This window comes from Aplidium turbinatum, chromosome 8 (genome assembly GCF_918807975.1).
Source record: "Aplidium turbinatum chromosome 8, kaAplTurb1.1, whole genome shotgun sequence".
In the NCBI taxonomy this organism is placed as follows: Eukaryota; Metazoa; Chordata; class Ascidiacea; order Aplousobranchia; family Polyclinidae; genus Aplidium; species Aplidium turbinatum.
This window is the reverse complement of record NC_137479.1, coordinates 2,759,870-2,831,958: the sequence shown is the minus strand read 5'-3', so window position 1 is coordinate 2,831,958 and position 72,089 is coordinate 2,759,870. Positions and strand designations below refer to the sequence as shown.

Here is a 72,089-nt window from a genome sequence, read left to right as displayed (position 1 = left end):
TTTATGCGCCTGAGTGCACTACTAAACGATCGCTCCGCCTCGCAGGTGGTGGAAGGCAACGATAAGTATATTTTCACAATGCAGACCACGTTTGGAAGCATTAATGATCTTGTTTCATTGCTTGCAAATAGATCAAACAGTTGCAACAGTTGAACGCTTTTTCGGTGGCATCTTTAAGCTGAATAAAACTGGAATGTCGGGGAAAACTTTTACTGGACGACTTTTTGTAATTTTTTCTATGATGTAACAAGCAACTCCTAACTTATGTCAGACCAATAAATTCCCTCCTCAAACTTTTACAGGACAACTTTTCGTAATTTTTTCTATGATGTAACAAGCAACTCCTATGTAAGACCAATAAATTCCCGCCTCACAATTTGTCACGCATTGACACGCAATATTACATTATTACTGCATGAAGTAGATAACAAAGTAGAAATTAAAGCAAGAAGTAGTGACAGTACACTCCAATTGAAATCGGAAAATAATTCAAAATGCAAAATCTTGACTAATTGAAAAAGGTTGCTTTCATTATTGGAAATTGGCAGGGGGTGTAGCTTTCCTCGAATAGAATCATGTAAACGTGTAAATTTGCAGGACGGTAAAACTGCTACTTTACTAAGTGCACTTTTTAAATAAAAACTCAAAAAGTTTCGAAAATTGCACTTTTTTTAATAAAATTTGAAAATAGATATTCATTTAGGAGGTGGAGCTATAAATCATTGAGATAATTTTATTTCCAAGTATTTTATAGCTGGCATAATTTATAGCGATATTATCAGCTGTTTAAAATTTTTCAAAAAAGATTTTTGAGGGAGACAATGGAAAGATCGTATTTTATTGATTAATAAATCCCATTGTAAACCTAACAAATGTAACAATGACTTATGAAAAGTAACAAATAAAACGATCGCAACAACAACAAGGAAAAAACTCGTAGCCAGGTGTTGCGTAATCTTCACGTAGCTTGCTTGATGTTACGCGAGTATCATGCTTGTGACAAAAACAATCATTTTCTTCGCAATACTGTATTGGTTCACCTCTTGCTTTACGTTGACTTGAAGCGAAAACCAATGATCAAAAAAAGATTTAAACGTCCGTTCAAATTACATTTATTTGCAGTAAGTAATGTAACCTAAACGGGGTGGCTGCCATCATGCCATAGAGGTTATGGGGTGGCGTGGCTGGCCACCCCGTAAGTCGGCGCCAGTGGATGCATTAGACATTTGCATTTTTGTAATGATTTTCAAGCGAAACAGAAGTGTTTTGTTAGTTGTTCGAGTGTGTTATTGTTCAAAATACATGTAAAAACTTACATACGAGTTATTAATTAGAGATTAGCATAAATTTGATGCTTTAAAACAAAGTCATATATTATCATATATTTCAAAAAATAAAGTCATATTTTTCAATTTTTTAGGTAAAAAAAATGGCCCTAGTAATAAGTAATAGCACAACGTCACTATCAAAGCAGTTGTAATTATTAAGGTAGGCCAGTCCGTGGTGCATTCCCAGGTCCAACGTCAATGCAGGTGAACAATGGTTGCGATTATTACAATTCAAGTACTTGACATTTCTTGGCACATTTTCTCAAATGATCAAAATATAGTCATCATAACACACATTACTACCTGATTTGTTGCCACACAAGTGTGGATGCGAGCCTTGCATTTCTCATCACGTCGAGAACAATGCCAGTATTTCTTAAGCCCGTCTGGACTATATTGAGCTAGTTGAAACATGTAGCCATCATAGAAAAACCTCACCTTTGCGCTGCGTACTAATCGATTCCTCTGCCATGATCAAGTAACATCAACTGAGAGTCTAACGAAGGAACTAACCAAAGGAATTTCAGGTCATGTAGCGCCGAAACCCAGGTTTACTCTAAACTGCCACTTAGGTTTTAACTTCATCTTTTATGGCAAACGCTATTTGGCAATCTGTCTTTTTTTCGTTGACACGTTTTGGCTGAGACTTCATCTCATTAACCCCTATTGGTAATCATGAAAACTGTTATTTTCATGTAAAACACATATTTTGAACGAACCCAGCCATCAAAACTCGTCATTTTTACATTGATTCAACGTCTGCAGACGTTGAATGAATGTAAAAATGACGGATTTTGCCGTCTGGGAAAGCACTCAAAGGTAAACACTGGATAAAATGCAAGAATGCAAAAGATACCATATTGTCGAATTAAAATACAAAATCCTCTAAATAAACAGAAGAACCGGACATACATTTCTCTGTTATCATTTTTAATGTAAAAATTCCTTTTGTGGTCCCTTTGTCTGAAACAAATAAAAACTGTGCTGTTGAAATTTCCGATTGTAGTTTTGGTCTCAATCTCATCAACATGATTCGGAGTAAGCTGTTTGTTACGTAATTCACAAGGCTAATGTTCTGTGGAGTGAGCATTCTGTTGCTCCGTTTTTTTTTGGTAAAGTTATGAATATGGAACGTACCATATCACTAGGGATGTAACCGGTGTCATAAATATGATTTATGATCTCAGTGGTTAGGTCTTGACTCCACTCATCTAAAGCTTCGAGATCAACTATTGTGGAATAAAATACAAAATTCTCTACTGCAAATAAACAGAAGGCGTCGTTGGATTTAGAATTTTGTAATAGTTGAGGATTCTAATATATTCTAAGTTTGCATGCAGACGGCGATGCATGATACACGTCAATTTTATCTGAGCAAACATTGATAGAACTATCAAAAATAAATTTAATTCGTTTTTTAGTTTTAAGATCTCAATGGTTAGGTCTAAACCCCACTCATCTAAAGCTTCGATGATTTTAACTATAAAAGAAGCGATATTACAACATTCTCTAAATAAACAGAAGACGTCGTTGTCCATTTTATGTGAGCAAACAGTTAAATTTAATAGTTCAAACATTTTTCGCTAAATTTCATTTCAATTTGTTTTTCTTTGTCGGAATGCAAAAGAAACGATGTTGGATTACAGAAGGATTATCGTTGGATTTTCAAAAAAATTGCCGAATAGGGAACTAACCGCTAAAGACTGTAGCCCAATAGGGAACTAGCCGAATCGGATCAGCCAAATCGGACTAGCCGAATCGGGCTGTAGACGAAAAGGGTAATAGCCGAATCGGACTAGCTGAATCGGATCAGCCCAATCGGACTAGCCGAATAGTAGCAGACCCGATTCTGATGACCTTAAAGCTGCTGAACTGTAGTGTCTTTTGTGGTGTATTTGTAAATGAAGAGGACAATAGGAATGAAAGAGATTTTCCCTCATTCAGCACTAAATCACTCACTCATGAGATGGAAACAATCCATATAACTATTGAGCAAGTAAGAGCTGAACTCAAAGCACTTAATGTTAACAAAGCGATGGGACCTGCAGTCCTCGAAATTAGCGGCGGCACTCGGCAATTGCCGTGGTAAATGCCGCCGTAAACGTCATAATGGCCATTCTGCTACGGCAATAAAAATGCCGCCGCAAAATGAGCACTTAATTAGGACAAAAATTTTTCAAAATTTCTTCCTGTGTTATTTACTCGCAGCGGGAGTTTAATCAGCAGAAACATCGTACCAAGACCTCGCCTCGGACCACTTTACTTGCTTGTGAACACTCACGCAGTCTTCGAAAATATTATATTTTATAGCATATTTTTACTAGGCAAAAACTTTGCCGAGGCCAAACGGCAAAAGTTGAAATTGCGTCGGCAATTGCTGTGAACGTTTATTACGACAAAATTGTACCAAAACATGTAAAACGAGAAAGGAAAAATATACTAGAGTAGTCTATCACGACCGCATCGTTTGATTTGTTGTGATGTAATAATACTAAAAGTAGCGATAAAGCGAGCAACGCAATACGCACGCTGTTACGTTAATTCACGTCAAATAACTCAGGGGGAAAGTAAGTTAATTTTGGGTTGATTCAACGTTCGAGTCAGCACAAATCGATATAATTTTCCAGGCTGGTTATATTGCGCACCCAGACAGCAAAACCATCATTTCTACATCGAGTCAACGTCTACAGACGCAAAATCAATTCAAAAATAACGAATTTTGCTGCCTGGGTAACAACAATGCCCAAGAAGAAATTTACGTTTGTTTTTCGACATCTAGCGACGTTGAACCATCATAAAATAACGTTAATTGCTCAAACAGGTACCGGTAACAAATTATTAGCTCCCTGCGAGAAGATTGGCTCGATTTACGTATACACTCACATAATTTCGGCACAATTGGGATACTGCGTGCGAGCAACACAAAGTCTGTTGGATAAAGAACTAGTTAGAATCGGAACCATCAGATGCTATATCGGAGGATGAGGTTGTCGCGTCGTCACTGGAATACTTGAAGACGCAAAACTGCCCGTTCGTGAACGCGCGATGCCATATAATCGGAAGCATTATTTTACTGCCGAAGAACCATTTATCTAATTTTGTTCTACTTTTTTAACTTGACCCCGTAGCTTTTCTAATTCCGATTTGTTTCCGTCATAAAATTGTTTATAAATTTTGCAAAATACCACACTAACTTTTCCTTCTGTTCCCTCTGTTTAATAACCTATAGCAGGTAAATTCCACTTTTTAACTGTATCTTCTTTCACGATGATTTATATTCGCAACAACACCGGTAAACAATAAGCATTCGATGAAAGAATAACTTTTTCGTAACAATTAAGCCAGTATTTACAAGGTTGCAAACTTTTTACAGTTCACAAGAGCATTGTCAGCGCATAAAATAGCTTGAGTGATGCTCTCCGCTACCGCCGTATGAAACACGAAGAATAAGCGCATACAATTTCGTTTGTTTAAACATTAAAGCATGCGGCAATTGCCGCCGCAATCCAAGGTTTGCTGATTTGGCGACGGCAATGTTTTTGCCGTCGTAGACGGAAGCTAATTTTGAGGGCTGGACCTGATGCATTGCATCCCAGACTGTTAAAGGAAGCTTGATGTCAAATCACCTATCCCTTACAAAAAATATTTAATAAATCATTGAAAACAGGACAACTTCCAGATGAATGGAAACAAGCTAACGTAACAGCCATCTTCAAGGGGGGTGACAGGCATTGTCCATTAAATTACAGACCAATTAGTCTCACTTCAGTAGTTGGTAAAATTCTGGAATCACTTGTGAGAAATCAAATTACACTGCACATGACAAAAAATGGATTTTTCTCTCAACACCAACAATCCAACATGGTTTCATGCTTGGTAGGTCATGTATGACTCAACAAGTTGAAGCACTAGACAACTGGACTGAAATTTTGGGCCAAGGTGGTAATGTAGATGTTGCTTTTATGGACATAAAGAAAGCATTTGACACTGTGCCTCATAAAAGGTTGTTGACAAAGCTTGAGGCATATGGCATAGAAAAGTTTGTACTGCAGTGGATAAAATCTTTTCTCACATCAAGAAAGCAAAGAGTTGTTGTGAATGGACACTACTCAGATTGGAGAAGTGTTAAAAGTGGTGTGCTGCAGGGAAGTGTATTGGGACCAACATTATTTGCATGTTATATCGAAATGACATTTCTCTCGAAATGACATGACCGAAAGTGTAAAATGTAATATTAAGTTATTTGCAGACGACACAAAAATATATCAAAAAATAACGGACAGAAGTGACTGTTTAAAACTGCAGAATGATCTTGATGCACTGAATGAGTGGTCCAGAAAATGGAAATTGAAATTCCACCCAGAAAAGTCCTGTATTTTAAGAATGGGAAAAAACCCACCAACATTCAAGTATACCATGATTCAAGACTATACTGACAACTCAAGAAAGGAATTGACATTTGTGAGTGACTACAAGGACCTTGGTGTAGTTATTGATCAGGACTTATCATTCAGAAAACACATAGAAAAAATGGTTTCTAGAGCTAACAGTATGGTAGGACTGATTCAACGTTCTATATCTAATTTTGATACCACAGTATTTGTCACTCTTTTTAATGCATTAATTCGTCCAATTTTGGAATACAATAATTTGATCTGGTTCCCAACATATAAGTACTCTGTAGCTGTAGTAGAAAATGTTCAAGGCGTGCAACCAAATTGGTTCCTGGATTAAGGCATTTGTCATATTCTGAAAGATTAGAAAAATTAAACTTGAAAAACTTAGAAAAATTAAAGATGTAAATTATACTGTATTATTTCAAATGAATCCAAATACCTGTGATACAAGAGGCCATAACTTAAAATTGTATATATAAGCCACAAACTATGTCAAGGCTGAGAAGCAACTTTTTCACAGTGCGTGTAGTAAATGCCTGGAATAATTTACCACCAACAGTCATAAGTGCACTTAGCTTGAATGCATTCAAGGCAAGGCTTGACAAGCACTGGAGCAGCAATCCATTGAAATTTACCTTGAAATCATCTTATGATGTTATGTATTAAGTGACAGTACTATTGTGTATGTATTTTTCATGTATATAATATATCACCGTATTATTTTCTGGTCCCACTAATATGTCTTCTAAAAGTTTATATATGTTATCAGATGTTATTGACGGTTAGAGTTATTAGTTATTAAACTAGCTGTTGACCTAATTAACAGCAAATGCGTTATGTATATCAGAATGTTGAAAAAGCACCTCGGTGCTTACAACATCAAATATTTATTATTATTACTCACATTTGAAAAGACATAAAAAATTGGGCTGTAGGTAACTCAAATTAAAAATTGTAACAACTGTACAACTGTAAAAATTGTAACAACTGTAAAAATTGTAACAACAAACAACTGTAACACCAAAAGTAATCTGTTTTTGTTGATATTAGTAAGTTACTTGGATTTGATTTCAAGCAGCTATGGTAACTACCCTAGATTTTTAAAGATGCAACCTAGTTCATCCCCTGAACACTTTGTCCCCCGATTTCGGCCCCTGAAATGATCAAGAGAGAAAATAGAACAAAGTCAATGTCGCTGATCGGAGTTCGCGTAAACATTTCAATATTTTCTCCTTAAATTACGCAGTGAATTTTTATGGGCCAACACAAAATATTGTGTGACTATTTCTTTGTAATTTTGTCTAGAAATATTAGTTGGAAGTGAATAAATCAATCCAGTGTGGCAGCTTGTGATCCTTTGTAATGGAGGGATGCAACCTACTTCGCTACTACACTACGGTAAGGTACAATCAGGATGCAACCTACCTCGATGCTTCTGTATTTTTTTCTCGAATTTTTTAAGTGAAAAATTTTGAAATTTTTGCGACAACTTTGATCAGCAACTTCGGCTCTGTTATATTCTTTTTCTCAATGTTTTCGGAGGACGAAATCGATGGATTAAGTGTTCAATCAATTCAATCCACAACACTTTTCATTAGGCTGTCATTCATTACTACATGTGTGCTTCTCTCTGTTTTTGTTTTATTTTTTGCTGTTTGTTTTTTGGGTTTGTGGCCGTGCTAACTACTGATATATAGCCTACCACAGAATTTTTCATTCAGGCACGTTTTAAACCTTTTCCCGTTCATTAACGTGCTGGTAGGTCTATATCGATTTTTGTAGTTAGTATCTTTTTCGTCCCGGACGGCGGACGCGTTAATGACGAAAAATAAAATAATTTATTGATGGATTGTTCAGGGGAGGAAATAGGTTGCACCCGATTTTTAATAGAGGTTGAACTCCAGAAATTGTGAATGTGAAGTTGGTAACTAGGCTTTGATTTTGAGAAAGGCTTACAAGTGCAATTGATGGCTTTCATTACCGGTATATTAAGTATTTTATTGTGAACAAAGGGAAAGCTCTGATCATCATTTTGGATAAGAAGGCTTTATGGTTTATATACGGTATCAGGGGTCCCACTCGGCATAAAATCATAAAATTTTGCTTGATTTGGAAAAAAATCATAAAATAGCAAAAAATTTAGGCCCAATCATAAAAAATTACAAAATTTAGTTGTGATGGAGAACTGAGCATGTAAAAATCAAAAAATTGATATAGTGTAATGTGTAACAGTTCCAACCATGATAACAGCATAATTATTTGTGTAACGATTGTGATGCCGTCTGTGGAATGCGCTGATTTAGGATAACATGTGGTTGCGTAATCAAGTCCAGCATTACCTGACGCCTGTGGAGCTGGAATTAGAAAAGGAGCGTAGCTAGATACTTTCATTGCATGGTTTAAACATCATTAGACATAGACAAGTAGACACTGACAAAATTTCAAGACATTGCAGTTATTGTGGGAAAATGGTGAAAGGATAATAATTTGACACCAATGTTTTGGGAAAAAGCGTAGCTAGGCATTTGCAAGCAATGTGTTACTCAGGCCTCGAAATTCACGGCGGACATGTCCTTAAATCTTAAGTGGGACTTGTGACATTACTTCTTGCAGGTTTTGCCTAAGCAAAACAACTTCAAGTCAAACATTGCGTCCACCCAGTCCCAGAGATACAGAAGGATCTCAGAAGCATTAAAGGATCCTTTTATTGAAGCTTACATTTCATTTGTATCATTTGCTTCTGGTGACTTTGAACGGTTTTTAGTTCTATTCCAATATGAAGAGCCACTGATTCACATTCTTTACTCTGCAATGTGCTATCTGATCACGGCATTGCTTAGTAATTCACATTCTTTACTCTGCAATGTGCTATCTGATCACGGCATTGCTTAGTAAATTTATCAAAAAAAAGAACATACCATCCACAGAGTCAGAAAATCTTGTGCTTGATGTCACAAACTAAGAACTTCAGAAGCCGTTGAACTTGATTGATGCTGAAACACGAGAAAAAATTTTAGTCAGTGATATTGCAGTCTTTACTGAAGCTGACAAGAAGAAATTTAAATCTGACTGTCTAAACTTTTTTGTGGTTGCTACAAGTTACCTTTTAGTTTACATTACTGGCGCCGTCTTACGGGGTGGCCACACCACCCCGTAACTGCTGTGGCGGGGTGGCAGCCACCCCGTTTAGGTTACATTACTTACTGCAAATAAATGTAATTTGAACGGACGTTTAAATCTTTTTTTGGTCATTGGTTTTCGCTTCAAGTTAACGTAAAGCAAGAGGTGAACCAATACAGTATTGCGAACAAAATGATTGTTTTTGTCACAAGCATGATACTCGCGTAACATCAAGCAAGCTACGTGAAGATTACGCAACACCTGGCTACGAGTTTTTTCCTTGTTGTTGTTGCGATCGTTTTATTTGTTACTTTTCATAAGTCATTGTTACATTTGTTAGGTTTACAATGGGATTTATTAATCAATAAAATACGATCTTTCCATTGCCTCCCTCAAAAATCTTTTTTGATAATTTTTAATCTACAACATAGAGTCCATATGATTGTCGCAACTGCTTGATCTATTTGCAAGCAATGAAACAATTTCATTAATGCTTCTAAACGTGGTTTGCATTGTGAAAATATACTTATCGTTGCCTTCCACCACCTGCGAGGCGGAGCAATCGTTTAGTCAGCGCAATCAGTCCTGGCTCCACTTCTTTTCAACATCTACACCCACGACCTGCCAACTACAGTCTCCGCAAAATATGCTTATGCGGACGACCTGGCAATTCTCCACTCCGCAAAGTCGTGGGAAAATATAGAAGACACCTTGAGCCAGGACATGATAACTCTCTCGGCATATCTCCAGAACTGGCGACTGAAACTCAGCGAAACCAAAACTGTGGCAGCGGCTTTCCACCTCCATAATCGGAAAGCTGATCGTGAGCTACACGTCCAGAACAACGGAAAATCTCTGTCCTTCTGCCACGAACTAAGATATCTTGGGGTGACACTGGACAGATCGCTCACATACCGCCACCATTTGGTGTCACTGCGCAAGAAACTCACATCCCGCGCTGCGCTACTCCAGCGCCTGGCAGGCTCTAGCTGGGGGGCGAGGGCTGACACTTTGCGTAAATAGCCTTAGCCCTTGTCTACTCTTCAGCAGAGTACTGTGCACCTGTTTGGTGCCGCAGTGCTCACTGCCATAACATCGACACTGCCATAAACAGTGCCCTGCGCACAGTGACCGGATGCCTGCGTCCCACACCATTGGACAATCTCCCCATTCTCGCTGGCATCCAACTCACTGAGCTTCGTCGCGAAGAAGCCACTCTGTCCCTCGGTCGATGGGCACTGGAGCCTAACCACCTTCTCCACCACAAGATCTCTGCTCTCCCAAACGAGCACCCCAGTCAACTGAAATCAAGACACCCATTCGTGCCAGCCGCTCAACTTATCAACGAAGCTGATGTACAAGACATCTCTGCGGCTGCTTGGGCGGACCATAAATGGAGTTCTGAATGGAAGTCAACCGCCACCAGACTCTATTTGTTCATCCCCGACGCCGACACACGCCCCATCGGTCTAACACTACCAAGACAGGCATGGGTGCGCCTTAACCGTCTCCGTACAGGCGTTGGGCTTTTCCGCTCAACCATGCACCAATGGAGAATGGCTTCTTCCTCCTCCTGTGAATGCGGTGCCGAGGAACAGACCGCAGACCACATCATCAATGACTGCTCCATCTTCAAGCCACCTAACGGAGTGAAAGGTCTGCGTGTCATGGATGATGAAACCAAAGCCTGACTGCTCTCTAGTAGCCTTCCAGTGTAGTCCGGAACATCGTGAATCTGGGGTGGTAAAAGGATAGACCCTCGGCCCCAGACGCTCTCACGACGACGACGACCTGCAAGAGAATTGAGTATTATTGGACAAAAATTGGAGGCCTGTTAGATGATGCTGGGATAAAAAAAATATCCGCAACTATTTAGTCTGGCGAAATGTTTTCTAACATTAAGTCACGGTAATGCCAGTCCTGAAAGAGGTTTCTCCATTAATAAACATTTGATTGATTCACATAGAAGTTCTCTTAAAGAAATCACAATTGTTGCACTGAGAATAGTGAAAGATGAACTTTTTCTTCTTCTATTGAGTCTTCTAAAGTTCGTTGATACACCACAGGTTGACACATTTTTCCGCAACGGAGTTATACTCTGACAGGTCCCACCTACTGCACCGGGTGGCAAGCCGAGGGCAAACAAAAAGGTGGTCCACTGTTTGGAGCTTGAGGTTTGAGGAACTTTTAAAGTTTGAGGAACTTTTAAAAAATAACATGAGGATTTTCATATCAAGCAATTGTTTTTTTGATATTTTAATAGCATAATTGAATTCCTCAGTCCTCACCCATGAGAACATGGGAATAGACACTTTGTTCATCATAATTGGACAAGAAATGGTGACTTTAGAGCATTTTCTCAAAATATTCCCACGCACAATGGCGCCACTAGGGGCAAAAATGTCAAATTTTAAATTGCGATAACTTGAAAACGACACGAGGTATCAAAAAAATTCCAACAGATATGAATATTATTCTAAAATATGTACCAAATATGTAAAAATGAAGAAAATCTAAGATTATGGTGGTGTTCACCATTTGTTGGATTATAATGAAATGACTCTTTAACATGTCTTTTTCAATGAAAAAAATGTCTCCCTACCGCAACACCAGAAGGAATGGGGGTATTGTAATTAACAAACAGACATTTTAACTCGCTCTTAGGAAAGCTCAAGGACTTGCTTTAGTCCAAAAAAACTTTTAACATTTCTGTGGTGCAACCTATTTTGTCCCTTGAAAAAATCAAGAATAAAAAGGCAACAGAGCTGAAGTCGCTGATTGGAGTTGCCGCAAACATTTCACAATTTTTCCCTTGAAAAGATCGAGAGAAATGATACAGAAACGCCGAAGTCACTGATCGCAGTTGCCGAAATAGTTGACCATGCCAAGTATCTTAAAATAATTGTTTTTAAACTGAACCTCACTTTTGGGTTAGAGTTATCGAATCAAGATTGTAGTTCTTCCGGGTTAGGGTTAGTGATCACGAGCTGCCACACTTGAATGATCTATTCTCTTTCAACTAACATTTCTAGAGAAACTTACTAAGAAAGAGTCACACTTATTTTGTGTTGGCCTATAAAACCTCAATGATTAATTCAAGGGAAAATTTTTAAAATGTTTACGGAAACTCCAATCAGCCACTTTGGCCTTTTTCTGTTTTTCACTCGATCTTTTCAGGGGACAAAGTGTTCAGTGTACGAAATAGGTTGCATCCATTTTCTTGCATCCATTAGTTCTTTGAACCAAAGTGCTATACTTAAAACTAACTTCAAATTAGGACTTAAGGATGTGATTGTGAAGGAAATTTCCAAGGATAAATTGAAAATACAGTGGATATTTCTGTACACAAAAATCAAGTACTGCTACTTTGTACTACACTAAAACTCATTTCTGCAAGAAGGCCTCATAGTTAAACAGCCCGAGTGCATTATTTTATTGAGTTATGCCAGCATGTAGCCTACTATGAGTGAGAGGCACTTCATTGGTAAAAAGTAGTATTTGAGGTGAAATAAGCATGAATCTACCTTTTTTGCATCTTTTTTAAATAAAACCCCAAAAAACCCGGAATTTTTAAAAAAAAAACCTTGCGGCTTAGGCTTTTAAAAAAAAAAAAACGGGTTTTTCTCAACCCTGGAAATGTAGCGCAGTCTCTGCTACTGCTATATTGAAAAAAAGTAGCGTCGCTACTAACACTAACAAAAATGTAGGCCGCTACCAAAAAAGCATCTAGTGGCAAGCACCCACCTCTGATTAGATTTCATGCCTAGATGTAGAATATGATAAACATTTACGTATTACCGACAAAATCAGTTATGCGCATGCTGAGCTTAAACATATCAATCATTGTATCAACATCTGGAATTCCAAACCAAATCCTATCTAATGTTAAGTAAAGCTATCAGCTTAACATATCTCACATAAAAGATATATCGGATAAGTGTATCAGCATTTGCTTCATGTTTGCATACTTGATTCATTTCATCATATCATTGGCTTTGTTTTCAAACATCTGGACAAAGACAATGAACATTTACCCGTAAGCGAAATGTGAATGTCCTTTTTTCTTTCACATAATTGTCTGCCAAAAGTAAAGAAAAAAAGGTCACCAGACAGAGGTGTGCCATTAAAGAAGAACAAGCTACTGTAATCCTGTGCTGTGATCTCATGCGCAAGACATTGTGCCACAAAGATCCTATCTTTGCAAAGCTGGACTTCATTAAGGGGAAAGAACATACAAAGGGAATAATCACGCTGCAACAGATCTAAAAATAGCATGCTTAAAACAAAGATGCAGGACAGGCGTTCAAATTTTGTCTTGTAATGTCACAGAGATCATTAAAGATATTATTAAAGGAGTCTGATTGCCACAGTTTGTGGAAAATGCTGGATCCTAGAACGGATCGCTATGCACTTTGTTATGTAAGCTCAGACTTTGAGTTTAATCAGACTTGCAAACAGTTGTAAGATTGAACTACACAGTTGCGAAGCCCAATGCAACCGAGATACTCACAACTGCACATTCCCAACAATGACACTGGTATTTTGCATCCATCATATGCCGGCATTTGCACAACAATCTAACCTCTTAGTGTAATTTTTTAAGAATTGTTTTCTCTATAGGAGTAGCATCTTCAGCTTAAATTAATAGCCAACAGAAATATACAATAGCCAATTCATTATTCATTAAATGTATCAATCAGATAATCATATCAAAACGTCTAGCTCATGGCTGACACAATTACCGGATTTCATCTGTAATATTATGGATCATTTATTTGATTATGATCAATGCCATTGGAAATCTATAGGTGGTTTGCTAGTGTCACAGTTACACGTGTTAGTTTCTTGTAAGTGTTCCATGTTTAATTTTTTATGGTTCAATCAATCTGTTTAGTTCAATCAAACTTTATGGTTCAATCAATGATGCACTAATCATATTGGCATGTCACGAAGTTCCAATGAAGACAGAGGGGTAAGCATTAAGCAGTACTGCTATCTAAGAAGTTAACTATGGTAGCCTATATTGCAAGTTTTGGTTTGATTTTAATTGAATTAATCACATGAAGCTGCTGGAACTGTCTTAGTTGTAACCTAATGTATGGAAATCTAGTAAAATCTGAACCTTAGCAAAACCAAAATAATAACAGCAGCCTTCCATTTAAACAACCAAGAAGTGAAACATTAGCTCAAGATGAACACCTATTTAAGACCCCTGTTTTTTTCCTTAACTTTAACTAATCGGGAGTAGTCCTGGATAGGTTGCTCACTTGCTGTTGCTCACAAAATAAAACATGAAAGAAATTAAAATATGATTGTTATGACCTAGCTTAGTGACGAATTCTTGCTGTTATTTCAAGTTTTTGATTTTAACAAATTCAAACAATTTTCTAGCACAACTTCTCTATAGAAATCACATCTTCTAATGGACGGGAAAGTTACGTTTCACTAGCGTTCAAAGAAATTAAAATGATTTGCATTGGGCTTTCCAATGATCCTTGAAAACCATCATCTCATCTGAAACTTTGAAGCAATCAAAGACAACTGTCTACTCTCATTTCACTGCACTGAGAAGATCCTTAAGATCGAAACCTGGGGTTTTTTTTCGCTGAGACTTTTTGGTCATTTGTCCGAAATGACTTGAAAAAATTCGGATATTTTTTAATTATTTCGGTCATTTTTTTTAATGAAAATATTTACTTTCAAGCAGCTGATACAAACCAAAATTTGCACTTCCTGACTAACTACAACATTAAGTTTTGCTGAGAAACGTTGTTTTTTTTTCGGACATTTTGACTGAATTGACTATATTTTTTTTGGACATTTTGCTAAAAATTCGGTCAATGACCGAAAAAAAAACCCAGATTGAAACATTGGCTTAGAACTGTCTTGCAGTTAACAACGTCTTTTTAGACATTATCTTAATAAATAACAAAGAGGCAAAAGTCATGTAATTTTCACTTTGTGTGGAGCTACATGTATTTGAGAGGTTACTGTGATTTTTTATTCACTTTTGATTTGTGCATATTAGTTTGAATCCTCTTTGAATCCTTCTCATCATGGGCCTTTCCAACAGATGTTTGCTGATACACCCTTCTTCTCTGAATTCTTTGTTTTGGTTTTCGGTTTTTCCCCAGCACAGTTAGTATGAAAATTCTAAACATTGTACTGACTGTTTATTCAAATTTCTTTTGCATTTGTTGAATCAAGTTTTGATATTTTAAGGCAATATGAATAAAAACTTGTTTCAAGTATATATTTAACCTACTCTTGTGTGTGTGTAATATATGATTGGTTACCTGCATGGCATTCTTTACCGAAGCTCTTTTGGCAAGGCACTTGGCCGCAGCTGACCGAGCATTGTGGTTGCACAGATGTGTATTTATCTGTTTTTCAATTTTTGACAGCACCATCAGTCCATCATCACATACAATTTACACTGCTTTAATTTGCTAGACCACTATGCCCATAGTGCATACACTGCATACTGCATAGCCTACTTGTTCTTATGCTACCAAACAACCAATAAAGCTAATTAAAAAGCAATAAATCAGCATGGCGGATTTCATGAATGGACAGATTCAAATGTAACAACCAATGTCTAAATGTTTCTCTGCAGCTGATTGTAGCAAGAATTGACTGTGATATACACTGTGTTTTGCTCATGAGGCTGGACTTAATCATTAATTCATGCCACAAGGGCACCAGTCAATTTAACTCTTATCCTAAGTTGTGGAGTAAAAAGACTGAAAGAAAAGAAATATGGTGCGATACTGATGAGCCCAGCCTCATGGGCAAACACGTGTCTATCGCTGTCACTTCTTGCTACAAATCGGCTGCCGAGAAACATGCTTGCACAAGTTGTCCTTTATAAAGACAATGAGAGCAATGGTGTTTGGAAAAGACTATAGATTGCCAAGCTTTCTCTGGTTGTAGATTAGTAAGCCCTGTGTCAATGTTTCAGAGGACTTTCACAGCAAACCCATGGAACAGCTCCATTGAACCCTGGTTAAGAACCACTGCTATAATCTATCTATGAAAATGGTCAACAATTCTTTAGTTTCCTAAATGCAAACGATCACTGAACATCATCAGGGATAAGTTACGGTTTTGTTGTGATATCTTTTGACCATTTTGGTTACATTTATTATTTGGGTTCACGTCTTTTAGGCGCAGACAGTTAGGTGCCGGTCAAATAGGCGCACACACTGTGGCATCAGGATATTTAGGTGCAGAGCACTGTAGCGCTCGTTCATTTAGTTGCTATTCCTAGTAAAGTCTGTAGATTGTATCAGCTCAGCTTTGGCAAAACCTAGTCGAGATTTTGACTAAAAACTAAGTTACTCTTCATTCAAGCCTACCACCCGCTTGAATATAGGTTACGGTATAATATATTTTTTACTGATGTTTAGTGTACCGGTAGTTATTACAGGCCTCGAAATTTGTACTTTTTTCCGGCGGTCAAGCATGTCCTACCAGACTGGCCCTTTTAGCGGACATTTAATATCTCAACCGGACATATTTTTTGCATGTAGATTTTGCACAAAATCACACTACAGTCTTCGAAATTAGCATATTTTTACTTCGGCAAAAACGTTGCCGAGGCCAAACGGCAAAAGTTGAAATTGCCTCGGCAATTGCTGTGAACGTTTATTACAAAAAAAATTGTACCAAAACATGTAAAGCGAGAAGCGAAAAATATACTAGAGTTGTCTATCACGACCGCACTGTTTAATTTGTTGTGATGTAATAATACCAAAAGTACCGATAAAGGGAGCAACGCGATTACGCACGCTGTTACAGTAATTCACGTTAAACAACTAACGGGGGGGGGGGAAAGAAAGTTAATTTTGGGTTGATTCAACGTTCAAGTCAGCACAAATCGATTTAATTTTCCAGGCTGGTTATATTGTGTAACAACAATGCCCAATAAGAAATTTACGTTTGTTTTACATTAATTCGACATCTAGTGACGTTGAATTATTATAAAATAGCGTTAATTGCGCAACCAGGTACCGGTAACAAATTAATGGTGGCCGTGCTTAACTATATTTATCGATGCATATACCGCAATATTAAATCTTTTCGTGCACGTCTTTTAAACCATTAAGGTTTTGCCACCTTTTCCTTTTGTTGGTTTTGTAGCTGTATTTTTTTCTTCACAATATCATTTCTTTTGCATTCTGACGAGGAAAAATAAATTGAATTGTATTGAATAACAGCTCCCTGCAAGAAGATTGCCTCGATTTACGTATACAGTACACTAACATAATTTTGGCACAACTGCGAGCAACACAAAGTCAGTTTGATAAAGAACTAGCTGTCAGAATTGAAACCATCAGCTGCTTTATCGGAGGATGAGGTTGTCGCGTCATCAGACACATCAACAGGCTCATCGCTTGGCTGTAAATTTACAGTCTTCACCGTTCGCAATGGAGCGTCCACGTTTTGCGGCTTTCGTGCTTTGATACCCATTCACACGCCTCTTTCGCAGAGCTCCATCAGAGTGTTGACTAAGGAAAAAATTTATGGCTGTGGCATAATGACTGGGAGGAATGTCCAACCCTAACCTTACAACCGCTCGTGTGGCCTCGGCATTTTTATTGCCGACGCTAATGCGCCATTCATGCATCTGCCTCGGCAATTGCCGAGGCTAATTTCGAAGACTGACTACAGTATTGTGTGCAGTCGTGTTTGTAGAAGAAGACTTTCTACAACAGAATAACTCTGCAATGATTGATGGCCGCATTAACCGACCCTGAAGTATACCGGAGCAGATTGCTTGCAAATAAGTCAGTGCGTTAATGACAGTCGTGTAAGGACGCAATAAACACAATTGAAAACAACAATCCAAATTTCCTTATTACAAAAGCAACTACGATCACTTATTTCGTGGTTTTCGCGTTATAGAATCGTTGTGCCAAGCGATCACTGCCGGCGCTGGGTCGTAAATTTCCAGCTCTATTTCTATCAGTATCAGCGTGAATAAGATCGCCACATTCGCCTAAGCACATGCGAAACCCAGCTGAGACTTGCTTCTCTGTGACGTTTCTTTTTAACAAACGATCAATGTAACGCAATAATCCCCATCGTTAAAATTAGAATACATATCCTGCGGAAAAGTTCAGACAACTTTATTTCAAGGCAACGTTGCAAGGCGTTGAAATGATGTAAAAATGGCTACTTTTGCCATCAGCTCGTTCACCATGCCACTCTAATGTGATTTTTAAAGCAATTGCTTGTACTATTAACAAACAATTGTAACAATTCAAATTTAAAATATATTTTTGCTGCATTAGCTCTATTTTTGTCAAGAATTTTGCGGCGTTCATTTATGACCGACCAATGAGTCGGCTTCGGCAGACATTCGAGGTCATTCCGGAGGTCATGACCGCCGGATATTTCGAGACCTGTTATTATTTGACTTCTATAACTAAAAGTGAACTCCATCATGTTCGGAAACTTAAATAATTTTTGATAAAGCTTTCGCCAACGCAAACCTGGACTAACTACAAATAAATGCACTCCCATTAAAAAAACAATATAATAGTCAATCTGGGTAATGCGCAGCGCAGGAGAAACAGCGATAATGCGCAGTGGTGCGCTTAATAAGAAACAAACAAATAAATTTGATATTTAAAAGTTGGTTATTTACAGCTAAACTACCCAGCTGTTCACTAGAAACTAAGTCAAAAGAAGGATTGGATGGTATCCACCCTAAAATCTTACTTTTTATACGTCACCTATTTTCTCTTCGTTTTTACTTTGGAGTTCGGATTTTTAATTTTGCTGCTGCAAAGAAGAGAGCGCTTGTATCGAAACGTGTAGCGATCATGCACACAAGCCACACATAAACCTTTATTTAAACTAAAAGATAATAAATAGAGAAGTAATTTTGTTTCTTTAAGAAAATTGAAAAATACGCATTTGGCCACAACAACAAGTCACGCGTTAAATGCGTGGTAACCACGTGACGCTGTGAAATTAGGAGCCAGACAGTGATACAAAATGGCGGCTCGGTCTGTTGTGTTTGTACATTAATTCCCAGACAGCAAATGAGTCATTTTTTACGTTGCTTCAACGTTTGCTGACATTAAATCAATGTAAAAAATGAGTGATTTGCTGTCCGTGCAGCAAAAGCGCGCTTAACTAAGAATCTCGGCTTGGACAGTTACAGCACAGAATTGAAAGTTTAGTGGTGTTATTAAGATGTTAAAGTTCTAGACAACAACAATTACAGCAAAAATTTATCGTAAATCAACCGGAAACAGTGATGCCGGCGGCTCCACGGTGGGTGCAGCTTAATGCGAAGTATAGCGATACAATTCACTTTCCACCTCCGGAGGATAAAAATGTGAAAGAAAACAAAAAACAGTTTTGTATGGTGTTCAGCGTTTAGATAAACTACGGATTACGGAAGGTATAACTTCATATTTTTCAGACTATCTAAATCTTCCTACAATATCACATTGTTTCTGTTACGTTCACTGTTCAAGCATTAGCAAGGAAAACAAATTACTTCCTTTGTTTCGAGCATTTAAAGAGATTGTACCCGGGTCATTTCATTATAATTCATCCAGGCCATGGAACCATAAAATTTATAATTGTCCCATTTTTTCACAGTTTAAAATGCTTGAAATTCTGAGTTATTTGGCACAAATTTTGTCAAAATTGGTCGAGCGGTTTTTGTTTTATCGCTATTTTAATGTTTAACCACCAGGTGGCGATTTTTTTAGTGAGCCGCATAAAAATGCTCATATCTTGGGACCTAGTTGCCCAATCTTCATAAAATTGGTATCTATCCCCCCATTTTCAGGGATGGGCTTTCCAAAAATGAAGGTTAAAATGAGCTAGGAGTTATACTTTTTGTGATATAAACATTTGTAGTGCTTCGATAGCATGGCCGATTTCGCCATGCGGCCACACATTTTTTTCAAAATTTTTATGATCATTATTATTAGCATTGATGTTATATTCCAAAAATATCTTTTAAATCACTTACAATTCACAACCTCATAATAAAAATTGTGCACAAAAATGTAGAATTTTTAAAATAGTCAAAAACATTGGATTTTATTTTTTTTGGAATTTTGGGATAAGACTTTAGATTTCATTACCACTACTTGTATTACAACTATTTTATGAGCAGAACTGTAGTCAAGCTTTCTTCTCAATGCTAATATTGACGTAGATAACTGACTCCTATTCTAATAATTCTACTTTAATCACTAACAATTCATCAGCCCATACTGGGTGGTCCGCCCCTCCCCCCCCCCCCCCTTACTACGCCACTGTATGTCAAGCAAAGCATAGTAGTATAATACACTATTACACAAAGTGAAGGAGTCAAGACATAAAGATGAAGGAGTTTAATACCACGAAAGGATGTAATGAGCTTGTCCGATGTGGGAAATAATTATATCATTTTCCAAACATGTCTCGCTGCTACTGGTACGACAGTGTGCACAGTACAATTGTGTTACTTTAATTTGTCAGAAGTTACATTAAAGAACAGCGACAGTCTTAATAGTAAAGTGAGTTATATGCAACAATCTAAGAAATACATAACAATCTGAGAAAGAAAGTATATACATTACAAAATAAAGTCACACTATTCTGACAATATAACTACAAGTCTATACACTTCTGCTATCATTTCTGAATTGGAATACAGTACATAGGCTTTGTCTGCACTGATCATTGTAAAATTACATACATACATCATTGTAAGATTATTAGTGCCAAGAAGTGTACGAAACATTAAAGATAGTTTTAAGTGACTTTCTGCAATAAAATACAATTAAAAAGGATTCAATAAACCTATAGGTTTGCATGCATAACTAACTAGTGCATCCCATTTTGCATTTAACATTATGTGACACTGGATATGAAATATGCTCACTGCAGAGCCATTACAACATGTGAGGGGCAACAATCGGAATGAATAAAAACGCAATTGAACAAGGACCGCCATACATGTAAATAAACCGACAACCACGGTTTCTACCATGTAGCTAAACATGTGAGAGGCAGCATGAATTACTATACAATTGAACACGGGTTGTCATGCATGCGAATAAAGTGCAAACCACAGTTTCTAGCATGTATTGTACAGTAACTAAGCTCTGTGAGAGGAAGCAAAAATATAAATACAACATAAATGAACAAAGGTTGTTGTACACTTGGACACATAGAACAACATGCCATTATTGTAACATTAGTCAAGACCTAGACAGCAATTTCAGGCAATCAAACCCAACCTAATAGAAGCCAATCAATGCTCATCTTGAATGCAAATGAAGCGACGATTCACAGTTTCCATGTTTGCAGCCGAAAATATGTATATTCTGCCTGTTATAGTGGAAACTGTCCAAAATCATTATGATTGAAGAAATGTGCATGTAACACTTATCTTCACGGCCAGGCTAATCGAAAGATGGAGAGGGGCCACAAGGATGCATAAAATTGACCAGAACATCATTCTTTTCTTTGTCCACGATTTCAACAAGCCCAACCCACCACTGTCCGTCATAAACACATGCTACATAAGACATGACACTTACATCTTGGATGTTTATCATTGGGGCTGCATCGAAGAAACAATGTGTGCTAGGCTGTTAGCGAATTGTGAATCATCTGATACGCGCTTAAAACTGAAAGAACCAATACAACTTGAACTAAAGTAATGGTATCCACGAGTACCAGGCACAGTGCTTCCACGCTGGAATCTTTGTTCAAAAGTGGTCATTTTTTGCCACAAATCATGGTAAATCTCCATGTGACGGGATTGATGGAGTAGTAAAAAGGAAGCTGGGTAACGAAAGTCTAGGCAGACCAACTGCTAACCAAATTTTGACTGCTGCAGCTGCCTATCAATACTGCTCTGAAGCTGTAACAAGTGTACCTTTCTTCTATATAAAAGCTGAGGAACTGGTGCCAGTGAGAAATACTCAACAAAGAATCCAGCGTGGAAGCACTGTGCCTGGTCCTGAATTTCTTCAATCCAGATGATTTTGGACAGTTTCCACTATAACAGGCAGAATATACATATTTTCGGCTGCAAACATGGAAACTGTGAATCGTCGCTTCATTTGCATTCAAGATGAGCATTGATTGGCTTCTATTAGGTTGGGTTTGATTGCCTGAAATTGCTGTCTAGGTCTTGACTAATGTTACAATAATGGCATGTTGTTCTATGTGTCCAAGTGTACAACAACCTTTGTTCATTTATGTTGTATTTATATTTTTGCTTCCTCTCACAGAGCTTAGTTACTGTACAATACATGCTAGAAACTGTGGTTTGCACTTTATTCGCATGCATGACAACCCGTGTTCAATTGTATAGTAATTCATGCTGCCTCTCACATGTTTAGCTACATGGTAGAAACCGTGGTTGTCGGTTTATTTACATGTATGGCGGTCCTTGTTCAATTGCGTTTTTATTCATTCCGATTGTTGCCCCTCACATGTTGTAATGGCTCTGCAGTGAGCATATTTCATATCCAGTGTCACATAATGTTAAATGCAAAATGGGATGCACTAGTTAGTTATGCATGCAAACCTATAGGTTTATTGAATCCTTTTTAATTGTATTTTATTGCAGAAAGTCACTTAAAACTATCTTTAATGTTTCGTACACTTCTTGGCACTAATAATCTTACAATGATGTATGTATGTAATTTTACAATGATCAGTGCAGACAAAGCCTATGTACTGTATTCCAATTCAGAAATGATAGCAGAAGTGTATAGACTTGTAGTTATATTGTCAGAATAGTGTGACTTTATTTTGCAATGTTATGTGCCGGTGGGGTGTTGTACAATGTACATACTTGCTCAGATTGTTGTATATAACTCACTTTACAATTAAGACTGTCGCTGTTCTTTAATGTAACTTCTGACAAATCAAGGTAACGCAATTGTACTGTGCACACTGTCGTACCAGTAGCAGCGAGACATGTTTGGAAAATGATATAATTATTTCCCACATCGGACAAGCTCATTACATCCTTTCGATGTATTAAACTCCTTCATCTTTATGTCTTGACTCTTTCACTTTGTGTAATAATGTATTATACTACTATGCTTTGATTGACATACAGTGGCGTAGTGGGGGGGGGGGGGGGAAAGGGGCGGACCGCCCAGTATGAGCTGATGAAAAAAATTAAAATCCAATGTTTTTGACTATTTTAAAAATTCTGCATTTTTGTGCACAATTTTTATTATGAGGTTGTGAATTGTAAGTGATTAAAGAGATATTTTTGGAATATATCATCTATGCTAATAATAATGATCATAAAAATTTTGAAAAAAACACGTGGCCGCATGGCGAAATCGGCCATGCAATCGAAGCACTACAAATGTTTATATCACAAAAAGTATAACTCCTAGCTCATTTTAACCTTTATATTTGGAAAGCCCACCCCTAAAAATGGGGGGATAGATACCAATTTTATGAAGATTGGGCAACTAAGTCCCAAGATATGAGCATTTTTATGCGGCTCACTAAAAAAATCGCCACCTGGTGGTTAAACATTAAAATAGCGATAAAACAAACACCGCTCGACCAATTTTGACAAAATTTGTGCCAAATAACTCAGAATTTCAAGCATTTTAAACTGTGAAAAAATGGGACAATTCTAAATTCTATGGTTCCAAAATTTCAATTTTCTGGATGAATTATAATGAAATGACCCACCCACTAATTGATAACCCCTGTTGATAATTTGTTCCATAAACAGCCATAATTTTTATCTGCTATTTTTATAATGATATGATAATTTGTGCCATAAACAGAGTTTTTTAGGCAACTGACTGATTTGTTTTGATGCTAAAGCAGCTACGTAATGCCCATTGCGTTATAATTTGCAGGCCTCGAAATTCGTTTTTGTTGACGGCGGACAAACGTGTCCGGTCTGACCAGCTATCTCGGCGGCAAATTAAGTCTCACGGCGGACACACCAATTTTTGCGTCGATTGTCATGTTTAATCACACTATCTTAATAATTCTTCGCCATTTGAGAACTGTAGCTACGGTTTTAGAAGGATTTTTAAAATTTTAGTGAAGTCACTCTGAAAGGCTTTCATCAGACCAACGACGTGCGCTTGAAGAGTCAAAGCGCCGTGTAGCTGATTAATACGCCGCATAACTGATTAACTTCCACCGAACGAGGTCGTGTGGCTTATTGCATCACAATGCTCTGGGTACGAGTCGGATAACTTCTACACTAACGCTACCGTACTATTTTCTGCTGTGCAAAGTTTCACAGACTTTTTCTTTAAGTTTATTTTTGCGTGTCATGTGAGCGAAAGCGGATTTTTCTTGGGCCTTTTCTTTTTTACTGTAATATCGTACCAAAACTTAACAAATTTTGTTGCATCTTGCTGTAATAGCCTACTCGTATAATCTAATTTTGTAACCAACCTTGCCTTATCAATATTACTCGGAGATCAAGGCCAGACATTGTGACGTAAAACTTGAACTAAATTGTGCGTGATTAGTGTAGAAGAACCCGTAATCCCGCGCTAGAATGCGCGGAAATTATATTCTGGCAACAATTGTTCGACGTTCGCGCTATGCAATGACGATTTGTATCGCTAGTTCCTGTGTTATTTCTCGGCAGACAAATATGACCGATCTAGATGTACTTCCCACGGACATCACATGCTGTGACGGCAGACATGTCCGCGGTGAATTTCAAGGCCTGATTTGTGGACGCCGCTTCGTTTAGTCGTTTATTTGTGCCTCAGCAAAATCTTACATTTTGTCGACTTTGTGTTTCTTGACGTTGAATCAACGTAGTTAAAAGTTTGTGCCGGCAAAAGCAGCTTGTACCTTTTTGTGTTTGAGGAATTATTTCTCTTCTCTTTTCGTACTATAAATGACGTCTGTGCTTGTTATAAAAAGCTTGAACTGTAGTGTACTCAACATTGATAAATTTCCCTTTCCCGATTTTGCCTGGCGGTACACTGCCAGGGCACAAAGCAGTTATAATGCAGCCTAACTGCGCATTCGATTGCGCTGTGCGCTTTAGCTCAACGCGCACTGCGCATTCGTAACTAAGCGATTATTGCGCAAGCGATGCCGACAATTCGCTGGAGAACAAACAAAAGGCGCACTTGACCTACTTCTTGGTACAATTGATCTACAAGTAGCAAGGCACTTAAAAAGTTAAAACTGGCTTGTCTAAGGTGTAATTTGACCAAATGAGAGCAAAGTTTGTTAAAAATGGCTGCGCATTACCCAGATTGACTATATTTTTCTGTTCAATGTAACATTTTGTGTGAAAAGCATTGCCGGATAAAGCAACTTCACTCACTGAAGCTATGACTAACAACAAATAAATGCACGCCCATTAAAAAAACAATATATTTTTCTGTTCAATATAACATTTTGTGTGAAAAGCATTGCCCTACCTGCCAAGCTGATACAATCTGCATACTTTACTAGGAATAACACCTAAATGAACGGGCACCACAGTGCTCCGCACCTAAATATCCTGACGCCACAGTGTGCACGACTATTTGTCCGGCGCCTAACTGTCTGCGCCTAAAAGACTTGCTCCCTAAGTTACTGTTTTGTTGTGATATCTTTTGACCAGTTTAGTTACATTTATCAGTTAACAAGCAATATGTAGCAATCATATTTGATCAGTTCCCATGATAATTTTTAGGCTGGAGGCGATGGGTTAAAGTTTCGTGTCTCCTCAAACCAGCCCAACAAGCCTCGAGCAGTGCATGGAGATGATCAACCTCACATTGGCCAGTATCGAATACTGAAGACTATAGGAAAAGGGAACTTTGCTAAAGTCAAACTGGCGAGGCATGTTTTAACTGGAAAAGAGGTAATATACCAATGACATTACATGTGTTGGATGAATGCAACATGTGGTTGCACGTTTACTAGGGTGTTTCATTTGCTCCCTTTATTTGAATTTCGATCTGTCTCTAAGTTAATTCTGCTCCATTTGGGAAAAAATAACCTGGAAATAATTTTTAATTTCATGGCCCCCCGTTTACCCCCCCCCCCCACCGCGACTCCAAAATTTCTGCCTACTCCAATCGCCATAACTCAAAACCACTTTAGATAGACATGGGTTGTTGGGTATCAAAATTATTGCCATATTATACTCCACTTTAATTCAAAAATGCTGGCAAAATAATAATCTGAGCAAAAAAATTTTTTTTTCATATTTGCACAACATAAGAAAAGTAGTTAGCATGAATATTGAATAGCCAAACATACGATGTGAACAACCAAACATAAGTGGCAACTGACACAACACCAAAATTAATCACATGACACAATATTATCAAAAACCATCTATGAAGTCATAGGACATCACAATAAGTAATAGCACAGCAGGGGCTCACACAACCTCCATTAAGCAGGCAGCAATGTGGTGTGTTGTGCTTAGGGCATTGGTCTTCGCACCAAAGAGTGTTTACATTAATTTCAGCTGTTGAAACCACTGTGTTGCTGTTTTCTTGTGCAAGAAACGTCAAAATGATTGCCTCCATCCAGTAATGGGTAGTTAAAATAAATTCCAGTCATACTAATGTAAGTCACTGGAAACAGTGTATTGCAGGCAACTCCAAAGCAAGTGCTGCAAAAATTGCCTACTATGTGCTGTGCTTCAATGATGTTTTTCTGTCCTGGAGGATAAAAATTCAATGACGACAATACAAGTGGGACATGAATCATGAATAGTAGGCTAACACAACAACAGCTAATGCTGATTAAGTAGGACAGGGATAGGATACTAAGGCCTGTATTCTAAGATCCAACTTGAGTTGGGCTTCATCAGAAAGTTGGGCTTGGGTTATGGTATACCAAATACATGGACCAAGCCAAACTTGAGTTTCAGTTTGAACTCAAGTTGGATCTTAGAATACAGGCCTTAGTATCCTATCCATGTCCTACTTAATCAGCATTAGCTGTTGCTGTGTTAGCCTACTATTCATGTCCCACTTGTATTGTCGTCAGAATTAACTTAGAGACAGATCAAAATTCAAATAAAGGGAGCAAATGAAACACCCTAACGTTTACGTAATTAGTAATGGTAATTTTTTATTTGTCTGTTTGTCCAATTTATTTTCTAGTCATTTTTGTATGTCTCTAAGAATATAACTTATCACTTAACCCCATCTGTAGCGACACGGGTTTATGAGGACGCCCCACTCTCGTAGTGAAATGTTTTACAGAAGAAAATATGCTAGAAATGTGAAATCTCTTGACTTTTAGTTTTTATTCGTTGCGAACCTTCTAAACCTACACTGGTCAATGGTCATTTTTCTATCTTCCTGCCCTTCACAATAAGCATTTCGTATTAGGTGGCTAGACATTTTCGTGCAATGCTATATATATATAATTTAATGTTAGTGCAATTACTTTTAAATGTAAAAACGCCCAAAAATGCCTTATATTTATGAGCAAAAGTAATTTTTTGTTTAGTTTAGCATTACCGGTACTCTATGTAATAATTCAAATATTTCAATTTTTAAGCTAATTTCTGGAAATTAGAACATTTAACTTCTATACGCACAATACACAATTTTCATAGTTAGGGGTGTTCAATTTCGATTATTTAAATATTCGAAATTCAATTTATTTTCGATTTCCGAATTTCGATTTCGAATATCACAACTATTCACCACACTGCAAAATGTGATTTTATTGAAAGAAACGACATGAAAATTCGCTAGAAAACGCGAAAAAAAAGCGATGAAAATTTGCGAAAAAAGAACACAAAATAACGTCTACAGCTCCAGGCCCATGTTGGTGTTTAAGAACACAAGCGACACGGTCACCCATCAGTCGGGATCTCAGCTTTGTGACGGTCAGGCCAGCTTTTGAAAACGATCGCTCCACTGAAGCCGAGGTCGCTGGGATCCCAAACACTTCAAGTTCATTTTCACAGCGAGCGATTCACTGCCGCGACATTTCACTGCAGAGGTTTCGACTCGAAAGCAACATCGAGTATGTTTTCAAGCGCATAAAGCTAAACGCACACTCCGTCTACGTAGCAAATTATGTTGTTTTTGGGTGTATTCAACATCTGATGACATTGAATCGACACGATATGGTAGATTTTTGCTATGTCCCAGGCAGCAAAATCAGTCATTTTTACATTGAATCAACGTCTGCAGACATTAAATCAATGTAAAAATGACAGATTTTGTTGTCTGTTGTTGGATTGTAGCATCGCAACTCGTTCTAGTGATTATTTATCGCAAAGCTGTTGCGGATTGTATTCAAAAAGTGTTTTCCTGCTGCCGATTGCTAGTTCATCTATTCTTTTATGTATCAATACAGCATAAAACGTTGCCCCCACACAGAAATATGTGTGGGAGCCTGGCTCCCACGCAGGCCCGTAGCCAGCCGGGGGCCAGGGGGGGCCTCGCCCCCCTGAAAAAAATTTTGCCCCCCCCCCCTTGGCAAAATCTCAACATTCTCGAGCAACAGCTACAATTATAATGATTTTGCCCATTTAAACTTTTTCGGCGCCTCCTAAAAAAAAAGTTGACCCCCCTTGCTCTGCGGTCTGGCTACGGCCCTGCCCCCACGGCTTAGGCGCCTATGGATTTGGTAAAAAATGGATAAAACTGCGACAAAGCTCAGCTTACACTTTCTGCTATTGCACAACCTAGCTATCTTCATTCTTGAGAGAAATTTGTGAAATTTGGCATTAAAAATGCCAACCTGGCATCCCTGGCCGTTAGACCCGCGAGAGCGTGTGATAGTCACGTGATCGACGATGCGCATGCGTCGAAGTCTTTTTTCGCTTGCAAAATGTGACAAGACAGATTTTGCGCCACTTGAGTTACTTTCAACCGCGTTCAGCCGAAAGGGCGGCTATAATTGCGAATATGTCCGATACAAAAAACGAATTTCGGATATCACCTTAATCGAATCGAAAATCGAAATTGAACACCCCTATTCATAGTTTCCGTTATTAGCGATTTAGCACGGAGCTAAGATAGCCCGGAATGGCCCGTTTCGGCTAGTCCTATTCGGCTATTTCCTTATTCGGCTAGTTCCTTATTCGGCTACAGTTTTGAATTGTATTTTGCATTTTATTCCACAATATCGTTTCTTTTGCATTCCGACAAAGAAAAATAAATTGAAATGAAATTTAGCGCAAAATGTTTGAACTATTAAATTGAAATGTTTGCTCACATAAAATTGACATGTATCCTATGTCACCGTCTGTATGCAAACTTAGAATAGAATATATTAGAATCCTCAACTATTACAAAATTCCAAATCCAACGACGCCTTCTGTTTATTTAGAGAATGTTGTATTTTATTCCACAATATCGTTTCTTTAATATATAGTTGAAATTATCGAAGCTTTAGATGAGTGGGGTTTAGACCTAACGACTAACCAGGGGCAACAAAAGTGGTTATTGGGTCATTCCATGCCAAGCGTCCTAGATCTATCAATTTGACCCTCTTCAATTTTGCTTCAAACTTGGTCAAAATGTTATTTGGCATGATTTAGCCATGCATTACAAGTTTAAGCTCGGTATCTATTATAGTTTTGGAAATATGATGCTTTAAAGTTTTAGGTACCCCCTAAACTTTTTCGCATTCGGTTTTTTGGACCGTTTTCAATTAACCATATCTTTTTCTCCGAAGGTTAAATAAAGGTTATGTTTGGTAAAATGATTCACTTTTAGCTATATTACATCATTGCATTGTCAAAATGCAATTAATTTGCAGCATAATGGAGTAATCCAGCCTCAAAGTAGCTCTTTTCCTCATCAAAAACAAATTTTGTGCCATATTTGGAAGTCTGTAACTTTTTATGAAAAGTAGGATGATAATTATATTATCATGTATGCTCTTTCCCTACCAGGTAACAACTTCATCAAGTTTGATGAGTAACGTTACATTTATTAAAAAGTTACAATGCATCAAAATATGCACTCGAAGCAAAAAAGCCAAAATAACGCCATCTTGTGGTATAAAAATACCCCCGTAAAACAGTGTTTACAAAATAATCTTTTTAACCTGTTGAACGTTACCTAAGGAACTTGTGTACAAAGTTTTGACTTTGTGACGTGATAATTAAAATTTTTAGGCATTTACTGTATTCAGTTAAACCTGCAGTCATCTTGTTGCGTGTTTTTAACTCTGATTCTTGCTGCTTTACTTTATTCATTTTATCAGTATGTTTTTGTGTTGTGCCATCATTGCTGAACAGGTTGTGTTAACCTGTTTTAGCCACCTTGATAAAGTTAGTCGTGCTGACTGACGAAACGTCGGAAATACAAAAAGCTAGTTATCATCTTTAACATCAGGAGGTAACCTAGTAAATAGTCACCAGAAGAACGCAAGTTACTTTAATTATAATAATCATCCTACTTTTTTTTTAAAAGTTTTAGGTTTCCAAATATGGCACAAAATTTGTTTTTGGTGAAGAAAAGAGCTACTCTGTGGCTCCACTATGCTGAAAATTAATTGCATTTTGACAATGCAATCATGTAATATAGCTAAAAGTGAACCATTTTACCAAAAATAAACTTTATATAATCTTCGGAGAATAAAATATGGTTAATTGCAAATGGTCCAAAAAAACGAATGCGGAAAAGTTTAAGGGGTACATGAAACTTTAAAGCATCATATTTTCAAAATAATAGATACTGAGCTAAAATTTGCAATGTATGGCTAAATCATGCCAAATAACATTTTGACCAAGTTTGAAGCAAAATCGAAGAGGGTCAAACTGGTAACTTTTTGATTTTCAGGACGTTTGGCATGGAATGACCCTATTACAAGTGGTGTTTCAAAGATAAATTACTTCGCGAAGGAGATTTAGAATAGATCATTTAAACGGACTTAAAGAGTGCCGAAAGCGAAAAATAGCCTACTGTCACAATCAATGTGCGAGGTCTTACGACGGGCCGCTTGTATCTCGATCGAGCGTGCTGTTTTGATTGTAAAATTCTTATGCTATAGGTTATCATCGGTCATTATCCTGAAGTAACCTCTGATTACGAAATCTGTATTATGTAACATGTATTCTAGGTCATTCGCTTGCTACGTGCAGTTCTAGAGTCTTCTTTAAACTTGCTTGTTTATGCCGCTCAATGCAACGTGACCGAACGATGAGTTTGTGTGATGCAACATTACGTAACCTTCTCGAAGTTACTAGACCGAAACAACCTTCTATAAATAGTGGTGTAATTTGCGTAATGATTATTATGATGATTATTATGAGTTGATTATGGGAGTTGTATTATGATGAGTTGGTTATGAGAGATCATTGCTGTAATAGTAGCAGTTGGTAATAGAAGCAAAGATTATTGTTGATCAAAAGGTGTTGAATGGTCTTGGTCGCAGATATTGCCTGCAATAACGATGTCTCTTACCGCCATTATCACCTAGCTAACCTGACATCATTGTTTTATGCGACCGCTTAGGTTTGACATCGACTTCAACGATCATCGAATGTTATGTAATAAGAACGATTATATCCTTCACGCAAAAATAAAAAAATCGATTTCTTAAAACAGCTCTTTCTGTTTTGTCTTGTGAGCTTTGCATATTACTCAACAAGTGCATATGATAAAGTTTAGAATTGACAAGCAATCACTAAATTTGAAATTTAAGTTCGAATCACTGGAAATAAACGTATTCAAAACTTTTACTTTCTTCGACGCCGTTTCAAACTCCGTAATCTACGTCAACAGCGATTTTGCGGCAGTAAAAATGCGTTCATTTTGAAAACTGCCAAGCTTGAGACAATAGCTTGTCCCGTGTATAGGTTGAACCTGTCTTTTTGAGGTGAAATTTACTTGCGAACATCTCGTCTTATACTCGAGTATATACGGTATTCGATAAAAGACTGTAAAGACTTTCGATAAAAAACAGAAGAGAAAACACTTCGCCGTTGTTAACGCTTTGAAGGTAAGTAATTAGCAAAACGTGCGATACAGATATTTGGTTGACAAGACATTTGGTCGACAAGACATTTGGTCGACAGGACATTTGGTCGACAGGACATTTGGTTGACAGGACATTTGGTCGACAGGACATTTGGTCGACAAGACATTTGGTCGACAAGACATTTGGTCGACAGGACATTTGGGTTAGGGTTAGAGTTAGGGTTAGAGTTAGGGTTAGGTAACCCTGGGTTAGGGTTAGAGTTAGGGTTAGGTTAGGGTCAGTTAACCCTAGTTAACCCTGGGTTAGTTAACCCTAATCCTAAAATGAATCGTTCTGTCGACCAAATGTCCAGTCAACCAAACGTCCTGTCGACCAAATGTCCTGTCGACCTAACGTCCTGTCGACCAAATGTCTTGTCAACTAAATGTCTGTCGACCAAACGACCGGGTACCGTAAAACCGAAAGCAGGTTTCCACTCTGCTTGAAATCATGATTTTTTGCGTTTTATTTCGATAACTTCACTGTCTTGATCGTTGTTATTCACTCGCACGAAAAGGAAGTGAATCGGCTTGTTTTCTAACTGTTCCAATTATGAGCTAACAATATCAAAATTTTTACGACTAGGCGTACTGCATGCGTAAAACTAATCGTTTCAAGCAGCGGTTCTAATAAATTTGGTTTGCGACCTAGGTGTCAATATAAACAAGACACTAAGCTTAATCAAAGACTATTTTAATTGAGTAAAATGGCGTTATTAACCAGGGTTCGATCTTAACGCTAGTATACAGTATACGCTAGCCAATGGATAATGAAAATTTGCGCGAACAAGTAGAAATGTCGCAGTATTAGTCCGATTGGCTAGTGAAAATATTCGCCGGTGAAAAGTTTTGGTTTACAAAATGGCGATTGGCGACGTCACTCTGAAATACTGCAAACGAAGAAGGCTGCAAAGTCGGTCAACTGAGCACGTGACTACTTTTTTCTCGCTACTTCGCTAGACACGACACGTGGTAGTAGTGCCCAGACAGCACGGAGAAGCCAGCATCCCAGCAAGCAGCAGTTAGCGAAACAAATTAACGTTTTTTTGTTGATATAAATGAGGGGAAGAATTTATACTAATAGTGTGAGATCTGCAATGCTGTACGGAAGTGAAAAGTGAGACATGGTGCTTACGGGAAAACGAATTGGCGATTTTAAGAAGAACTGAGAGAGCGATGGTGAGAGCAATGTGTGGTGTGAAGCTGATGGATAAAAGGAATACTGAATAACTTATGAACTTGCTTGGGTTGAATGAAAATGTTGATAAGTTGGCGAAAGCGAATGGAGTGAGGTGGTATGGGCATATTTTGAGAAAGGATGAAGATGATGTTTTGAGAAGAGCGCTGGAGTTGCGAGTGGAGGTTTGGAGAAAACAAGGAAGACCCAAGAAAACGTGGAAAAGGCAAGTTGAGGAGGAAAGCAGCAAGGTGGGCTTAACAAGAGAGCACGCGTTAGACAGATCGATGTGGAGGCAGGGTGTGAAGGCGATTGCGGCATTTAGAGGTGATCCGGCCACCCTCGGTAACCGGGACATCACCGGATTAAAACTGGACTACTACTACATATCGTGATAAAATGCTGATTCAACATTACTACACGGAATGGCCGTTTCGTCGAGTCCGATTTGTCGAGTCCAATTCGTCGAGTCCGATTCGGCGAGAGCCCTTTTCGGCGAGTTCCCTATTCGACAATTTTTTTAATTTTTTTTTCAATTATCGAGTACTGTAGCCTAATTTTCATTGCCGTTTTAGGGTTAGGGTTGGAGTTAGGGGGTTAAGGGTTAGGAGGTTAATTAGGGGTTAGGGAGTTAAGGGTTAGGGGGTTAAAGGTTAGGAGGTTAAGGGTTAGGGGGTTAAGGGTTAGGGGGTTAAGCGTTAGGGGGTTAAGGGTTAGGGATTTAAGGGTCAGGGGGTTAAGGGTGAGGGGGTTAAGGGTTAGGAGGTTAAGGGTTAGGGGGTTAAGAGTTAGGGGGTTAAGAGTTAGGGGGTAAGGGTTAGGGGGTTATTTTGACGTTTAGCGACGTTAAAATGATGTAAAAGCGGCAATAATAATTAGACTACGGTGCCCAATAAGTTAAATAAAAAATTCGAAAAATTGCTAAATAGGGAACTCGCCGAAAAGGGCTCTCGCCGAATAGGGCACTCGCCGAATAGTAGCAGACCCACCCAAGATAGCCCGTGACGTTCTTTCCGCGTACGAAAATAGCTTGTTCTAAGACAGGGTTAAACTTTAAACAACGAGTCTGCTACTATTCGGTGAGTCCGATTCGAGAGCCTTTTCGGTGAGAGCCTTTTCGGTGAGAGCTTTTTCGGTGAGAGCCCTATTTGGTGATTTTTTTGAAATTTTTTTGAAAATTATTGGATACCGTAGCATAATTATCATTGCCGCTTTTACATCGTTTTAACGTCGCTAAACGTTGAAATAAGTCCGTATCCCTAACCCGTAACCCCTACCCTTAACCCCTAACATCTAACCCTTATCCCCTAATCCTATAACGGCAATGATAATTAGGCTACGGTACCCAATAATTTTAAAAAAAATCACCGAATAGGGCTCTCACCGAATAGGGCTCTCACCGAATAGGGAACTCACCGAATCGGACTCACCGAAACGGGTCATTCCGTAAACAACTGGTGTTGTGTGAGTCGTTTCCATTAGTTCTTTTTTATTTCTGGTTTGTTTTGAAAGCCGTGTTTTATTTTAGTGATAGCTGATTTTAAAGCAGGCTGGACAGACATTTTTATTGTAATCCGAAGTCGTTCATGTTACATTCGTCCATGCAGATGTCTGACTGTAACCTTTGCCAAACATTGGACACAAAGTTTTTACGCAGTGACCGATGTCACTATCAATGTTTTAAATATTGCTTTTAGCGGATGTTTGTTTATGACTGCCATATGCCACGTAAATCAATGATTCTCATCGTAACGCTCAAGCTGTTCACAGTCTTTTGTAGGTCGCTCATCAATGTTGTGAGATTCATTAATAATAGGGTGGTTTGAAAAATATTTTTTTTGCAATTTCAACATGGGGGGGCAAACCTTTAAAAAATAATATTCACACAACTTTTTTTTGGTAGGCCCCAAAACCCAGCCACCTACTCCCTAATAAAGGTCACAAAAGGTCAAATTTAGTAAAATATTCTCTAACTTGCTCACCACTTGTAGTAGAAAGTCAGTTTTGGTGTCAAAAGATGCAGAATGCCTATGTTTCTATGTATCATAAAAGGAACTTTTTCTCTAAATGCATTAGTTTTTGCAATAATTGAAAAAATGCATTTTTAGGATATTTGGGTTATTCCATGCCAAACGTCCTGAAAATCAGAAAGTTCCCAGTTTGACCCACTTCGATTTTGCTCAAACTAGGTCATGTTATTTGGCATGATATTTGTTACTTATCAAACTTGGTGAAGTTGTTATAAATCCTTTTATGACACATAGAAACATAGATATTCTGCATCTTTTGACACCAAAACTGACTTTCTACAATGAGTAGTTAGCAAGTTAGAGGATTTTTTACTAAATTTGACCTGTCGTGACCTTTATTGGTGGGTAGGTGGCTGGGTTTTGGGGCCTACCAAAAAAAAGTTGTGTAAATATTATTTTTTAAAGGTTTGCCAGGTTTTCAGAACCCCCCCACATTGAAATTGCAAAAAAAATATTTTTCAAACCACCCTAATTAATAATCGTACAACTTCCTAAGATCAGTGTATCCTCTACAAAATGATCACCACCACCACCGACTAAAAAGCACCTGAAACTCCTGTTTTTATTGAAGTCAATTTCCGCATTAATTCACATGTTTTCTGTATAATTATATTGTAGTTTGTTTTTGTTAAATGTTAAATCTTTTGTTTTTAATACTTTTGTTGTTTTCTTGGGGCTTTGTAAACTCTTGGATCTTTGAACTTGGCGCTGATACTATAGTATAAACCAGTGATGAGCAACCTTTTTGTGACTGTGGACCATAAATTTTTTTTTGAAATCTCTGTGGACCATAGCCTTTTTTGCATATCACATTTATAATTGTTTATAACTATTTTTGCTTTTTTATGAACAAGAGGAGCCATTTTAAGACCAACTTAAAACCTAAAAAAAAACAGGTAGCATACTGGTTAGCAACCTTACTCAGGCAATGCACACTGAATATACTTCAACGGCATATAAGATAATCAGTCTTCTGCTCTATTACTCAGTCAGTTAGTTTTACCAATATCGTTAATCGTTATGTTATCCGCTAACTGGTAACTATTCAGCACTTTCAACTCATCTCAGTAGCGCGGAAAAAATAGCAAAACAGCTGATCGTAAACAAAGGCGAAAGATAGGGATTACCCAAGAAATCGTAAACACATATTTATAATATTGTTCGGGGGCCAATGATATGTCAGAAGCACAGTGAATACGGAGTTAAATTGCTAATAACTTAGCATTGGTACAATACCATAACAATATGGAAATAACTTTACCCAAAGTGTGTGTGTCTTGAATTATTTTATCCGTGGACCACCGAAAATTCTCTGTGGACCACTTGTGGTCCACCTGGACCACGTTGCTCTTCACTGATAAACAGTCAAGAAATACGAGCTACAGATTTATATTTTGATTGTCAAGTTGCTTCATCAGTTCGCTTGAATAACTTCCATCAATAACGTTTGCTGTTTTGGCAGTAGGAAAATTGCTACTATCGGAAATTAATTTAAAGCTTTAATTGTGTGAATTACCCCGTGTTACCTGATGCTTCATAAGGTCGGCGTCTTTCCATGCGTCACATTTCATGATTGGTGCAGGACCGGACCAGTCAACTTGGAATTACCTGGAACGACCACACCGTCAGTCTATTAACCTATTAATAAGGATTGTACAGAAGGCCGACTTCAACAACATGTTTGAAAATTTATTTGTGATAATCAAAGATATCGGCATAATGCTAGGCAGCAAGAGCGACTCCCTCTTGCAATTAAGACAGTTGCTATGCACCACAGAACGTCAGCGACCTGTACAATTCACACAGCAATCTGTAACTGCAGTCAGGACTGCTGCATTGCTTGCTAGACAATTGTACGGATACGAAGCTATGCGTTAAATGTGTATCATTATTTCGTGTCGTCGTAACGTAAGCTTCAAAGTCATTTGTGGTCTGCCAAAAATGTTAATTGTGACGGTTAAAAGTTTTGACATCCAGTATCTACGAAAACGCTTTGCTCAGTGCTTGGAGTACTTAGGTTGACGAACAAATGACGTAGTAAAGCCAAAATGATGGCAATTGTCCTTTTTGCCCTCATTCCACTGATTGAATCTTTTCTTGACTTGTTTCAATTTGTTCTGTGTTGATATCACAAGTTGCAACAAAACTTTTAAATAGTTTCCTGGTTTTGACGTTATTCCATGTTTTTGGTCAATTGAGTGGTATGGTAGTTTTAGGTTGAAACCACTGAATGGTATTATTCTCAATGCTCATTGATTAAGTTTTTAAAGTGCTGACACTGCCACTAAAGTGCTGTTTTACATGTAGTTTGCACCACGTGAATTTGATATTGTTGTTGACTTATGATTGCGCATCCTCAGTTTCTTTCCTTCCCCTTCATCCTGGACTCCCTTTTTATCCAGGACTTCTTTTTTCATCTTGGGCTCTTTTATCTTGAACCTCCCTTTCAAATCCTCTTTCACCTTGGACTCCCCTTTCATTGTTACTTCTCTTTCATCCTGGACCTCTCTTTTATCATTGACTCCCTTTTATCCTGGGTTCCCCTTTTATCCTCAGCCCTCTTCTTGGCATTCAGCATGATTTTCGTTACAATAAACATATCTTTGCTGTACTTGTTTTTAAGTATTTTGTTAAAGTTTGTTTTGTCATCATTGAAAATTGTGAGGAACTTCCGCACAACTTCTGATGAAGTAAGTTGCTCCAGCAGATTGTATGGCACAAGTTTGATCCACAGCTAGAGATATTTCAACGTAATAACGTCGCTAAACTTCAAAGTCAATGTGGACCTGGAGTGAAGCCAACTACATTATAACGACTTTTGTGTTTAGGTGGCGATTAAAATAATTGACAAGAAGCAGTTAAATCCTAACAGCCTCCAAAAGGTATGTCATGTATTTTTCTCACAGTTGTTTTTAAATGTTTAGTGCTTGCTGACTGCTAAATTGTATATTGCGGATGATCCAAACTTGCTACCGTACTACCGACTAAGAAAATTACAAATGTTTCGATCACGCAGTCCACATAAACATATCAGGATATTTCTTGTTTAACGTCAACACCAAATTTTATTTTCAGCTTTTCCGTGAAGTGCGGATAATGAAGCACTTGGACCATCCAAATATCGGTAAGTCGTAACTCACACACATTTCAACTTTTTGTTTGGCATTTTTAATATCTTGTCTGATTAATTTCACGATCTCAATAAAGCAAGTAAGTCTTTCCATTAAAGCGGCAAACCAGCACAAGTGACTAGCGTTCACCCTCCCGTTCAACTACGTTTCTTGTTATTTACAATAACATTCTATTAAAGACTCGGATTTGTTGTAGCTTTCTAATCAACAACTTAATTGGCTGTGAATGCATTATTAATGTGAACTTGGTAGTGTCACTTGTGAAAACATACCAAGCCTTGATTTGTGGCGTTCACCACAATTTTGATCTGTGTGTAACAAATAAACTTATTGTGCCGCCATCCATTTGTTTCATCACCATAACAAAGTGGATATTGAGTTTCCAGATGAACCTCTTTACTTTTAGTCAAGCTGTACGAAGTGATTGAGAACAGCAAACAGCTCCTTCTGGTGATAGAGTACGCGAACGGAGGTAGGCCTGTCTTTACCAATAATTGTAATGGTACATTACATCAAAACCTCATCATTGACAAGATTAGATGCAATATACGTATCGAATAAAGGTGGAGTTGTGGTGCGATCTATCAAAGAATAAACAACTATTTTTGATTTCTATCGCAACTTATTGCCTGCTACCAATACCATGGCAAACTCTACCCTATCCTCGCAACCCTAATGTACTGTTACATGAAGTTCTTGACGTCTATCTCGTGATGAACTGTCACACACAAACAGATAACTTTATTTGAACTCCACCAGTACTCAGACTTACTCAACATAAACTAGCAACTTGACTGTTTTTTTGTAATTGTGTTTAAAATGTAATTGAAAAAACTTTTAAAAATTAAAAGTAACAAAACATCGAGCTCTGATGTAAAATCATAAAAAAGTATAAAATTTTGATGAAAAATCATAAAACAAAATCATAAAATAGGCAAAAAAATCATATTTATTTTCTTTTTTGGCATAAAATCATAAAAAAATAACAAAATCTTGAGTGGGACCCCTGCATTAATTGTTTGTTTTATTTTTATTAATATATTACTGCATAATTATTCCCCCTTATTTTGCGGTAAGGAATTGATGATGCGTGACTTTCAGTAAACGTACGTTGTACCCTCGCATGACTTGCAGCTCAATCTGCGAGATAGTCTTTGTTTTGACCAAGTGTCAGCGATGTTTGTCAAAGCCATATGAGTGTTCAAAGAGATGATCCAACCGTTTTTACTTTCTGATCAAAAATAACAGGAAGCGTCCAGATGAGTACAATTCCAGTTAAAATACAAAATGTATACCACTTGGTATTAAAGGTTTTTTGGCGATGGGTTTTCTGCTGGTAAACTCCTAATGTTGTCCGTGAACAGAGTTTCCCGTTCAAAATATTTAAAACAAAAAAAAATACCTGGTATATATGTTTTGTCAAAACTACTGTTTTGGTAGAGAGGTGATTTGTTTAACAATAGACATAAACAAATGTGTGTCTTGTTGGGAGTGAATGCTGAAACGTTTAAATTCGATGTTGAATAAGTAAAACAGGTTTCATTTGAGCTTACGTTATCTGAGTCGAATCAACTGGTGACGTGGCTTTCTATCGTCAAGGTGAAGTGTTCGACTACCTCGTGGCTCATGGAAGGATGAAGGAGAAGGAAGCCCGAGCTAAGTTTCGACAAGTACGTTAACAACGTCATGGATGCGCTGGGTTGGCAACTATGTAGTGGTTTAAGTTAATCAAGTTTGAGAAGTGGTTGTGTCTTATTGTTCCTAACACTGTCCCTTGTTGTAGATTGTCTCCTCTGTCGAGTATCTTCATAGCAAGAACATAGTGCACAGAGACCTCAAGGTAACGGATTGCTAATCGCTGGTTGTTTGGTGTTCAATAGGGTTGGATTCAGGGCGGCTAACTACAGGGTCCGGACAAAATCCTTGGACTACTTTAAAGTGTAATATTTCTGTAAATAATGAATAAACTCGCAAAATATTTTAACGGTGTATTGCCAAGACAGTAACTAACAATTGTACAAAGTTTTATTCAATATGTCCCCCTCTGGCCTGAATAACACGCTCAAGTCTACTTCTGAAACTTCCTACCGCTTTACGTAGGGTTTCTTGGGGTCACTGCTTTTTTGAGAGAGCACTTCAACGCCTCAACTGAGTCATGGGATGAAGCAAAGGCATCTGCCTCCAAAATGGACCAAACACAAAAGTCCATTGGATTTAGGTTTGGTGATGAGGGCGGCCGAACTTCCTTGCTCCAGAAATGAGGAAAATGGTTCTGGCACCATTCCTGGGTTTTCTTGGACGTGTGGGATGGCGCACCGTTTTGTTGGAATATGAATGGCTTCCTTTTGAAGTGCTTCTTAGCCTCTGCAAGGGCAGAAGTCAAAATTGTCTCAATGTACGAATTGGTGTTGACTTTAGCGCCTTGTGGAACAAAAACAAGGGAGGCTTCCAAGTTTTGGAGACAGCTGCCCACACCATGACAGAAGACGGTTTCTGGCGCCTGAAAACTTTTTTCATGAAGTCAGGGATGTCTGCAGAAGACTTAGCAAGGATAACCTGAGAAAATGATCTCTACCGTGTCTGTACCTGACTTCATTTTGTTCAGAAGAATTTTAGCTTGAGCGAGTCTCTTTTCTTTTCGGAGGTCTGTTTTGCATTTTGATGGAGGACAACTTCAGGTCGGTTTTAACGATCTTCCTTATCGTCTTTACATTCACATCCATTTCGCGAGCCATTTTTCCCATGGATCTCTTGGGATTGCGGCATAGATTTCTAGGGATAGTGACTCGAACCGCATTAATGACTTTTGGGGTACGAGAAGTTTGTGGTCTCCTACTTCGAGGGCGATCTTCGGCACTGTTCAGTTCTTTAAACCTGCTAACAGTGTTTACAGGTTTAAAGAACTGTTGATTTCGACTGTTGATTTCGGTGTTTACAACTGTTGATTTCGGTGCTTCAAGAAGCTTTGTTATTTCTGAATTGGTCTTGCCTGCTCGATGAAACTCAATGATGACACGTTTATCACTCACACTTGAAAATAAAGCTAAATTATGATAAACTGATGACACCTTCTGAAAGATAAGGTTTGATACAATAAATATTAAATATGCTCGATCAAACATTTACTAAATGTATTTAAGGACATAGTAAATTAAAATGTAATTTTAGTCCAAAGACTTTGGCCGCACCCGGTACTTCCGTCTTTACTGAGAAGTTTACTTCAAAATGAAACCAAAGAGTTTTGCACCAAAACTTTTATCTTGTTTTGAAAACATCAGCTTTAAAACAACAAGCTTGTATTTCCATGACCACATTAGTCATGTGAAGGCAAGATTGATCTACAATGCCAATGTCTTACTTTTGTTGTTGCATTGCGTACGATTTCTTATCTTCAGTACATTACCTTAATACGAAAAACATTCGGGTTTATATTAACATCAAACAAATATTGTAATTATAAATCCATGAAAAATCTCTGTACCGTACATCACATAGCAGCTTTTTTCATTCAATGTTGGTGCTCTGAAGACCTCTTCTCCAAACTTAGGCTAAAACGTATTTTTAATATCCGGATCCCGGATGCTGCTGGTGATTAACATCCGGGATCCCGACTTGACCCATTGTTTCTTGGGCGCCAGGCGGAGAACCTCCTCCTGGATGGGGACATGAACATCAAGATCGCGGATTTTGGATTCAGCAACGAATTCACTCAGGGACGGAAGCTGGACACGTTTTGCGGGAGCCCTCCTTATGCTGCCCCTGAGTTGTTTCAGGTTCGCATTCCTGTTGCTTGCAAGTGCTGCATGTTGTGCGCTCAGGATCACTCGTATTGAAACAACCAACCTAGGTTCGGTTTAACGTGACAAGATTTTTGCCTCAATACGCGTACATGTCAACGAACTGTTATAACACTTGCACTTCTTTATTTTTGTGTTGGTTTCCTCAAATGCTGGAACCATCATTGAAGGTGATTGTGATCGCTTATTAACCATTCGAATCACATTCACGTTTTGACAGGGTAAGAAATATGACGGACCTGAGGTTGATGTGTGGTCACTAGGTGTCATTCTATACACGCTGGTCAGTGGTTCTCTTCCGTTTGATGGCCAGAACTTAAAGGTTGGTGTCCTGCTGTGATGCAAACTTAGTAAACTCTTCGAACTGTTTTGCGGCGATTGCTAATCCATGGTTGATAATTGAACGCTTTTTAACCCATATATGACATGAAAAATAAAGATGCTTAAAAATTCGTGAAAGTCACATATCATCTTTAATAGTGTGTAAAGGGATGATAATTGCCAAAAAAAAATTTAAATTTTGTTGATTTATTGAAATATTTGCAAAAATCAAACGTTGCGAAAACGCATCGTTTGTCACCCCGCCCTCAGTGGATGTTGCGAAAACGCAACGTTTGTCACCACACATGTTATTGCTGTTGTCGCAATTGATTTGTACAGACTTAAAACTTATATGTAGGTTATGTCTGTCTAATCTCTTGTTCTTCTTAGCTATTATCTTCATCCGTTTAGTTGTATGCATATCTGTTTGTGGTCTGTCTGATCTGTTTTTTTCTGAAATATTGTAATAATTAGTACACTAAGTCAGCTTGGCAGTTTGCAAGATTTATTGCTGGAAAAACGGTTACATTATCATGCACTCACTCTAAAAACGTATTCACTCTTTGTGGTAATGTTGAGAACATTTCAAATGTAAAGGAACATCGCATTTCTTGCAGACGTATACTGTTTGGCTCTGGCATTGTCTGCATCTTCGGCGGCTTTTGGGTTCACCTGGAACGATATCATGAGCACTTTGATCAAACCGCATCTCTGCATTGATCGCATTTGTTAGAGATTGTTGTCTTCCTGTTTTTTGCAGAGGGACTCCATATTTTTTAAGCCAGGTTTGTACCAGTGATCTGGTAAAGGTCAGCATGTCTTGGCTGTAACCACCTTCCCTCGCAAACAGCCAAGCGTTGTTCACACATACATTCAACATGTAGGAGAGGATTGAAAAGTACCATTTCTTGCCTCGAATATTTATCCTGTATTGTGAGACATTTTGATCCACACGATCGACCCCACCCATAAATCGATTGTACATGCTGATAAGCTTTGGCATGTTTACGGTTATTTTCTTTTTTTCTGCAGCTGAGTATCGCTCTACTCGATTCATGGGTTGCATTCCATGCTCATTAGAAGCGATCGAAACAATCTCGTTATCGTTCCATCTTGCAACTAGAATATTTGCGTCTTTTTCTAAAAAGTGTTCTTCGGCACCACGAGGCATTTTCCAAAGACTTTGATGTTGGAAAATGGGCATTTTTCAGTCCTGTTGCTACGGATTGTTCCAGTTGCTTTGTGTCCTCTAGATTCGATTTCTTCCATCAGTCGCAGAGACGTAAAAAAGTTGTCGAAATACAACGAAAACTTTATGTTCGGATTTTTTGGCACGATAACATCCATTAGGTCTAAAACAACTTCTCCCCCTAATCCAAAGAAGTTCCTGTATCCGGTTGGTATTGCTCGAAATTTTCCTTGGTATAAATTCAAAGAAAAAACGTAACCAAGCGGAGTAGCAGCTACCCATGCTTTATAACCCCACCGTACGGGCTTGCCGCGAATAAATTGTTTACATGGGTGTCTGCCGAAGTAAGGGATCATGGATTCGTCGATTGAAATATTCCCAGGACCAAAAGCTGAACTGTAATTCAGAAAGTTTTTGTTGATGATATCAAGTAATGGTCGAACCTTTGCAAACTTATCTTCTGCCACGAGTTGATCATTGTCGGCTGCACGGAAATACTTCATTATTTCCTCAAAACGGTTTCTTCTTATGGATTGTGCCACCAATTCATTACGCGTGTCAGGCTCGTTTGACCAATAAAGCCTACGCCTTGGCACACTGCAATAGCCTGACAGCAATAATACGCCGACGAACACTCGCATTTCTTCAGCTAATAGAATAAAATTGTGATTTCCAGCTTTAGATGCGTACTTTACGGTTTCAGTTGTTAAAAGTTCAATGGCATCGTCATTCAAAAATAGCTCAAAAATATCACTTGGTGTCCGTGGAAGATCAGTTACAGACGGCCGTGTTACGGTGTGATTTAGCTCAATGTCAGACGTGGGCAAGCTTTCATTGACCCATTTTCGTAGTCTTGGCTTTTTTCTTGCTGGAGCGTCAGGAACCCGGGAGCGGGGCCTTGCCACTACAGCTTCAGCCGTAAGCTGATCACGCGGTAAATTGCCCAGCTGCACATTTCCTTCGTCACCTGAATCTTCATCAGTGATATTTCCATTATCCGGTGGAGCGATAAACACCGTAATTTCTTCAGACGTTTGAACGACAGTGATGTTATCATATACTAGTGATGTTTCATACGACAGTCATACGACAGTGATGTTATCTTTCTTTGTCAGAGAATCTTTCAAGTTCTTCCAACACTTCATCCAATCTCTTTTTCCTAACAATGGAGACAAAAATAATTAACCACACGTGTGGGAAAACTAGAATTGGAAAAGTAGAACAACAATGTAATTTGCTTTCGACAGCAATCACTAAATTAGGCCAACTGTTAGCACAAAAGATTTCCTGTAACACTGAAAAATTGTTATGATATGGAAGATATCGGGCTTGTGGGGTATTACTTGAAAACCTTCAGCAGATCTTTGTAGCACATTGTAGAATTTTAATAATTAATATATAATTCTTAATTTACAAATGAATTCTAACTTGGATAGCGGTTAAATATTTTTGCATGAGGTTTTCGTTATACTGTAATTATGTACGAAACTAATGTAATATGTTATAAAACATTCAAACACAGATAGCATATGAATTGAGTTGGGTCAGATTATGGTTTGTAAAGAAAACTTTATTTACAGATTAGCATATTTCATTATCAACACCAATCAATCCATAATAAAATGCCGAGCGGTCGCTCATCGAAAGCTCACGGTATGACAAACGTTGCAAAAACGCATCGTTCAGCGCATCTGTGATGACAAACGTTGCAAAAACGCATCGTTCAGCGCATCTGTGATGACAAACGTTGCGAAAACGCATCGTTCAGCGCATCTGGGATGACAAACGTTGCGAAAACGCAACAAAAATTGCCACGCATTTTGAACACGAAAACACTTCTACTTAGAATACAGCTAGATTTTATATAAGCGAACCAAGCAATACCTAATACATTAAATTAAGATACACACTAAAAAAATTTGTAAATTTGTCTTATAAAAATGCAACTTACCTAATATTTCTTGCAGCCATTGTATTCCAAAAAGTTTGTCGAAATTCAGAACTATGTTAAAACTTCAGTATGGCTAATAAACAGATAAGCTAACTTGTTTCTGACTCTTACAGCACTAAACTAACTAATGAAACTGGACTGAGTACTGACCGCAAAATCTCAAGCAGTTTGACCTAGAAATAGAACAAAGCGCGACCTACTTGTCTGTTGCGAAAACGCAACGTTTGTCTTATATGGGTTAATTGTAATCACAAAGTTGTGCAAATATTTTGGTGTTACATTTTTTTTCGGGCAGTTGTTGGTTCAATAGTGCGTTGCTACTGTTTCGCTGTTAATTAACTTTTCTTTCGGGCCGCACGGTGGCGTAGGAGCTCAGGGAGAGGGTGCTCAGGGGGAAGTACCGGATCCCCTTCTACATGTCCACCGACTGCGAGCATCTCCTCAGGAAGTTTCTAGTTTTGAATTCAGCAAAGAGAGGAACCTTGAAGGTGAGTAGCTCCTCTTACGTAGCGTCACGGTTGAGCAAATATAACGCTTGCGATATTACGTTGTCTGTGACGTCATTGATTCCGCAACACTCTTCAATGTTGTGTTGGATTTTGGAAGGCGAACAGATTCGGTTTGTCACCGAATCAAAGCATTTTTTTAATCATCAAAGCGTTTTTTATTGATTCATGAATTCTAATTCTAGTCTAATTTGATGGAAACTTATTCACTCTTGTTGTAGTTCTAATCTAATCTCTAGTCTTACCAAAAATTCTAGTTTGTCCGACAGCGTTTTTTAGCAGATGAAAGGATACTGCGCTCTTATCAACCTCATCATGCAATGAAAATGCAACAAAACGATCAAGATTTGTCATGTTGTCGTCATTTCATCAATTAAGCAGCGAAGTCATTAAAAACTCGATTAAGTAACTCACCTGCTTCACAATGTCTGTTGTGATATATTGACGGCTTTATCGTAATAGAACAAGATGCGTGACAACTACGCCTAACTAATACTAATTTGGGAAACTTTGGATAGCATTTGGAAAAACTAATTTTTTTTTATAATTGCCCAAGAATAAACTCGCCGCCAACTACATTTAGGAAAGACGCTCTGCAAAATAAACGATAGTTTTCTTTGCAAAGTCTTTTCATCAGCTCGACTGCATCAAGCTGATGATAAAAAAGTTGAAACAGTCTGCACATGAATGATTGGATGTTTGTTTAAATTTATTGAACGGTGGCTGATTCGTTTGTCATTGAGGTTTCCTGAGGGCCAAGGCAGGTTGCTGTGGATGGGCTGCATGTAGAGGACGGGGTGTTAGCTGCACGTTGACATGGAAAGCTTGGTTGCCTGGTCATTGACTTTTCCCTGTTGTTAAAGACGCAACAAACTGAGCGTCTAGCTTGTTCAGAATGAAAGCACTCCATGTTTCTCGGAGCTTATCAATTTAACTTTTTGTCGATTGGCGCACATTTAATGGTTAATAATGTTTGTTCTTGTTCAGTCGGTGATGCAGGACAAGTGGATGAACATAGGATACGATGACGACCCCCTGAAGCCTTTCATCGAGGCCCCCTTCCGTGACAACGAGGAGGGGAGATTAAGTAAGCCTCCTCCGTTGGTAGTTGTTTTGCACTTTTTGGTGTATTGGTGCAATGCATTGCATAGGCTGAAAAAATATATTATTTAAACATTCGCTTAAGTAAACAAAGGAATGAAATATCTTTTTACGAAGCCAGGTTTTTGTAGGAGGGGTGCGACGGACAAGTTTTTTTTACTGGCCTTCTCCCACAGGAAATTACTAATAATTTATGTAGCGCTGTATTTATCGCTGGCGTTCGTGTTGTCAGCGCTTTACGTAGAAGTGTCGGTGCAGCCTTATAGAGGCTCAGCCAAGTACATTGGCTAAATGAGCTGTGCGGTTGTGGTTGGTGATTGCAGGGTTGATGGTCGAGATGGGATACGATCGGAAGGTCGTCGAGGAATCTCTTCGATCGAGAGCTTATGATGACGCCTTCGCCACTTATCTTCTGCTCGGAGCGAAATCTTCAGACGTAATTCAATTCCTTATATTTTGTATTCGCTTCTAATCGTAATTCATTAATTAATTCTAAGCTGACGGCGTGCCACGGCATACTAGGCGGTCTCGACGCAACCGCCTCATTAGTTGTTGATGTTATGTATCTTGTGGCAGTTGTGCGATGGGACGACCTCCCGTTCCAGTAGCGCCCTCTCTCTGAAGCAGATGGGCGAACCTTCTCCCACCAACTCTCGGCCGATGCATAGGAGCGCTTCCACCAACCAGAAGCAGCGGAGGGAAAGCACCGAGAGTGAGTTGCTTTTCAAAACAAAGATATTTCCTTTTGACCCTGAAGTTAGTTTCCAATAATTTTAAATTCCTATCAACTTTGCCAACGAGGCATACATCGCCCGCAAACAAGCTTAGCATTTTTAACGTACTATTTGTTGATTGTGTCATGGGAGATATTGAAGAGACAGGTTTTCAGCCGGGAATTTTTATCTAAATAACTCACCATCACCGTATTTACCTTTGGCAAAGGGGTGGCAAAATATACGGTGATTCTTAGAACATGTTGCTGCATCCGCAAGTCAGGGATAATCTTGCCTCGTTTCAGCCTCTAAGGTCAACTCGGTGAAGGGGTTTCCCCGTTCCACGTCGGAGCAGCAACACAACGGGGAAGCGCTCAAGTCGGACATCGCATCTATACTGGAGGAGACCAGTCCAGGGTATGTAATCTTCACGAATCCCGGTTTGAAACTACCCGGGGTGAGCAACCTTTAGTGGATAGTGTGCAGACTCATCTAGTTGCTACGACGACAGATGAGGAGTCAACGATTTTTAACTGATTAAACAGGCTAAAAGATATACTTAAAAATAAAATTAATTTTACAATTGCGTCAATACTTCATATTACAAGCGCATGGATCCTTGCAAGAAATGTACAAACCTCTTTTGGTAAAATGCCTTTTTGCTCATTTGTTCGGAGCTTTCAAATTGTGCAGAACTTTGCTGGTAGCTCTTGGCCACTTGTTACAGTAGGTATTATTTTCACTTTAATTGATGTTCGACAGAGCAGTTAGACATAATAATTGCGATGCAAAACCAACAGTTTTCGAACTACCGTGCTAATCCATGGAGTTTTTAACCTGGAAATTGTAGATGCCCTTAATAAACCAGACTGGTTAACTGTGAGTGAAAAAAGGATAACATACAACTGCAATGGTGGTTCAACCCTTAGCTTGTGTATCAGAAAAGAAAAAACACATTCAAGGCAGCTCTCCATTCAGCGGCACCTAGGGGGTGGAGTAATTCTAGATCTGGACAACTATAATTCAGCAAGCGGAAACTTCATTCTGTCAATTTTGGTGTCCTGTGTCAGTGGTTCAATTCAGCATTAACTCGATTGAGGTACGGAAGAAGATGCTTCAAAATATACCACAGGTGATGATGCAGTTGCCTCGGTGCGTTGCTTGTTCGGGTTCTTAATATTTTGAATACTTTAAGTAGGGTTAACATCTACTGAAAGCTTATGCTGTGAGTAGATGTTAACCCCGGTACTTTGTCCCAGGGTAAGGGATTGTATGGGGTGCTGTATAAATGTCGTTATTTTCCAGCGGCGACGCGGCCTCTCTTGCTACCCCTTCGACTGCTGCCAACCCCAACAAGTCGGAGATCCCAACCTCGCAAAGACCGGCAAGCGCAAAAGTTTGTATACGTTGTATTGTGCTGTCGCAGGAGGTTGTTTAAGCGCCACATCATAATATTAGTCGACTGCATAGCCGAGTGTTCAGGTCCCCTGTACGATGCTTGAAGGGGCACCGGTTCGACACCCCTCAAGAACATGTGGCAAAACGTTCAATGTTGTTGGCAAAACGTTCAAAAACTTTGGCAAAACGTTCAATGCCTGTATGAAGGTGGACACGAAGATGTCATTCCTTGCCTTCCCACCATCTTACCCTAAATCATTAACCACCTGGATGCAACAAAACATTAATGCAATTGCAAGAGGTTTCTGGGTCTTCAAACGATTCGAATAGATAACATCTTTGAATGATGCTTGTTGTTCCAGCCGTGGAAGCCAGACATGTCGAGGAGGAACACCTATTTGGGAGTCGAAAAAAGGAACGATAAGTTGAGCTGCACCCTCCCCGTTGGAGCAAGGTAGGCTCGAGTAAAATATTTAGCATATACACTATGTAATACAGGGTGGACAGATGAACCAACTTATAAACGATCTATTCATAGAAAATAAGTAAAATTTTATCAAAACATCTCACAATGAGATCTTACTATACTAGGAGTAAATTTTTTATTTATTTTCAATGTGGCCACCCTTTAGTTGGATAACTCTCTCAATTAGGAGTAAAATGATTGGAACGCCTGGTTAATCTAATCAAAAACTAAAGAGCTCAAAATGTAGATACCAAACTCATGTTCAGTAAACAAACGTTTTGAAAACTATACTGTCTTCATCTTCAGTGTTATAAATGTACAGGCATTGTCTTATCTCAATTCTTTGTCGGAAGTTTTCGACCGAGGCACCTAGCTCATCTTGGAGAATTTTGGCCCATTCCCGCAGGAGTGATTGCTTCAGAGCATCAACACATCAATTTGCTTTTCAAGAAGTGTAAGGAATTGCCGTTTCTCATCTTGTAAGGAGACAACTGAAGATCCTTTTCCACAGTGGTTCTCATTGAAGTGTTGCTCACATTTATGTCTTTGGCCAATTGACAGATGGATCTGTTTGAAATTCTCCTTACCCTTTCTCAGACAGCCTTAACCACTTTTTGTTCGAGTAGTGCGAGGTCGTCCACTCCTAGGACGACCTTCAGATGTACTAAGTTCGTTAAATCTATTCACAACATGGTAAACGGTGGACATTAAGGCGATGTGAAAATCAAAAAATTTAAAAAAATCAAAAATCGAATTATCACACAGGGTGACTATTGCTATGTAGAGTATTTCTGTAAAATTTCACGCAAAAATATTCAGTAACCTTAAACATGTAGTCGATTTTGTCTTTGGCATTTGTTGCCAGCACAGAGTTGCCAGGTACAAATTTTTTGAAGAAAAAACTTTGTTTATCTTTTTTAAATTTTAAAAATTTCCAACTTTAACAACCACAACAACAATTAAATATGATGCGACTGCTAGTTTCCCTCTTAGGTAAAGGCTGGCGGTGTACGGTAAGATATTAAACAATCACCTGGCAACCCTATTTTTGCTTGGTCAGCAAAAACTGATGATATTAAAGCCTTTTTCACTTCTATGGCAAGAGTAGGAATGCACTGTGCATAAGATGACACTTTGGTTTTGTTGTAGTAATATGTATTACATAATCACACAACGCACTGCATTAATATTCGATTGTTTTCGCCGATTTACATTTGCTTTTTGACAGATATAGTAACTGCAACTCTCCAATGGTAGCTTACACATCAACCAACCAACTTTATATGTGCTTGTAAAACGTGCACAGACGAATGAAGAATAAAGACAATGAACAAGAAACAATGGTGAATATCAAAACATTGTACTGCAGCCAATGAAAGAAAGTCAGATTTCGTGTCTGCTTTCGGCAAGACCCTACGCGAAGCAATTCTCGCCCGAATGAAACCATACCGTCGTTGATGGCCAGCAACACTTCCACAGGCGTTAGTGACTTCCCGAATGAGGCGCTCCACAGCCTGAGTATGGGCAGGAAAATGAGGGCATTCAAACTTTGTGTTTATCAAACTCTTTAGTTCATCTATGGTCAAGTGTGAAGTAAGGATAGACTCAGTAAGCGTGGCATGGTCCCAATCAAAGAGAACAGTGAGTTGGCATCCAAATTTAATTTTGATTGGGTAAAAGTGCGGACAGAATCATCACAAGAGTTACTTACTGCCTTTGCGAATATTTTCTAACATGTTCACAGAAAAAGATCGCAGAGCAGGATCATCACTGGATACCGGGGCATTGTCACATTCAGATCTAGCCTACCAGGTGCAGCTGGTTCGAAAGGAGAGTCAATTTCTTCATCAGTTGCTGCAGAAAACTGCTGTTTTTTTCCAGTTCTCTTCCTCTATCACTTGTGACTTCTTTGCTGCAGCAAAATCATCTCCTCGCTGTTGTTTGAGGCTCTTGAAAAACAAGTTTTTTGTGTGAATGATAAATGTAAAGAACACAAAATAATCCATGTAAATCAGTTCAGTTTGTTTTTATTTCTGACTATCACAACGAAAAACAATATATGCCAAACATAACAAATAATACTCTTTCGGATAAATGGCAGTAAAAATCAGTGATAGTCAAGAAAAATCTTCTCGTCATAGCACGACTAGCTTTAGTGAAAGCACAAGCTGCCTGCCTTTACAGACATAGAAATCAGAACATCTGAATCACTTTCCCACGAGGAAATGCTTTAGGAAAGCGAAAAATCCTTAAACCACCTACTATCTAGAGTTGGTTGCACTACATCTGCAATGGTGAAGTGGGGTTGTACAATTAGCAGTAACCCATTCTCCTTCTCATATGGCTCCATTCAACAAATGTTGTTAGAAGAGCCATGTCAATGACAACAACTGACCAACCCCAGTACACAACATGGGACATGTCTATGCATGACCCATTGACCCTGTTATCAAAGAATATACTTATAAAAGCCTTGCATTTCATAGAAAATTACTAGACAAAAAAGTTTGAAAAGATATCGTATGTAAGAACTTACCTTTTGTTAACTCTCTTTTCAAGCGTTTTTGTTGTCCTTTTGTCAAGAGGCCCAATTTGGTATAACGGTGCTTCTACTCCACGATAACGTTGGGAGAGGAGAAACCTCAATTGTTTTAGGAATGCGATCTTCATTTGAAAAGAAAATAGTTAGCTTTTTTTCCAGCTTCCTGAAAAATTAATTCCTTATGAGTGCTCTGTCTCTGCAAACGTGCAATTAATTATTTCAACACAATAATGTTTTGAAAAGTGTCTGCTAGTTGGTTATTGTAGCCTACGTGTACTGTTCATTCATGCAAGCTATATGTTAGTATTTTTAACAACTACCCTTCATCCATACGAAGATATACGAGTTGGTCTATGTTTTATGTCACTACCAAGCTTAACTAAAACCGGTCAGAGAAAAAGTTGCAGTAATAGAGTACTTGAGTATCACCTTTAACAAAGTACAGAATGCAAGAACATATCGTAGTGTTGGTAAATCAGCAGTGGGAAGCTCCTTGGAGGGTCCAATGACAGAAGAGCTTTCCATGCTTCTTACTCTCTTTTAGGCATGATTTAACAGTTAACAATGCTACCCACAACAAGGTCAGCTTTATGAACTAAAGATAATATGTGAAGAGATTAATGTATTTTTTGAAAAATAAACATAGCCCACTTACAGTACACAGAACTAAGAATTTAAGTGCTGAAAACTTAGTTGTCTGAGCCTTCCGTAATACTATGAACTTTATTAGTGTCATTCTCAAAGCTACATATAAAAAATGCAGAACCACAAACAGCAACTTCACCTGAATAAGCAGTTCTTATTCCAGAAGACCTGATAATTACAGACACTGCCTCTTAGGCCTACTTTACACAATTTGGAAAACCTAGCCTAAACTAACTTTGAATTGAAGCCTGATAGATTATTTAACAACCAAGCATAAAATCATAGCAAACATTTCGGCTGAACACAACTTCTGATTTAAATTTTGCAGCCTTATCTTCAATAATAATCAGCAATTCAGCATCTCAAGCTATAAATCTCTCAGCAGCAGACAGCAATCGCTCGCGCGCGCGTGTGTGCGGCACACAACGCGTTTTCCCTAACTAGCCATTCAGAGCGCGCTATTTGGATCACGTGGATTGATGCGTTGTGATAGCATTTTTTGTGGAATCACCTTGCAAGAATTAGAAAATACTAACCTTAAAACGCTTACATGTTTACGGATACTGGATTTTATTGCATAAAACTTCACAAAACTACTCTACACAACAGTAGTCACCCTGTGTGATAATTCGATTTTGTCCATTCAAATTTCACATCGCCTTAGTGGACATGGCAACTTTTAATAGCTTAATGATCTCAGTTGGTTTTCCCCATGCGATCGAGTTGAATGATGGCTTCTTTTTGGCTCATTTTAGACCTTATAATTAATACTTACAATTAGACCTAAATTTTAGAGAATTTAGCAAGATATTTAGCATATCAAAAGGCACATAAGTGACATTCAATATGTTTAATCATAAAACTAAAAAAGTCCAAAGACTTTCTGTTCATCTGAAGTACACCAACTAGTGGCGTCATGTGAAAAAGATTGACACCGAATCGATTACTCAGTCTCATTAAACTAGACGCCAGTGGGCGGCTAAGATTTCCAATGTCTTTATGTCTGGAATCCTCCCCGTTCCCACTCTAAGTCTCGAATTTCTCTCCCAACACTGACTGTTACTGGATTCACCACTTGCTTTTTCTGAAACTTCCTATCAGAGGCTATCCGAGAGCTTCACTGAGAACTCTCTCGCTCCTACAGACACAAGCGGCAGAATCAAAAATTTTGAGACGCACAATGATTTTATTAATAAATCGGATTGTGTGAAGTGCAGGGCAAGCTCTAAAACAAGTTAAACAAGTTACAAGAAGATTAAAAGTGTGATAAGTTGCATTTAATATAAAATACCAATGCAGTGGTAGGTGCAGATAAAGAATCATTTATGGTGCTATTTTTATTACAACATTTCTCTCTATAGCAGTGGTTCCCAACTTGGGGTCCGCGGACCCCTTGGGGGTCCGTGAGAAGCATTTGGGGATCCGTGATTACCTTGACGAATTTTGGAAAAAAAATGAAAAGCGATCTTTTTACTTTCGTTTCTCTTTTTAAATGCAAATGTGTCAAGCTCAAGCCCATGAGAATAAACTGTAGCGGTATGCATTAAGATAAATCTACGCTAAGCTGCCGGTTTGGAAACGCAGATTGGAAGCAGGTAATTACGCTAACTTTCCAATGTTAGAAGATCTTATCTTGATGGAGGATACTCTAAGAGAATGTACTCTTTTGATCTCTATGAGAGAAAAAAAATTGCGCACACTTGGAAACCTTCCAAATCTCATTTCAACGTTATTTTAATTTAGAACACTTGCCGAACGAAGTTGAAACATGGATTCGAAATCCTTTTCTTTTTGACTTGAACAACATTAGCGATGACGATCTCAGTAAAGATGACCTAATTGATTTGAGATCAAAAGAGTTGTTACGCATTGAGTTTCATTCAAAAACTGTGAAAGAATTTTGCTGCTCACAACTGCAAACCTACCCATTCTTGGCAAATCAAGCGATTATTGTTTTGTTACCATTCATAACCACTTACCGTTGCGAGTCAGGATTCTCAGCTCTTGTTACAATAAAAACTAAACATCGAAATTGCCAGGACGTTGAAGATGACATTCAGTCGTTTAGTTCAGGAAAGGCAACAACAGCCCTCTCATTAAATTTGATTACGTTGATAAAGTTTTGGCATGGCACTTTGGGCCACCTTAATATTCAAACAGGCTACTGCTGACATTTCTTGAACAATCCATTCATTTTCTTATTTGAGCAACACTGTTTAACCTGATATTTGCCGCAGGAGTCATAGCAGCAATGCAATATGCCACAGAACAGTAGTTGAGTAGCATAATTATTACAATAGTCAATAGTATGTTAATAATGAGTTTCAGGCAAAATTTAGGTAGGGGTCTGCAGAATTAATAATTTGTCTAAAGGGGTCCGTGACAACAAAAAGGTTGGGAACCACTGCTCTATAGGATAGTTTTAATGCGCTCATTTTGCTTGAAACTTTGAGGAAATGATATTTGTTTTGGATGAATGGCAGTCTTTCAAGATCCTCTCCAGAAGTAGATTCCACCCTCTGGGTATCGCCGGCAGCTTCATCTCATGACTTCAGATCCTCCGAGTCATCATCAACTTCAGATCTTTCGAGTCATCTTCAACGTTTATGGAATTCCAATCATTTGTTTTGACCAATGAATTTCTGTATGGTCGCTTCGGATAGACGCACGCACATGAGTTGATGAGGGCACGGAGGACCCATGGATGATTACCAAGCTGCTGGCACCCGAGCTGATCTAGCATTATGATGAGGTTTTATTTTTCTTCCAGTACATTCGTTGACAACATTCGCTCCCAGCATCAGACCTCCCTCAGCGCTGTGCCAGCTGAGAAGTTGCCTGGTACTGCAGCAGAAAGTCGACCGACGTGAGTCTTATGTTTCCATCGCTGAGTTGTAGTGGCTAATTTCACAAAAGCATTTCCATCTTTTCAGCCGACTTGGCTGTTGCCTCATTTGTCGATCTTCGCTTTTCATCGTTTTGGGCTGATTAAATCGTGTATTTGGACAAAGATATGTGGACACTGCATTGCATGAAAAGTGTGTATACTTACCGATGCAGCAAAACAATTCACCGAAATGTATGTGCATTATGAATAGGAAAGGAGGCAGTTTATAACAACCCAAGTAGACATGACTTTTTGCCCGATGCAGAAACGCCTGGTCTCATGTTTATTGACAAAATTCTGTGACTTCCTTGCTTCAATTCCAGTGTTGTCGCCCTGGCCATGATCATAACGAACTTGTATTGCGCTTGACCCTCTCCAACTAACTCACTCTTCATTTACAGTACTTCACCTGGTGGAGATGTGTCACCTGTGGTGCGCACCAGCAGCATTGCTCCAGGGGCCCGTTCCTCGGTCCATGGAAGGCACCCCCAACCCTCCTCCAGCTCCAAGACCCCTTTTCCCCGGAATGCGAGGGAGCGACGGACATATCACGGTCAACAGAGCAACGAACGTCAGCGTCGGAACGCGACCTACAACGGCCCACCGCCCACTTCGCCGGCCGCTAGCGACTACGCCCCAGGCAGTGGGGCGAATGCCCATGCGGCCCCTATAAGCAACAAAGGGGCTGCGGGATCGCGTGAAAGCGCCGGCTTCTTTAATAAGATTTCCTCAAAGTTCAACCGCAGGTAGGAGATTGTGACGTGTGTGATTCGCGTCGTTGACGATACTTGTGACGTTACCAAGGTTGCTTTTCAGGAGGTCACTACGGTTCTCCCGCAGATACGAACGGTCGGTACCGAGCATGGTCCAAGCATGCTGCCTGCAACCGGGCATCTTTTGTTATAACTCACAACGAATTGTTTGATTGTGCTCGGCTGCTTTGATAATAACCTGCTTGTTTTGTTGATTCGACGTGTACGGACTTTCGATCAACAATACGCATTCCAGAGTTGCTGTTTTGATATTGGATCAGTTTGACTCACATTCTGCAACAAGACTTAAATTTGCTTGCACGAAGTCATACCACTGACCGATCGGTATGACGTCAACTTAAAACATGTAATGATCAGCAGTCGAAAACCGGTGGTGCCCGGCAGACCAGGGTGGCAGTGGTCGGGAGACCAGCGTGGCCGGTAGACCAGGGTGGCAGTTACCTGCAGACCAGGTTGACAGTGATCGCCAGACCAGGATGGCAGTGGTCGACAAACCGGGGGTGGCAGTGGCCGGTAGACCAGGGTGGCAGTTATCGGCAGACCAGGGTGACAGTGATCGATAAACCAGGGTTGCAGTGATCGATAGACCAGCATGCTATTGGTCGGTTGACCAGCGTGCCATTGGTCGGTTGACCAGCGTGGTAGTAATTGCCAAACCAGCCTGGGAGTGATCGACAAACTAGGGTTGCAGTGGTCGGCAGACCATCGTGGCAGTGGCCGGCAGACCAGGGTGGCAGTGGCCGGCAGACCAGGGTTGCAGTGGCCGGCAGACTGGGGTAGCAGTGATCGGCTGATCAGGGTGGCAGTGATCGGCTGATCAGGGTTGCAGTGGTCGGCAGACCATCGTGGCAGTGGCCGGCAGACCAGGGTGGCAGTGGCCGGCAGGCCAGGGTGGCAGTGGCCGGCAGACTGGGGTAGCAGTGATCGGCTGATCAGGGTTGCAGTGATCGCCAGACCAGGGTGGCAGTGGCCGGCAGACCAGGGTGGCAGACTGGCAGTGGTCGGCTGATCAGGGTTGCAGTGATCGCCAGATCAGGGTGGAAGTGGCCGGCAGACTGGGGGTAGCAGTGATCGGCTGATCAGGGTGGCAGTGATCGTCTGATCAGGGTGGCAGTGATCGGCTGATCAGGGTGGCAGTGATCGGCTGATCAGGGTAGCAGTGGTCGGCTGATCAGGGTGGCAGTGATCGGCTGATCAGGGTGGCAGTGATCGGCCGATCAGGGTTGCAGTGATCGCAAGGTCAGGGTTGCAGTGGCCGGCAGACTGGAGTAGCAGTGATCGGCTGATCAGGGTGGCAGTGGTCGGCCGATCCGGGTGGCAGTGGTCGGCCGATCCAGGTGGCAGTGGTCGGCCGATCCGGGTGGCAGTAGTCGGCTGATCAGGGTGCGTGGCAGTGATCAGGGTGGCAGTGGTCGGCCGATCCGGGTGGCAGTGATCGGCTGATCAGGGTGCGTAGCAGTGATCAACAGACCAGCGTGGCAGTGGCCGGCATACTAGGGTGGCATTGGTCAGTAGACAAGCATGGTAGTGGCCGGCAGACCAGAGTGACAGTGGCCGGCAGACCAGGGTGACAGTGGCCGGTAGACCAGAGTGATAGTGGCCGGTAGACCAGGGTGGCGGTGGCCAGTAGACCAGGGTGATAGTGGCCGGTAGAGCAGGGTGATAGTGGCCGGTAGACCAGGGTGACAGTGGCCGGTAGACCAGGGTGGCAGTTACCAGCTGACCAGAGTGACAGTGGCCGGCAGACCAGAGTGGCAGTGGCCGGTAGACCAGAGTGATAGTGGCCGGTAGACCAGGGTGGCGGTGGCCAGTAGACCAGGGTGATAGTGGCCGGTAGACCAGGGTGATAGTGGCCGGTAGACCAAGGTGGCAGTTACCAGCAGACCAGGGTGACAGTGATCGACAAACCAGCATGGCAGATATCGGCAGACCAGGGTGGCAGTGGCCGGCATGCTAGGGTGGCAGTGGTCGAGAACCAGAGTTGCAGTGGTTGGGAGACCATAGTGGCAGTAGCCGTGAGACCAGGGTGGCAGTAGTCGGCAGACCAGGGTGGCAGTGGTCGGGGACCAGAGTGGCAGTGGTCGGGAGACCAAAGTGGCAGTGGTCCGCAGACTAAAGTGGTCAACGCCATTTTATTGCTTCATAATATCACGATGCAAGGTATGCCTAACATATGTAGAAGTAATTGTTCATTTACTTGCAAAGCATCAAAGAAGACGTTTGCGTGTTGCTCGCCTGCCCACTTGTCAGCCTCTTCCTTTTTTGAATGCTGCCATTTAATTTTTATGTTGGTTATCCCCGCCTCACGGCGACCTCCACTGGTGGCGGCAAAAATGAGCATAACGAGGATGACGTTGCTTGGTGTACTAGCACCTCGTTCACCACCCGAGCATGATTGCAACTGCTACTGACTTGCGAGCAACAAGGCCCATGTCGCTGCTGATAACTTTCCACTTACTTGAATTAACACCACGTTTCTTGCGATGGCTGTCAGTTTTTTCACTAATTAGTTTCTGAAAGAAACCTTTCAGTTATATCTAAGGTCATCAGTTGGCCAGGTTGCTCACGCTCTGGAGATGTGGTGGCGGCTTCGTCACACCGTTGATGCATTTGTACACACGACGAACAATGTGATCATCATGACTGATGTCATCACTAACTACTAACATTGACCTAACGTGTCGATGACGTCACAGCGGGAGCACACGTGGCGTCCCAGATGGCGAGAAGGAGTGCAAACCACGATCGTTGCGGTTTACCTGGTCGATGAAGACGACTTCCTCCATGGAGCCCAAGGAGATCATGAAGGAGATACGGAAGGTAACTTCCTCTTCCACATTATGACAACTGAATCTTCGGTTCAATTAATCGATTTCCTGCTAGGTGAACACAAGATCGTTCAAGTGTGTGCGCACTGTGCAGTCATCCTTGTGAACGGAATAGTTTACAAGCAACACTTCAACAAAAATGTTAACTTGAGGCAGGTGGTCGTTAACGGTGGTTTAAAACCTGTACATTGTACAAGTTTATAAACATGCGCACTGTCCGGATAAACCTTTCAAAGGTTTTTCAGGTTGATTAAGATGCAAGCCCAACATTCCTACAATGTTGTTGCACAACACAAAGCGATCTGTGGCCCCTTGCAATGCTGCTTCATGTAATATCACATCAATGTAACGTTAACTGACGGTATTACAACCAGGTGCTTGATACAAACAGCTGCGACTACGAGCAGAGGGAGAAGTATCTGTTGTTCTGCGTGCACGGGTACGGCCACGCTGACAATCTCGTGCAGTGGGAGATGGAAGTGTGCAAGCTACCGAGGCTTTCATTGAATGGAGTCCGGTTCAAGGTAGGCGGCATGCAAGGAGTTTCCTTCATTGCGGTGGCTTTCACTGTAGGAAGTCTCTTGCTGTTGTTTCAAATTAAGACTTTAAAGATGAAAGGCGTTTAAATTGAGATATTATCATGAAAACAATACCCGCTTTAAAGTAGAAGTCGTTGTTCAAACTTAACGCTTCAAACACGCGCCGATGTAGCAGCAGACATCGTGTATAATGATTAACTGCCAAACCAGTTTGAAAGATGGCGTCTGAACAGCGGTTGTCGATTGCGTGATTGGTCATAAATGCAAGGTTGTGAAGTCTGGCGAAAATATACGACTCCGACTCCTCGATTGATATTTTTAAAATTAATTTCAGTTAAATGGCGATCGATAGTGGAACAGTGACTTTCACATGAACTGATCAGAACAAGCATTTTTATTATTTGGGAAAGTTTTGAAACGCAATACAGAGAACAAGAAAAAGTATTTAAAAGTAAAGATCGCAAACAAAAATTTAATTGTTCATCGTTTGTATAGTTCTTATCGTTTCCGGACGGACATGCCAAAATCTCTCGGACTCCACAGCCCTGGTCGCATAAATGATCGTATCGTTGGTATGCTGCTCAGCGCCCAGTTTCTCATTTCTCTACTTTGATGCCTTGTAATTGTGTTGTACTTTTCGTGAAAGTTAAACATTTCGGTTGCACTGTAGTGTAGATACTTTCCTTACGTCGTCGAAAATCACAACTCGCATTTGCTTCAGGAATTGTAAACAGACATTTTACATGAAGAGAAACTTGAAAACGCACAAGTATTTCAAAAGATATTCAGTTTATACCGGCCCAAACCAATTAACAATTTGAAAGTACAGCTTGGCGTTCGGCACCGTTGACGTTGATGATCACCTCCTAAAACATAGAAAAGTAACTTTATATAGAGTGCATTTGATGTTATGTCATCATAATGTTTTGTTGGAATCACCCTCTAAGGCTACTTGCTGGATCCGCTCCTGTGTAGGATCTTGCTGGATCCGCCCCTGTGTAGAAGGTTCTTGCTGGATCCGCTCCTGTGTAGAAGGATCTTGCTGGATCCGCTCCTGTGTAGAAGGATCTTGCTGAATCCGCTACTGTAAAAGTAACTAGTAAAAACCATCCTTCTACAGTAGAAGTAAAGTAACTAGTAAAAACCATCCTTCTACTTTTACTACGAATGCTGTTATTGCACTTGTGCAGTGCCGTCGTCAACATTGAATCTTTTACTCAGAGAATCTCTGGCACAAGCATCGCCTTCAAGAACATCGCGTCAAAAGTCGCCAACGAGTTGAAGTTGTGACCTTTTGCGGGGATTCCCCTCCTCTGAAGACTCGCAACAGTTGTGATGTGTCTGTGTCGTTGTTGTTACGCTTGAATCGCGTCATTTTGTTTCTGGAGTTGACGTCGTTTACCATCCAAGAACGAGATCTTGCTACTGGACGTCTATTTTGTGGATGACGTCATCAGCCACCTCCGCTCTTGCTAGTGAGCTCTTGCTCGAGACTCGAGCTCCATCTTGTGGTCGATCCTATGAGGAAAGAAGTTCACTGCGTATACCCGATGCAGGCCACTCTAGGTGGATGTATATCATGTTGTGATATTTCAAGCCAGCAAACGAAATTAGATGTCATTACAACATCTTTTCGGTGTTGAACTTACGTACAAACGGTTTGCCATCGGGATGTGGTGGTTTAGTTATATATTTTATGTCTGCTGCATATTTTAGTTTTTGCCAATTCTTTATCTTGTGACGTTTTTCACGTAAACCTGCTTGGTGTCATAGCAACGGAGCGACCACGTGCTAACCAATCAGCGTCAATCTTTGACGTTTCTTGACGATATCCAATTTAAAACTGCCGCCCTTTAAATTTCTAAGCGATGTCACAATGTGCAAAGTAATGCAGCTACAACAGTAGCCTATCCTCCAGCAGTGTTGCCCAATCCTGTGAGGTATCAGAAAATCGTTTGCATTTAAAAAGGTTTATTAGTAGCTTTAAAACATCTTTTAACATCATCATCATCATACTCCATCGTCGGTTTGTTCCCCACTAGTGGGGGTGGCCGATTGTTTCCGCGCAGCAATTGTTTTTATCCCTTTTCTCCATTTCACCCTGTCCCTTGCATCTTCCTCCTTCAGTCCGACTTTTTTAAATTCATCCTTCACTTGTTGTTTCCACGTTCTTCTTGGACGACCGCGTTTCCTCTTCCCACCCACCTTTAGATCTAGTGCCTTTCTAAGAAAACTTCCTTCCTCCCTCCTTGTCACATGTCCATACCATCTTACTCCATTTGCCCTTGATAATCTTTGAAACAACATGCTGTAGTGTAAGTATCAGCGGTGTAACTATCTGAACAACTCTGCTACATCAGTTTCTAGTCTAGAACTTTGATGATACTTTGACATTGTTTGCAATAATCCATCGGTTGGTAGGCAACAGTGTGGTTTCTGCGTTCAATAAATGTCATCGCACCATGCCCTAGAACGCGTCATAATGCAAGGACTGCCATGGTTCTGTTGATTCGCGCTTTGAACAGCGACTAACAGCCCAGAGGTAAATTTTAATCCAATTTATCTTGTCATTGTTGGTGCAAACATACGGTGAATGAAACAGTAAACACTGCGTATTGAGAACAACGAAGATTGAAAGTTGTGTTAATATGTTTGCTGTAATATGCGCCTTGTGGTATTAACCTACTTTAGCACGATGCAGACTAGCTAGTGGTGTTTCACTTCCCCGTAACAATCTTAGGCTACGTTTACATGACGTTTCATTGCGCCCGAAATGAAAGATTTCCGTTTCGGTTCGTTTGGCAGACGCGTAATCTGTTTACACGTGCACACCGAAGCCGGCTTGATGTCTCGCTGCTCCATCGCATGGGATAGAATCATCTGTTGAGGTCGATTATCCAATTCAACCATTAAAATTTCGTCCTGGATCCCAGTAATGTAAAAATAATGCTTAATTTTAGGCCTGAACTGCTTAAATCTTTTAAATAGATGTATTTCTCGGGATGATGCAGCGCCAAAATGACGAAAATACTTCAAGTATAGGGGAAGACGGGGCAAAGCGGGATACTTTTCGTAAAAACGTAATTTCAACAACAGTGATGGTTGGATTTAGTTAATTTCTTTTTTAATCGAAAGCCTTAGTTGGTCAGCATATTTGGTTCGAAGATCAAGCGGAATCTTTCTACTGTTATAGTACAAATCCAAAAATTTTTTTTTTTGAATGTCTCGCTTTGCCCCAGCCGTGGGGCAAAGCGGGACACTTCATTTTTGCATGATTTGGTACTGTTTAGCCACTTCTCTCAAAGACAACTTTTTGCTTTTCAAATCTTCTGTTGCATTCTTACTATTGATGGCCTATCCGTCCATTGACCTATTTCAGTTTTTCTCTTATAACGACGAGCCATTGTCAGAATTAAATTGTGTAGCTCTACCGGTACAATATAAATGAATGCTGATAAATATTTTACAATCTTGAAGGCTAAAAGAGTTATAAACAAAAAATCAGTCAACAGAATAACCACAGATACAATCTAGACTTCCAGAGTCACATGTTGCCCTAATGCACTGTCCCACTTTGCCGTAATACAGCTGTCCCACTTTGCCCCAAAGTATAGCCTTTGGAAAATAACATCTCTGCTGAAACCTGTAAAGTTTTAGGTAAAAGTTACTTTTGTTACCAACAAATACTGTCTCAATGTCTAAGATAAAAACAAAGCTACCAACAAATTCGCTTATGCTAACGAATGTGGTAGCTACTTTTCTATCTCTTTCTTATAACAAACCATGTCAAAACACATCTTGCTTCCTCACGACACGCGTTGTGCTCTGCCAGTCGCCATTTTTTCACAGCAAATACAGTTTATAGTTGCCTAATTAGTGCTTCCGGTTAGAGGGAGCCAAAGAATACAAAACGTGAGAAATCGTGATGTCCCGTCTTCCCCTAATCGCATGAATGTGGTGGCGGCATGCCGTATGCTAGGCCAGATACTGAACATTATGGCCAAAATTCGCTTTGAGAAGTACAGAACAGGGTTGTTGGTATTTTACCCGACCCAAAAAAACCCGGGTGGGTTTTTTCAATAAAACCCACTTAAAAAAACCCAGAGCATCATATTTGTCCAGTTTTTATTGGAAAATTAAAAAAATTTACAAAAACACTACAAGGTACTTACAACAAACTTTAAATTAGGACTTAAGGATGTGATTGTGAAGTAATTTCCAAGAATAAACTGAAAACGCAGTGGATATTGCACGTCAGTACACAAAAATCAAGTAATGTCACTTTGTGTATACTACTGGTTCGTCCCTCTAAGTTGTTTACAGAGACTTAAATTTAGAGAGCTTGTAACATAAGTTTCCCTATCCTTTCTAAGACTTCTTTTAACACACAATTTTTGAAGTTGATTTGATTTTCTTATTGAAGGATTAAAAATAGTCTTTCACAAATACCAAGCAGTAACACCAAAAGATTTTAGCCATCCGGACGGCAAATAACAGAAAACTGGAATGATTGAAAGTAAAGTGAACAGTGCTGGCTCTACCTTTGAGAAGGCGCCTTCCCGCAGGTAAAGCGCTAACAAATCAGATGACGCGTGCATAGAAACAATAAACAAATGAGCCTCTGGAACAACTACACTAAAACTCATTTATGCAAGAAGGCCTTATAGTTAAATTGGTGAAAGTACTACTCTACTGTAGTCTGTATATATGATGTGAAATGCAATTTAGGAGGCTATTTACCAATTACAGATTCTGGATTCTAACGCATGGCTGTTTCAGAGCATTTGCCTAATTGGCCACGCAATGGTTTAATTGCTCATCCATTACTATATATAATACATATATAAATGATAAAAAATATTTAAACATGATGGCATAAATGCTCCTTGCCTTCAAATCTAAACAAATGATGCAATAATGTGATTTCTACCACAGTAGCATCAACTTGGTATAGAAATCAGTGGATGATGCAACATCCAACTTGATCTTGAAACTAATGGATGATGCAACATTCAAGCAACAACAGCCCTAGTGCATTATTTTATTGAGTTATGCAAGCATGTACTGTGAGTGAAAGGCACTTCACTCGTAAAAAGTAATTTTGAGGTGAAATAAGCATGAATCTACCTTTTTTTGCATCTTTTTTAAAAAAAACCAATAAAAACCCGGGTTTTTCTCAACCCTGGTACAGAAGCTCCTTTTTGTAGCCCAATGTTAGCTGCTGTTGTGTCAAAGTTGGCCATAATGTTTCCATGATATTCCACTCACTGGTCTGGATAATGGCATCAAACATGGTTTGTCCTGTTTCAAATGAAAGTTCAGCTACTGCTAAAGTCAGTCCAAGCCATCAGAAGAAACAATTTTCTCACTTCCTCCATCCCAATGAATAGTTATCGATTTTCCATAACTTTGAAACTCTGCTCGCGATACTTCTGCGATATCGTCAAAGAGAAGAGCTATTGAGAGCAAATGCTGAAAGATTCTGCCTTGTTGCAGCAACACAGATGCTACGGTGTGAACTGCTCTTACTTGTACGCCCTCTCCTACTAGGTTCCCGTTGAGCAACCAAAAAAGTCGATGTCCTCTTGACTGTCAATCATTTGAAGAGCATTGTCATTAGCCTCGAACAAATTTGGATATTGTGCAGTGACAACCTAAAGCACCTGCAGCTAATAAGGCCCACCCCCTGGATCTCCGTTGTTACAAATCTTTTAAACAAAATTGAAAGATCTGATTGCTGCTATGGTGAATTGAGACTAACTGGTAAAGTTTCACAGCCTAAAGTTGAGAACTTTTTGAGTTACGGAAAGTTGAAGTTTGGGGGGACTGAAATTGAGTGGTTTTATTAATTTTCACATATTTTAGACTTTTCTACAGTTAACAAACCGCTTTGACTTCTGTTTTTTTTTGCATTTTATGTGAAAGATATGGGCATGCTGATGCAGTAAAACCAATATAGTCCTGTAGAATTTTTGGTCAACCTAGAAAAAATTCTTATAAAGACGTAGGCTATGATGTACCGTTGGAAAGATAATTTTATCAGCTTTTCAATGATGGGTTTTGTCTTTTTTTTTTACCTTGGGAAAAAAGTTACGACCAAAAACGTGCCGGGGGGGGGGGGGGGGTAAAACACTAATTTGCCCAATATTATAATACAATTATAAGCTAAAATACGTTACCTTCGTAACAGAACACAACACCATAAATTGGAATATTACTATCAGCAAAGCAAACTAACAATCGGAAAGCAAAAATATAAAACATAGCTTAATTAGGAGGTATTTAGGCCTATCACACGTTTAAAAGTTGACCAAAATGGAGATAACAGGAGAGATTTCACCGAAATAAAGGTTTTTCTTTTATAAGCAAGGATATGTAAGCAACACATAAAAGCTATTTGAGCTAAGACGTAGTGAAAAAGTTTTTAGTTAAAATGCTATTTCATAGGGTATTTTGTTACAAAAACACTTGTGTCCTCCCAGTCCTGGAGTGCCAAAAAAGCCCGGTCTTTCTAGGGTTAAACCAGCTGTAAAGATGTAAAAACGACATTTACAGTTTTAATAAAATGTAAACACATTTCAATCAAAGTGATGCAAACGCATCCATAAAACGTCTCTCTTCTCCCAATTCGTCATCAAACACGACTGTAATATTTGTGCATACTCTGAGGCCGTGGTGGTATGCAGCTCGTAGTGATGGTGGAAGGAGAACCGGATCAACGTAAGAACGATTAGACATGACCATTTCCTCGTACTTCTGTTTAGTGATTTGTGGTAAAGCATATGTAGACGAGTTTAAAAGTTCGAAGAACCGTATCGAAGCCCTGCCAACTTGGTATGGAGACACGTCGTCTTCGTAGAAAACATCGGCAACATTTCGCAAACTGCTTGATTTCAACTTCTCAAATAGACATCTTGCCGAATTTATGAACTGCTGAAGTTGTATCACAGCCACTCCAAAACAAGAATATCTACCTTCGCAATAACATCTCTAACTCTATAGTACTGTCTTTGCTGGTAGCTTTTCCCTCTTGTAGCCTAATGTTTGGCAAGAAGATGTCAGAATAGTCACGGTACATAGCATGATGCACTAGTAAGCAAAGGACATCAGCATCGTCGGAGTACACAGTTACAGGTGTCCTACCTATCGAATCAAAGCAACTTGAACTATAGTTGTATCTGCAACACTAGGGCACAAATGAACTTTGAAACCATTCAACTCCAGTTGTTTCGTTGAAGCCACCACAAATCTTTGTTTGTATGTATAGTTTAAGAAAAAGGTGCTCCTTTTAATTGGGCAAGAATTTTGATCATTCAATTCAACAGTTTGAGACGTCGTACCAGAGCGTTTTTGATGGGTCGAATCTTTGGTTGACAAGGTTGACACCGTGCCATTCCTTGCATGACGATGTGCATGTTAAGCCCGCTTTCGGACAAGAGCAGCGTTTGTCACATGATCCCTTGCAGCTACATCGAAAGATTTTCAAGACATCTTCTGGTGCAGCAGCTACATCCGTCATGACTAGAGAAAACATGTCATATTTCTTCTGCCAACCCCATGACAATGGTTTCAAATCTGAGTTGCTTAAAGTTCTCCAAACTTTCAGCTGGTGATATACTCTGAGGCCGTGATGGTATGCAGCTCGTGCTGATGGTGGAAGGAGAGCCGGATCAACGTGAGAACGATTAGCCATGACCATTTCCTCGTACTTCTGTGGTCGTTTCCCATGTGAGTCCACCCCGATAGCTTAGTTGGTTAGCGCGTGACTGTGAACGAAGAAGCTTCATCAAGCTGCGCTGGTTCGACTCTCGGTGTGTGCGCTTGAGCAACGCATTCTAAGGACTGCTCTCCATTCAGCGGCACCTAGTGAATGGAATAATTTCCCGGCAATAACATTTCAACAATCGGAAACTTCACTCTGTCAATCTCGGTAACCGGCCCTTCGTCAAGAGCCTCTACAAGTATGCGAAACTATCAGGAATAACCTGCCAAGGCTTTGTCAGTCCGAGGATAAAGATTCAAAACCAATCCTGTAACCATCAAAAACAACAACGTTGGCGCGCAAGTGCTGAAGAAAACTGATGTACTTTTTGAAGAACTCATGGAACTTCTCATTCTTCTTTCAGTCACAACACCACAACAAGGCACCGCCATCAATAATTTTAATGGAGTCAGGGTCTTTTGTCATTTCAACTTTGTGCAAGATGTATGACTTCAGTTTTGATTTTTGCGCAGTTTGTAAAACTCCATCTTTGAACAGTGACATTGGGTACGGTGATAACTCGTAAAAAAAGTAGGCTACCGGTAGTCTGCAATTTCTTTTTCTGGCTTTCTCTCTATGACAACAACCAATCTCAAAAAGTGTATTAATGGATCAATGGTGATAGTATCATGATCAATTTTTAGACTGGCAAGGCTCTGTCTGTATAGCATTTATTTGCTTCTTCTTCTTGAAGGAACAATTAGTAAAGGTTTTATCATTAAGTTCAATTTGGATAAACGTCCCTATCTCCTCAGATCGGTCACAGGTCACACTGTTGTTGTTATCAATTAACCCTGAGTCTAGAGCCATAAGCTGAACTCCAACGGATTATGTGAACGAAACCAGGTTTGTACTTCTTTTAAATCCTCATTATCACGTTGGATTCTTCGAGCAAATGCCTCTTTGTGTTTATCATTAGAATTTGACAATGATGAGACTGTACTGAGTGCAACTGTCACTTCTGCACACCTGTGCATGGTTTTAGTCCACACCCTTAATACATTATCGGCTGGTGCCCTGCCGATGACTTCGCCTTTTCCTTTTAAAGAGTTCATAAGAATCTGTTCAATAGACAAATCAGTTCAGTATTCTACCCATTGTTTGTTAGAACACCAGACGGTGTGATTACCGTACATAAATTGCTGGTAGACATCTGGGTGAATTGTTTCCAATTATGCAACTGTTTGAAGATACAGGCGACATGTTTTTGCATAATTGTTGTGACCTGTGGCAGCAAATAGCTTCAGCACGCTTTTTGACGCAGAAATGTGTAGTAACCAGTCGCTTGTTCTCTTTGCTCGAATAAACTCCAGCACAACCGAAACATAATTAACATAGCTCAACCACAAAGCTGATGTACGTGGTTCTCATGTGAGCTGCTCCTTTTTATCGGTGAAAAATTCCATAATCTTATGCCCAATGTTATCATTATTATGATCAGAAGGAATGTATGAGTCATACAATTTCTCCAAGGCACTCTGCTCTCCGGGCGTCAACTCACTCCAAAATTCTTCAAACCTAAGGGACAGAATAGCCATATTGCGCATAACAGATGACCTCGAACAGCGCGGGAAACTGCCTTCCTACTAAACATGTGCCCTACAGTTACAGGAGCGTAGGCCTATGCTGTCTCAAGAGCACTTCTCGAGCTACTTCCTTCCATAAAGGAACCAATTGATCCCAGAAAACTCATAAGCTGGTGAAAGCCACCCAATCGAACAAATACCCTCATGTTCTTTGATGATTCTATGTCGTATGCTTTTATATGAAGCTGTTGGTCGAAGGTTAGGCTCACATGCCATTCGGACATTCAGTTTTTGACACTGTTAGGCCACAAACGATAGAAACGAGTGTTAAGCTGTTAAATTTGTGGCGTGTAAGTCGATCACCGGCGACATGGTAACAGCAGACTTTGGCTTAGATCGTGATGTTGTTTTAGCACTCATGTATCCAGACCAACTGGGGGGTGACTTCTTGAAGATGTAGGATGCGCTCCAGAGAAGATCAATAAAGCGATTGTGAAGGTCCTCCTGAAAGTAAATATGAAAAACAATACGGTTTGTGTGGCATTCTGTAATCCAATCATGATTCCAATCCTATACTGACAACGGTGTAGCCTAAGTCTACAAGTCCATATCATTTTCCATTTTTTTACATGCACTATTAAACAATGTCATTTTTTCAGTGGATGTTGGACGACCAGGTCTTGAATACTTAGCAGGATTTTTAAACCTTGTTCTGCATGGTAGGCCTACATGGTATCTGGCTTGAGCAACCACCAGACCGTGTGCACTAAGCAGTCGTTTCTTAACAGTTTTAGCAAGTTCATCGTCTCTACTTCGGCATAAAGCAAGTGTTACGTAATATATTCCTGACGATTTTGTCTGCACCTCTTCAAATTTATTTCGATCAGGGTGCCGTTCATCAAACATACAACTACTGTATATCCACAGTAAAAATACTGCTTTTTAAAGTCGAACGCCTGTTGATCTGACCTGGTCGATACTGTCTTGCTACAGGATTGTTCATTGCTTGAGGCTGGACGTTTCTTGGATCTGGTTTCTCAAGAAATTACGACATGATGCATGGATGTAGGCTACGTAACATGTCCATTTTCTCAATTTTTCTGCAGAGTTGCGACCAGCGTTTCATAATCCATTTTCAAAGCATGACCAATTATACTATTTCGTTGTTTTTGTTTTGGATATGGACAACTTTGTCTGACGTAAATAAATAATAATAATAAATAGTGTCCAAATAAGAGTGTGTGGTAGGGGGTAGGCTACTATCACTCTCGCAGAAATCAGCTCCAACATGTCACAGTGAATCACCAGTCCAATAGCCTGTCTACACTTGAAACACAAATTTATGTTTCTTCTTGACTTGAATCTATCTGCAATGTATCACACTGACCGCAGTAAGTAAACTATAACATAATAAAGTTATAATGAACAACGACAGGTTTACGGGTGCCCCTCGTCTTGCTCACTCTTACCCCCTGAAACAGATATAGCCTAATAATTATATTTTCATTTATACCTTTTGCATCTATATCCTGCTTTTCTGTGGATAATTATAATTCATAGTTTCTAACCTTTTGTTTACCTATTACAGGAAAGATAAGAAAATAAATATTCTTATGTTCAATTTTTTTTCCTAATTTCAATTTTTACCCCCCCTCCCCCGGCACGTTTTTGGTCGTAAATTTTTTTCCCCAAGGTAAAAAAAAATGACAAAACCCATCATTGAAAAGCTGATAAAATTATCTTTCCAACGGTATATCATACGTCTTTATAAGAATTTTTTCTAGGTTGACCCATTTTTAGACCAAATTCTACAGGACTAATAAATTTGAACTTTTTTTCTAATTAAAGCAAGACCGATAATGATGATCAGACTAGGCCAGGGATGGCGAACCTTTTTTAGTGCATGGGTCACAAAAGAGACCTTAATCCTTGAAAAAGCAAGAGTGGGTCGTACATTTAATTACATGTTAATGCGAAACTACATGTTAATGCGAAACTTGCTGCTGCATCTTCTCTGCAAGTCTTATTATCCTTGGATGGTAATCCGTAGTTTTTAGCTTCACACATGCAGCACTCATATCTGAGCTGAGACGATTCCGTGTGCTTGATTGTATAAAATTCATGTGCGAAAATAAAGATTTGCACGAATATGAAGAACCAAACAACGTTAACAGAGCTACCGCAAATCTTTTCATAGTTTCAAACGAATTTGGCAGGGAGTTCCACTCTGTAAGAATTATATTTTCAGCATGGTTTTCAACAGCAGGAAAGTCACAACCATCCATATCCGTTTTCATTTCAATTTTTTGTAGGAGACGATTTAAGTCTACATTTTTTTTTTCCAAACTGCGCTTTCTTGAAAGTCTATCATTTCCATTTCCAAGTTGTAAAGATGAAGCCATTCGAAGTTTGATAATTCAAGATGTTCAAATTGAATTGCATGCGGGAAAAGAATGAACTGCCATGTAGTATCTAGCTTTAGGAACTGGGTAAACCTTTCTGACATTACATTTTTGGCCTTTTTGTCACTAAAACATACTTGTTGAGTGCAGTTTGCTTATGTTCATAAGTTAAATTGGTGCTGGTAAAGTGCTTCAACAACTGAGGAAAATATTTCAGCTGACCTTGTTCAAGGTCTACAGAAAAAATAGCGAGTTTCTTCTCAAATGCTTTAATGTGCCCAAACATGGATAATACAATATTTCCACAGCCTTGCAATTTAGTATTTAACTTATTGTAATGTATTGTGAAATCAGCGAAAAAATGTAAATCATTTAACCACGTACGTTCGCTTAACTCTGGATATTTTTGATTTTTTTTCAGCTAAAAAAGTTGTACTTCTTCCAACAATTCAACAAATCGCTGTAAAACATTACCACAACTTAACCACCTTACACTGTTGTACATGAGTAAGCCATTAAATTTACTGTCACATTTACGCGTTCAATAAATTTGCAAACTGGCGTTTATTAAGAGCATGAGATACAGTATAGTTGACTATTTTTGTTACCACACTTACAACTTTTTGAAGTTA

General features: G+C 39.4%; 1 protein-coding gene across 2 annotated transcripts; it reads left to right on the top strand.

The window, feature by feature from the left end:
- The first annotated feature begins 13,658 nt into the window (after nucleotides 1-13,658).
- LOC145775949 (MAP/microtubule affinity-regulating kinase 3-like) lies at nucleotides 13,659-62,232 on the top strand. Of its 2 annotated transcripts, XM_082587358.1 has the most exons (22): nucleotides 13,659-13,817; nucleotides 25,515-25,685; nucleotides 37,809-37,862; nucleotides 38,056-38,104; nucleotides 38,518-38,583; nucleotides 39,711-39,781; nucleotides 39,895-39,951; nucleotides 41,750-41,884; nucleotides 42,129-42,230; nucleotides 45,738-45,857; nucleotides 46,863-46,962; nucleotides 47,300-47,412; nucleotides 47,553-47,688; nucleotides 47,995-48,106; nucleotides 48,995-49,085; nucleotides 49,450-49,541; nucleotides 55,511-55,606; nucleotides 56,029-56,373; nucleotides 56,444-56,476; nucleotides 59,097-59,220; nucleotides 59,603-59,752; nucleotides 60,989-62,232. In XM_082587358.1, the coding sequence occupies exons 1-22, from the start codon at nucleotides 13,788-13,790 to the stop codon at nucleotides 61,055-61,057; spliced, it is 2,316 nt and encodes a 771-aa protein (XP_082443484.1). In that variant the 5' UTR covers nucleotides 13,659-13,787; the 3' UTR covers nucleotides 61,058-62,232. The 2 variants fall into 2 exon arrangements, with proteins under 2 accessions (XP_082443484.1, XP_082443485.1); XM_082587359.1 differs by lacking the exon at nucleotides 56,444-56,476.
- Nucleotides 62,233-72,089: the final 9,857 nt, after the last annotated feature.

Bases quoted from the DNA above. Each gene is read 5' to 3' on its own strand.
- LOC145775949 (XM_082587358.1), top strand. From the start codon at position 13,788: ATGTCACGAAGTTCCAATGAAGACAGAGGG. The intron at 49,542-55,510 runs GTAGGCTCGAGT...TTTTTCTTCCAG, and splicing joins ACCCTCCCCGTTGGAGCAAG to TACATTCGTTGACAACATTC. The intron at 56,374-56,443 runs GTAGGAGATTGT...GTTGCTTTTCAG, and splicing joins TCCTCAAAGTTCAACCGCAG to GAGGTCACTACGGTTCTCCC.